Source organism: Phytophthora infestans, genomic scaffold, assembly GCF_000142945.1.
Source record: "Phytophthora infestans T30-4 supercont1.2 genomic scaffold, whole genome shotgun sequence".
NCBI lineage: Eukaryota > Oomycota > Peronosporomycetes > Peronosporales > Peronosporaceae > Phytophthora > Phytophthora infestans.
Window position 1 is genome coordinate 5303305 of NW_003303757.1, and position 69796 is coordinate 5373100.

The window sequence follows — 69796 nt, forward strand, 5'->3', positions numbered from 1 at the left end:
CGTGGTTTGCATCGCCTAAGGCTTCTATCTTTCGTGCTTCGTGTTGCTCTTCTATCCCATCGTCTACATAGGGTGGGTCGATGTTCCTTCGGGCTTCGTGCTCTTGCTTAGTCACGTGCATCCGCGCTACCTTAAACACAATAGCTGTTCCCATTTTTTTATGTACGCTACATATATTGTTGGAAAGTTTGCAGAATATCTGAAGGTCGCACACTACGCGCGCAAATACAAAGGAAGATGACACTTTTTCCCGGAGGCAGTTTTGTGTGCAGGGGTGTAAGCCACAATAGTCATATTTTAAAGCTTTCACATTATTATTAATAGTAATACAATTGCTATTTATTATTAAACGCTGATATAATTATTTGTGTACTACTACTACAAATGACTGCAAGCAAAAATATGAAATGGCTTGATAATAGTAATATGAAAAATAATATTGTAAGTTAAATTAGTACAGCAGTACTACGAAGCCTAAATCATCATTATATATCCAATAAGTACTAAAGTTCGATTAAGGCCGAAATATAAGTCACCAAAGCCTAAACTTTTTTCAGCAGCTCCTACGACGATATAGTACGTGTGTGCTCATCGGCGCCTTCTACTAATGCTAGCTAATGCACACACAGGCAGCGCCCTTTGCGTGGCCTTGCGAACCGCAGCTGAAAATGAGAGCAAAATGAAAGTTCGTTAAGTACGATGTGTAGTCCACATACAGTAAGTACAGCACATAATGTCTGTTTTAGCCAATGAAGGCCGCCTTCGCTGCGCTCGGCAGCTTTTTAGCGAATCGACGCCGCCTTCGCTGCGCTCGGCAGCCAGTAGAACGCCCTCCTTAGCGTGAGTTTTATTAGCCCTACCCTCGGACGGACTTACGGACAGACAACACACTCCACTAGAGAGGTAAGATGCTATTGACATCAATGCTTTACAAAACCAAAATTATACTGGGAGATAGGTAGCTATTGGAAAGCCATTAATTTGTCGTCAACTGGGTCAACGTTCATGCAACATGAATTTGTGGTCACATCATAATACCTACTCAGGTCAGGATTTGTTTGGAATTTTCGTGCAAAAATCAACAAAGCACTCCCTATATACAGAACGCCAGGCTTACAAAGTGTAAGATAATGAAACAAAAATGCAATTATGAATTCATCGTGCACTTTGAAGTAGGGAACGATTGCGACGACATTCAATTATAGATCCTGTTCGTGTTGGCATCAACAGTTTTCACAGTCGCAAAGCATTAAATTCTGTTTTTATTTGTGTTTTTGTGCGGTTCATGTATCGAAAGATCAGCCCCGTGATCATAGGTGAAATGTACATATTTTGTGGCTTCGGCTTAGCTGCGAATTCGCCAGCACCTTATAAATGTTTGGTGGTTGGTGGTATGACTGTGCTTGGTCATTCTCCATTCACTTGAAAGCTTGTACTCACCTTTATCATTCAAATGGGAACATCGTCTATAAACCTCCGTGTGTGAATAATTGCAACCAACAGCATCGGACTTCCAAAGCATCTTGAAATATCTAATCCGCACGACCCCCCCCGTTTCCTAGTTCTATCTCCCTGACTCATCGTTGCACCAACGAGTCTAGTTTTCATGAACTTTTATCTATATCAGTATGAATTTTAACACCGTATCAATCTGGCCGTAGTGTTAGCGTCAGAGAAAGACGTTTGCCTCAAAGAGTCCGTAATACAAAGCTCCTAATCTCAAAGAATTTTAGCACAGCCCTAAAACCAGGACTCAAAAGTTATAACTCGAAATAACTTCTCTGCTGCAAAATCCGAAGTGTTTTATTTACTTGTATTGCGTCCAAGCCGCCTTGGGGTTAATGTATCTGCTTAACTATAAAGCATACCTAAACCTAATCAAATGCATAACGTGTGGCTTTCCGCCAGCGTATTGAGAGATATTGTTAGCCCTCCAACTTATGTGCTGAGAGTTTGCTAACTCTCTGGTACACCGTACCCTGTGTGTTCCACACCGTGTAACCCCGATACGCTCTCCCACGCTAAGATGAGAAATTACCCGTTCTCGAAACTTGATCAGTGAGGTGTAGTCTTGTCAAGACGTTAGAGGTCACTGCCTCTCACGCCGCGTTCCACAGCTCACCGAGCTCATTAACACTTTCGCATCTTTAATACACAGCTCCACACTCTCGGCCCACGGCCCAACTACTTCCGCGTCCCGCGTACTCCGCCCCCAAGTGGCCCCCGACCATCGCTCACAGTCAGCACCAGCTCTCAGAGCTTCATCTGTCCTCCTCGTCTATGAGTACGATCGCGAGTACCATCGCCGTCATGACACGCGCTCCATGAGCCGCCACATTGACAAGAGTAACACCCCCAGCTCGCCGGAGCCGCGTACGCCGCCCAGGGCAGCCGACCCTCTGATTGAAGATATCGAAGATGGGCAGGTTGATCAGGATGATCCCATGGATAGTGAGTCGCACTCTAACCCAGCCTTCCCGAGGTTAAACATCAGCAACCCCCGCTTGCAGCCACATCGTGTGCTTGAAGCACTAAATCCGTTCCCAGAACATGATGACACCATGCGCACCTTGCACGATGCTCCGCCCCTACCATCTCGGTGTCAAGAAACGGATCGCTTCGATTCGGGCATTATCACCAATTACTTGGATATGGCTCAAAACCAGCGGATATCCGCGCGATCGCGCTCTCCCCACTCATTTCGACCCGTGGCTCGACCACTCACGAATCTGCGCGTCGCGACTATGACTTTGAGACCCGTGATCCTGTTGAGACGGCGTGCCGTGCTACTCAGCAGATTGTGGACACATATGTCTGTGACCCGGTGGCCTCTGCCGCAGATGAGGGAGTGCGACGTCAACGGATCCGTGAGCGTTTCCTGACTCCACAAGTCATCACTCTTTAGAGTATCGAAAGCGCCTTCGGCTCCAGCTGAAGCAACAGTCGACTCCATCCATGCGCACAGTCATCATGCGCCGAAGAGAGTCTACGGTCGCTTATGAAGCACAGTTTGTGACTGGGTCGAGCACGCTCGACGGCTTCCCAGTTATGAGCGAGTTTGGCTCAAACTGGAATTTCGATTGGAGAGACGTCTATGCCTGGACTTTTCAAAGTCGGAAGCGTGACGATGTATCCCTCGATTTCGTCCTCAACATTATGATACCCCTATTCTTTCCGCTCCCGCTGCAAGCACGGCTCTTTCTTACGAGCGTGCTGCTCCGGCACCCAGACCTCAACAACTGAGCTTTCTTTCCCCTGTCTACGGGGAAGCACGGCGCGCCTGGCGATGCCAAGGTGGTGCGCCGACATCAGATTTGACCGATAATAAGCGTCCACGACGGCTGGGAATCCTGCCGTATGAGAACCTCAAACTCACACGAGTTTTGTAAATGAGAATACCTTCGACACTTCACCCGATACTGGGTTTGACCCGGGCATGGACGCCGCGCCACAAGGCGTTCCCCATGGTAGTGGAGCATCTCATGCTCGTCGAGCAGCACAAGCCGAGGACGAGTCTCTGCTAAATTACCGCGCTGCAAGTTGTAACGACTTATTTGCGCTGGAGCGACGTGTACGTTCGTTGAACCAGTATCTATCTGATATAAACGACTCTCTGCACTGGTTTGCGGGCAATATCGAAGAGATCCATAACCGCGTGAGCTGGTTGGACCAATCACAATCGGTATAGAACCGGGTCTCTGCCCTCGCCGTGAGGTCGCTCAGCGGCACGGTCAGGTCGATCTGTTGCTGCGTATTAAGCAAATGGCTCCTCGTGCTGTGGCCCTACCACTCCCTGTCGTTGCCCCCGTCATGGCTCCACCACTTGCTCCCGCCCCGCCTGCTGTCGTGGCCCAACCACCGGTTGGTCCGGCGTCAACGGCTCTGCGATCACCTTAGCTGGATCTCGATACGGCTGAGCAAGCTCACCTAGAAGACTGGACGCATTCGCATCCACTTGGGAAGGTTTAGCGTGTACGCCAAGCCCTTCTCGCCTACGACCTTATAGGTCCCATGAACCTAGGCCTCAGTTGGCCTTGAAGACTGCAGACACTGTATGTGTAGGTATTTTTTTGCGTTTAATAAAACAACCCCCCCCAGCCTTATAATTTCAGCATTTCCTCTGCTTCTCGCATCAGCATGTTCTTTTTTCAGGTCTTGGCTCTCGGCCATAGCGTCACGCACCTGACGCATAACGCTAAGTCTCAGCGAGACAAATGCATCGACTTGTTTGTGAACCGCAATAGGGCTATTATCAGCAAGCCGCTCGGCTATTCCTCCCCCACTAAGGTCTGATCCACTACGTCGTGCCGTCTGCGGGACGCGAGGTTCTGTCAAGCCGTTCACAAAGAACGGGGTGAAGCCTGTCGATGCATGCACCGCACTGGTCAATGTAACCTCGACGAATGGAGCATCATGCTCCAGCGCGCATACGCTTCGGAGGATGCCCTCCACATCATGATTGACGCGTTCCGCCTGACCATCAATCGCGAATGATCCTCTGTGGACATGTCCAAACAGGAGCCACGCACCTTGAACAAGGACGTCCAAACCTTCGCAGTTACATGCGATCTCGATCCAGAACAATTGGCTCCGGCAAGCCACGTTGGCGAAATACACGGCTTAAAAATAGCAACGTCGTACATTCACCATCGATGGGGTCGGCACCGCGACTAAGTGAGCAATCTTGCTCAATCGGTAGACAAAGACCACGATGCCTGTGCTGCCCGCCTTGTCCTTCGGAAGATCAAACACAAAGTCCATATAGATGGACTGCCAACATCCCGCGGGGACAGGCACACTCGCCAACGGCGCCGCCGCATTTAGCTGTGAACTTCGTCACATGACACGCCTCGCACGTGCCTACGTAGGTGCTCACACATTTGTACAGTTTAGGGACCAGTACATCGAGCTCATCGAGCCCTAGGTCTTCTCAAGTCCCAAGTGTCCATCAACGGGCGTATTATGTTTCATGAAGATGATTCGATACTTAAGTTCCTCATCATGAGGAACGCCTGCACGAGAAGTGTCCTCAGTGTTAGTGCTGTGGATCAGCAGATCATCATCGAGAGTGTATCGAGTATCAATGCATCTTTGCGCGTAGGCGCCCAGACAATTCCTTGTCGGAGTCTTTAAACTTCTCGCTCTTAAGAGCACGTAGCAAGGCTACGCACATGTCATCCCGCGCATACGCTACGCGTACCTGTTCAGGTATGGATGACATCACTATGGTGGCGTGGGCTAACTCGTAGCTCGGCCAACGCGAGAGCGCGTCAGCCGCTATATTAAGCCACCCCGGCCTGTACTTCACCTCGAAGTTATACTCCGGGAAGAATTACAGCCATCTCGCCATTCTCTGAGAGAGGTGTGGCGACTGCGTCGCCGTCCGTAATGACGCATGATTAGCACTCCCGATTGAAAAATTGGAGTCATCACAGACGACGCTAAATGGACGATCTGGATCCGGTAGCGCATGTACTAGCGCCCGAAGAAGACTCTCCTTCACAGCCTGGAAGGCTTCGTCCTGTCCGACATCCCAGCACCACGGTGCATCTTTTTTAAGAAGGCTCGACAATGGCCAAGCCGTCTCCGTTTACTTTGCGCTGTACTTATACAAGTAATTGGATAAACCAAGCCACTTACGTAAGCTCTTCTGGTTGTTGGGAGCCGGCCAGCCCACGATGACCTTGACTTTGGCAGGATCTGCCCATAAGCCACGTTTTTCAATGAATTAACCTAGGAAAGGCATCTTCTCCGCACCGAAGCCGCACTTGTCCAAGTTGGCGTACAGCTTATTAGTACTCATGCACTCGAGCACCGCTCACAAATAACCAATGTGGTTATACACGTCTGATTTGTCGTGCTGAGCACAATTATGGGCGAATATATCGTCAAAATACGTCTGAGCGTATGCTCGATGGGGCCTACACTTCTGCGTCACAAGACGATTAAACGTCCCTGGTGCGTTCGACACCCCTGGGGCATTCCCAGAGCATCCCGCCCAGAGTAACCACCGCTGTCAGCGGAATATCGCTCGCTCTCATGAGCAATTGGTAGTAACAATCGACCAAGCAGGGGTTTGTATCGGCAAACGATACACATAAGTACGGTATTACAGCGCAGTGGCATGTGACATATTATGTATCAAGTGATACCTATCAATTCTTCTGATCAGTATAACTGCTCTGCCGTGCATACCGAGATGACCCGGGAGTACATACTGTAAGCCACGGCCTCAGTGCAACAGTTCTAAAACGCTCCTTTGCTATATAAAATAGTTAGCAAACTTTGCACTCTTACGTGATAAAAAGAATTCTGTCCATTAAGTGCATATATGCGAAGGTTAAAAAAATCCGAGGAGGTTTTTTACAAGCGTTAACCCTATTGCTGCCGTTGCCACTAAAACCCTGCAATATGATTGGTTTTACACTTTCTACTCAACAAAAATGTGAGGATTCTATTTTGAGCGAATCATGTCGTTTGCGGAGAACCAAGCGTATTGCTTGGTTATACTACAATAATTGCAATAATTATTGGTAAACCCACGCAATATGATATAATATGCTACGGGGTGCGGAGTAAAACCCAGTTTATATGCATGTTTTACATTTTACTGTTTGGAATATTTACCATACAAAACTCAAGTAAATTTCCGGCAGCAATAGGGTTAATACTAAGGTGGGGTCGTCTCTATATTTTTAAATCTCACTTTTTCCCCCGATTTTGTGTCTTTACGCTGTGCACTGAGGCCGTGGCTTACGGTACTGCAATGATATATCAGTACATGTGGCGTTGAATAAGCCCACTAAGCTAGCATGCCAAAAATCGTTTTGGGACCTTAGCTCACCAATGCGGCTACACATGTCCACTTGGTGACGAAAAGGTTTCCACGTTGGTGTAAGATACACCAATAATTACGTTTGGCAGACTGTTGGTCTGCATGCATTTAGGGTATTCACTGGTTGTAAGTCAATTTATCTTCAACCAATTAGAATAGTAGGATTCTGTCAGCGCCTGTGCACTCGACCAGGGACCACCGTGGCGATGACGGGCATCGCCGCGTACAATAAAAAAACGTGCTGAACCAGTAGACGCGGGGCGCCCTACTGGTATTGCAGTCGCGCGTGTCTACAACGGACACGCGACTCTGAGGACTGCAGCCCTCAGCGAGAGGACTCTCGCTGCAAGAAGCAATATGACAAGCCAAATCTTGTCATCCTGAAAGTGACGTCGAAGAGAACAGGCTCTCTTTGTGCTTTGGCTGACTCCGGTGCGTCGAATGACTTTGTTCGACTAAAAGTCTCTCGAAGCTGAGCTTTGAGGAAATTAAAACACCTCGAAGTGTTTTGGAAGTGCAGTTGGTAGCGGGTGCCACCATAAGAACGGAGAAGCGAAAAGTACGTGTGCGCTTTTCGTACAAACACCGGGATTTTGTGGAAGATCTTATCGTCCTGGATCTGAACGATAAGTTTGACTTGATATTAGGCATGCCGCGGCTTGCAGGGCATGTTCCAGTGATAAACTGGGAGAAATGTACACTTGTACACTTCGAACGCAACACGACAGAGAGAGATGGCCCTGTCAGTGTCGCACATGCACCGCGAGATGCATCTCATTCCACCGTTGAGACAGCATCTAACGCTGCAGCCGCCGCTGTCCATTCACAAGTCGCAACGACTGAGGTAGTCGCTGAGTCTGTCTCAAATCGGATATCAGATCTAAGACACGTTCCTACTTCAATGATCGTATCAACCCTGGCGTTGATCGGTATCCCCTGCTTGCACATTCAGTGCCTCACCATACAGCAGACTCCCGTCTAGGGTGAAGCGACGGGCGTAGTTGCCCAAAGCTCCCGAGTCGATCAAGACCCTCCACGGCTTCGTGAATCCCTTCACGTTCGCTTGGAAGACCATCAACCCCGACTTGCACACACTCTTCTCGTTAGAGACCCCAGCTTTCTTCGAGGCTGAGCCCCGTTGCCCTTTAAGCCCTCGAGGCACAACAGAACGTCTGTTTGCGGAAAATAAGCCCACAAACGCTTGGTGCTCCTGCACACAAAGCATCGTCGGATGCCGGCGCGCCATTCCGCTGCAAGAAGCTCCGCATATTTATCTTCAGCATAGCTGAGGTCCATCAGCTCTGGACCACACGAAGAGCCCGCGCGACTAGCGCACCAGCCGGTCGGGCCGACCAAAAGTTGTGTTCGACATTCATTCACCGCCTGTTCGAAAGCGGTAATGTGTACTCGGAACATTTCCGTTCGGGCTCCTTCCACGTAAACGGTCACTGTGATCAACTCAGGTAGAGGGTCCGCCGTCATTCCGGCGATCAGAGCTCTTAGCTCTTGGACATAGTCCAGCAACTCCCACTTGTCCTGTCGGGTGGCAAGTAATTTCGATAAACACGGTATGCGTGGTTAGGCGGCACAAACACGCGTGACAACTGTTGTTACAACAGAGGCCAAGTGGAGAATGCAACGTCCACAGACTTACCACACCACTCACGAGCGCGACCGTCAAGGTTGAAAAAGGAACATGCCACGCATTGTTGCTCAGACTGGAGCAAGGTCGATCCCATGGTCATCTCCACCTCACAGGCCCAGAGAAGGAGATTCTCTCCATTCTTCCCTTCGAAGCTCTGCACGCTCAGTTGGAGAGGCTTTGATCTCGCCGACCCGTCAGGCGTGACCGATGTTGTCGCCGTTGCGGCGCTCATCTTTTCTTGAACGTGCTCCAAGGGCCCGCTCTCATACCGAGAGAACGACTCCAGCCGGACGGTCACCGCCTCCGGACCTTGTAATACAAGGTGATCTTAACGTCCTCCGAGCTAAGCAGGGACATAAGCTTATTAAGTGCGCCTGCTGCGCCGGGAGTAAATTCGTAAACACCGGGTAGTCCATCCTCGCAAAGGATACAGTCAACCGTTTTAGGAGCGGGTTTGACTACAAGTACTACCAAGCGCAGCGGAGCTACCGTAGCTTTAGCGTCAGATGAAGATGCTCGACTTAAAGAATCCGTACTACAAATGTCCTTATCCGAAAGGACTTTAGCACAGCCCTAAAATCAGGGCTCAAAAGTTATTAACTTGGAATAATTTATCTGCTTCAAAATGCAAAGTGTAATTTTTACTTTTATTGCGGCCAAGCCGCCTTGGGGTAAATATATCTATTTAACTATCTAGCATTGTTAAACCTAATCAAATGCATAACGTGTGGCTTTCCGCCAGCGTATTGAGAGACTGTTAACCCAACTTATGTACTGAGTGTTTGTTAGCTCTCCGGTACACCGTACCCTGTGTGTCCCACACCGGGTAACCCTGTTGCACGGATCGTTTCCATGAAAAAAACTAATGACAATTACCACAGCTTTTCGTCGTACGCTGGCCATCGCTCAGCTTTTACAATAATTTCCAGTACACCACCGTGTGATATCAGTGAATTTGGCGCGTGAACTTAGCAGCCACTTCAATGGCTTTCAGCGCAAGGTAGCCTCTGCAGTAGCGCAAGTCTCGGCCAAATTAAAGTGGGAATGATCCCATGTGAATAGGGCCATACAAACAATTCGCGTTGTCAAAGCTTACAAGCCTTTCGCGCGATATGGTGTTTGCCAGAACCTTCATAAGATTGGCGTGAAGTTTGATGGCACAAGTGGCCAACACGGCCTCGATTTGCTATGGTCACTTTGAGTGACACGATGGCGCCCTTTTTTGCGCACATGAAGAACGATCGACGTGAATCGAGGGCTCGGGATCCGCGCCACGTATATCCCAACCCGACCTGCTCAGAAATTTGTCCCATTCTTGCTATTGGTAATGTAAATGCACATTGGGTCTGGTAAACATGACTGATCGCTTTTTTTGTAGGTGTATATTGGGCCTCATACGGAATCAATGTCACGGATACCCATCTGTTTCGTGGAAATGATCAGTATGAACGTTTCCGATAGGTGTTAGCGCGAGCATATCTCTTTCTACTGAGCCGAGCGTCGTGGCACTGATGCCAGTTATATCGGTACGCACTCGATGCATAAGAGAGCGCCAACGTTTGCTCGTCGGGATCGGCTATCTAACCCTCTAGCTGTTATTGTTTATCTTCGGACACGCAGGTACATGGGTGGCGTAGAGGACATGTATTAAAGGCTCGATTCTGCGAATGACATATTTGTCAGTTGTATGGGGAGCGGACTTCCCATTTACAGCCCACATTGGTTTATTTACCTCCCCCTTCTTCTGCAGATGATGAATTCGGATAAAGAATCAAGCGACCCTGCTTGCCGCAACTGCGATCTGTGGGATTTGCTGCCGAATTTGCTTTGGCCTCTATGTTTTACCGCTTAATTATTTTGTGAAACACTTATAAAAAGTATTCCATACACATCCAAGATAAAATTTCTCAAAGGGCGCTCTATGCGTCCTAAAGAAAAATCACTGACCTTGTTTGGTTCATCTCTTGTAGCAAATCGTTAAAGATGCATTCATGAGGAATACATCTTAATTAACGTATGCTGGGTGATTACGAATCGCACCGTTTGTCGTATGTTTTTATAGACGGAGCAGAATCAGTTAAGCTTTTGCAAATGGCGCACCAGGCGCATTCTGACCGGATCCGGTGCCTTCTTTTGCCAAGCCACTTTAAGGCATACCAGGCATCTTTATGCCACAAAAGGATTTAATTATTTGCACAGCATTCACTCGGCGTCCATGATCCTCTTTTCCAGTCACTATTGTTTGCTGATGCAGAATTATTACTCACTTACGCTCCGTTGTCAAAACAACCGGTAATATTTAGCCGACTGGCATTCCACCACACGTTACTATCCTAAATAAAATTCATGCTGCTCGAAAAATCTACTGGAAGAAGTTACTGCTCGAAAAGCGGACATGTTAAACCTTACTTAGACACAAGACGCGATATGTGATTGCTTGGTGTCCGGGGTCTCGCCAGTATCGGAATATCGTGCTATCCAATCTGGTGCCCAGCGTGTAATAGCATAGCTGACTCGACCATGAAGCGTTTGAAAAACTCCAGGGTACTCAAGCGTTTACATCCTAGCAAAAGTGAACCGCTAGTAGCGAGGGAGGCGAGTGTCTCAATATTATTGGTGAAACAATAGAGCCATTGAGTAAAACAACTAGTGTGTAAGCTCGTTCGCATTCTGTCTATAATTGGGGCGGCGGCACGCCCATGTTCCCGAAAATATGAAGATGCCAAGGGACACCGCAGGGCACAGCCTGGGTGTACCGGTGCTGTGGCGATGTAAACAAAAACCTTCCTCCCTTTTGCCAACTTCGTCCATCCGACTTGATAAATCGCAATTAGCGCAAGAGGTGGTCCGAAGCTCGCCCGAACAGGTACCAAAGTAGACAAAGAAGAGCAGCATCTTGGTAGATACTCTCAGAACACGCAATGACATACAAATACACTTCCATTTTTTTTAAGTCAGCCTTTGTACATGGTGGAGCCTTCGCTACGAAGCCACCACCATCTATTTTCAGACAAACATTATCGAGACTTTTTCCATTATAAGCAGCCGCGATTGTAGCGAAGCTCGGTGCTGAGGAAAATGGCTCTAGGAGACAAATTTTGGCTTGGCGATAGTATTGCAGTGCAGTGTTTCGCGCCAGCAATTTACCCTTCTTTCCTTCACTAATCGCAAAATACATTCCAAACTTATCCATGACACACACAAAGCTCTTGCCACTCTCATCCGCCTCAATACATTTCTTTACGTATTCCTCCTCAACATGCTCACAATTTAAAACTTGGAAGATGCTGCGACAGCATTTGCCTTAGCTCTCAATATGTTGCCAGATTGCAATTCCTCCAAACCCATCGCGAAGGTCAGATAAAGAGGAGTATGAAAGTGATACTTCTACCATTTGACAACGGAATCAACATACACATATTTTAGAGTTTTATCGGACTTGATACGTCCGATCGGGTGGCTTAGATGACTTACCTATGCCAACTACATCCGATCAATTATAATCATGATTTGGATTAGCTGGTGATTTTGCTGGTAAGTAATTGGCAGTATATACCCATAATAAATTCAACTATGGTCCAATTAACTATCATATTCATCCGTATCGCAACCGTTTCAACACCCATACCCTTTCCGAAATGTTTCCGATAGCTCGGATCCGCCAATCAGATCATGACGGTGTACTCAGATTAAGTATACTTACACTAAGTACGCTCGCTTTTATACAATCCAGTCAGCTTTGGAAAGGGAGTTCGAAGGCGCAAGGAAATGCTCTAAAGAGGCCTGTAGGCCGAGAAAAGTAATTCTTTTTTGTTTAAGGGCATTATAGGCTTCACAGCACTGTGCGCTGCAGCCAGCAAATTTATGAATGAGACCCGAAGCCAGGGTGAGGGGCCACTATTAGAGCCTATTTTAAAACAATAACACTTAAGCCAAAAATAGTGACATCATTGTCGTAGACCAGTCATTTGGATTAACCTCATTCAGTTTTTCTGCTTAGCCAATAAAACAACGTCACTTATTAAACCTTGCCTAGGTTTTTTACTTAGCCAATCATACTAGCGCCACAAATTACCGACAGGGGCCTTGTGGTCTCAGTCTTCTTTTTCCAAAGCCACCCCAGCAGATCTCCTTTAGCAAAGGACCAGTCCAGAGCACAGTATGCCATTGCACACACGAATCTCGCCGGCACTGCTGGTGCAGCGCTCAGATGATAACGAGTGGGGGGCCCAACTCCCTGCTGTCGGCTTATGATGTTTGCGAAGAGTTGCAATTCATTAACATCTACTCACTTGTCTTACACATGTCCTACGAATTGAAGTATGTCTTGGGTTGATGTAGGCGCAGGATCAGCAATTTTGTTTGCGGTGAGGTGTGTACGGTACGATGTGATACGGCTGTCGAGGGCCCCTAAGCGATGAAGTTTGCGCATCTCACGCAGTACGCTACCTTCGCTCGAATCCCTTGTCCACTCGGGAAGCCGAAGACCGCCGATTCTGCGCGTTGGCCGACCTCGAGAGCGCGATCCTTGTAGTCCTCCGATCCCTAATGAAGCTGGAATCCGCCCTTAAAGAAAAGCTTCATGTACGCGACGATCAAGCGGTAATTTGACTTCTTTTGTCGGTCGTTAGAGCCCCACACGCGAGGCTGCCGTGTGTACCACTCGAACCAAATCGATGACAGGTTGGTAGTTGCTTTCTTTCTGCGTTTCGTTGCAGGTGTTTAAGGTGACGAAACCTGCTCCTGTTCTGTAGTTTGGGCTGGCTCTTCGTGCGCAAGTCGCTTAAGGATGGCAGTCTCTAGCCCCTGTAGGCGTACAGACAACAGCCTATTGCTTTCGATAAGCTCATTAATAACAGCAGCGTGATGACACTTCGTTCGATTTCAGTCGCTCTTTTCAGTGTCCTTCCTTTGTTGAGCAGGTTTGGAGGCGACATGGCTCAGCGCGACCAATCACGTCAGCCGGTCGGTGGGGGAGATGTCAGCTGCTTCCAAGCATTCTTCCACTCGAACAACGAACAAGCTCCTGGGCTCCAGAGTCTTCACCTTCGGGAAATGCCTAATTAGGTAGGCGGTAAGGACCCCAATTACCTTGGTTCTTCAGCCCTACACAGGAAGCGAACAACAATTCGTGCAACCGGGCCATGCGCTCCTGTGCCCCATGGTCGAGAATGGCAACATCAAGAATCGTCGGTGCCTCGTCCGTAGCCCACCCGCTAAAAACCCGTGCCACTTTACGGTCCTCGCGTGGCGTGCTAAATATGTAGGCGAAGCCTTTGTTGGTCCCATGACCCACGATCAAACATCCACTGTGCAGCCAGCCGCTCGTCCTCGTTTGCATGCTGTGCCCCGCCCCGCCTGAAGGAGTGCGAGGTCAAATTGGATGAGGCTCCTGCAGGCTCTGACACCCGCTCCAGGAACCGGTTCACGTACGCTTGGACCCCGTCGTCACCGCGAGCTTGGTTGGTCGCTGAAGGGCTGGCTACAGAGGGGCTCGGGACGCTTCGCAAAGTGGCGGCGGCCGGGTCAGTCATCCCTGCTGCAGGAAGCTGCGAAGAGGTGGCAGCATTGACCGAAGGTACTCGTAGTACATCGAGAAGGGGTGGTCCTGCATCAAGTGAGGGCGCAGACAGTGTCACAATAGAAGGAAGCTGGCTTAGCAAGGACACACAAGGCGACTCCTGCATCACCAAGGCTACTGCGAGCGTGTGCAGCGGGCAGGTCACAAAATCCGCCCGATCAGGTACGAGCGTGAGGCCTTGCTCCTCAGCTGTCTTCATTCGCAGCGTCCGAATGTAGAAAACGTCACATTGGTTTATTTACCTCCCCCTTCTTCTGCAGATGATGAATTCGGATAAAGAATCAAGCGACCCTGCTTGCCGCAACTGCGATCTGTGGGATTTGCTGCCGAATTTGCTTTGGCCTCTATGTTTTACCGCTTAATTATTTTGTGAAACACTTATCTGAAGTACTCCATACACATCCAAGATAAAATTTCTCAAAGGGCGCTCTATGCGTCCTTAAGCAAAATCACTGACCTTGTTTGGTTCATCTCTTGTAGCAAATCGTTAAAGATGCATTCATGAGGAATACATCTTAATTAACGTATGCTGGGTGATTACGAATCGCACCGTTTGTCGTATGTTTTTATAGACGGAGCAGAATCAGTTAAGCTTTTGCAAATGGCGCACCAGGCGCATTCTGACGACCGGATCCGGTGCCTTCTTTTGCCAAGCCACTTTAAGGCATACCAGGCATCTTTATGCCACAAAAGGATTTAATTATTTGCACAGCATTCACTCGGCGTCCATGATCCTCTTTTCCAGTCACTATTGCTTGCTGATGCAGAATTATTACTCACTTACGCTCCGTTGTCAAAACAACCGGTAATATTTAGCCGACTGGCATTCCACCACACGTTACTATCCTAAATAAAATTCATGCTGCTCGAAAAATCTACTGGAAGAAGTTACTGCTCAAAAAGCGGACATGTTAAAACTTACTGAGACACAAGACGCGATATGTGATTGCTTTGTGTCCGGGGTCTCGCCAGTATCGGAATATCGTGCTATCCAATCTGGTGCCCAGCGTGTAATAGCATAGCTGACTCGACCATGAAGCGTTTGAAAAACTCCAGGGTACTCAAGCGCTTACATCCTAGCGAAAGTGAACAGCTAGTAGCGAGGGAGGCGAGTGTCTCAATATTATTGGTGAAACAATAGAGCCATTGAGTAAAACAACTAGTGTGTAAGCTCGTTCGCATCCTGTCTATAATTGGGGCGGCGGCACGCCCATGTTCCCGAAAATATGAAGATGCCAAGGGACACCGCAGGGCACAGCCTGGGTGTACCGGTGCTGTGGCGATGTAAACAAAAACCTTCCTCCCTTTCGCCAACTTCGTCCATCCGACTTTATCAATCGCAATCAGCGCAAGAGGTGGTCCGAAGCTCGCCCGAACAGGTACCAAAGTAGACAAAGAAGAGCAGCATCTTGGTAGTCACTCTCAGAACACGCAATGACATACAAATACACTTCCATTTTTTTAAGTCAGCCTTTGTACATGGTGGAGCCTTCGCTACGAAGCCACCACCATCTATTTTCAGACAAACATTATCGAGACTTTTTTCCATTATAAGCAGCCGCGATTGTAGCGAAGCTCGGTGCTGAGGAAAATGGCTCTAGGAGACAAATTTTGGCTTGGCGATAGTATTGCAGTGCAGTGTTTCGCGCCAGCAATTTACCCTTCTTTCCTTCACTAATCGCAAAATACATTCCAAACTTATCCATGACACACACAAAGCTCTTGCCACTCTCATCCGCCTCAATGCATTTCTTTACGTATTCCTCCTCAACATGCTCACAATTTAAAACTTGGAAAATGCTGCGACAGCATTTGCCTTAGCTCTCAATATGTTGCCAGATTGCAATTCCTCCAAACCCATCGCGAAGGTCAGATAAAGAGGAGTATGAAAGTGATACTTCTACCATTTGACAACGGAATCAACATACACATATTTTAGAGTTTTATCGGACTTGATACGTCCGATCGGGTGGCTTAGATGACTTACCTATGCCAACTACATCCGATCAATTATAATCATGATTTGGATTAGCTGGTGATTTTGCTGGTAAGTAATTGGCAGTATATACCCATAATAAATTCAACTATGGTCCGATTAACTATCATATTCATCCGTATCGCAACCGTTTCAACACCCTAACCCTTTCCGAAATGTTTCCGATAGCTCGGATCCGCCAATCAGATCATGACGGTGTACTCAGATTAAGTATACTTACACTAAGTACGCTCGCTTTTATACAATCCAGTCAGCTTTGGAAAGGGAGTTCGAAGGCGCAAGGAAATGCTCTAAAGAGGCCTGTAGGCCGAGAAAAGTAAAAAAAAATTGTTTAAGGGCATTATAGGCTTCACAGCACTGTGCGCTGCAGCCAGCAAATTTATGAATGAGACCCGAAGCCAGGGTGAGGGGCCACTATTAGAGCTTATTTTAAAACAATAACACTTAAGCCAAAAATAGTGACATCATTGTCGTAGACCAGTCATTTGGATTAACCTCATTCAGTTTTTCTGCTTAGCCAATAAAACAACGTCACTTATTAAACCTTGCCTAGGTTTTTTACTTAGCCAATCATACTAGCGCCACAAATTACCGACAGGGGCCTTGTGGTCTCAGTCTTCTTTTTCCAGAGCCACCCCAGCAGATCTCCTTTAGCAAAGGACCAGTCCAGAGCACAGTATGCCATTGCGCACACGAATCTCGCCGGCACTGCTGGTGCAGCGCTCAGATGATAACGAGTGGGGGGCCCAACTCCCTGCTGTCGGCTTATGATGTTTGCGAAGAGTTGCAATTCATTAACATCTACTCACTTGTCTTACACATGTCCTACGAATTGAAGTATGTCTTGGGTTGATGTAGGCGCAGGATCAGCAATTTTGTTTGCGGTGAGGTGTGTACGGTACGATGTGATACGGCTGTCGAGGGCCCCTAAGCGATGAAGTTTGCGCATCTCACGCAGTACGCTACCTTCGCTCGAATCCCTTGTCCACTCGGAAAGCCGAAGACCGCCGATTCTGCGCGTTGGCCGACCTCGAGAGCGCGATCCTTGTAGTCCTCCGATCCATAATGAAGCTGGAATCCGCCCTTAAAGAAAAGCTTCATGTACGCGACGATCAAGCGGTAATTTGACTTCTTTTGTCGGTCGTTAGAGCCCCACACGCGAGGCTGCCGTGTGTACCACTCGAACCAAATCGATGACAGGTTGGTAGTTGCTTTCTTTCTGCGTTTCGTTGCAGGTGTTTAAGGTGACGAAACTTGCTCCTGTTCTGTAGTTTGGGCTGGCTCTTCGTGCGCAAGTCGCTTAAGGATGGCAGCCTCTAGCACCTGCAGGCGTACAGACAACAGCCTATTGCTTTCGATAAGCTCATTAATGACAGCAGCGTGATGACACTTCGTTCGATTGCAGTCGCTCTTTTCAGTGTCCTTCCTTTGTTGAGCAGGTTTGGAGGCGACATGGCTCAACGCGACCAACCACGTCAGCCGGTCGGTGGGGGAGATGTCAGCTGCTTCCAAGCATTCTTCCACTCGAACAACGAACAAGCTCCTGGGCTCCAGAGTCTTCACCTTCGGGAAATGCCTAATTAGGTAGGCGGTAAGGACCCCAATTACCTTGGTTCTTCAGCCCTACACAGGAAGCGAACAACAATTCGTGCAACCGGGCCATGCGCTCCTGTGCCCCATGGTCGAGAATGGCAACATCAAGAATCGTCGGTGCCTCGTCCGTAGCCCACCCGCTAAAAACCCGTGCTACTTTACGGTCCTCGCGTGGCGTGCTAAATATGTAGGCGAAACCTTTGTTGGTCCCATGACCCACGATCAAACATCCACTGTGTAGCCAGCCGCTCGTCCTCGTTTGCATGCTGTGCCCCGCCCCGCCTGAAGGAGTGCGAGGTCAAATTGGATGAGGCTCCTGCAGGCTCTGACACCCGCTCCAGGAACCGGTTCACGTACGCTTGGACCCCGTCGTCACCGCGAGCTTGGTTGGTCGCTGAAGGGCTGGCTACAGAGGGGCTCGGGACGCTTCGCAAAGTGGCGGCGGCCGGGTCAGTCATCCCTGCTGCAGGAAGCTGCGAAGAGGTGGCAGCATTGACCGAAGGTACTCGTAGTACATCGAGAAGGGGTGGTCCTGCATCAAGTGAGGGCGCAGACAGTGTCACAATAGAAGGAATCTGGCTTAGCAAGGACACACAAGGCGACTCCTGCATCACCAAGGCTACTGCGAGCGTGTGCAGCGGGCAGGTCACAAAATCCGCCCGATCAGGTACGAGCGTGAGGCCTTGCTCCTCAGCTGTCTTCATTCGTAGCGTCCGAATGTAGAAAACGTTGTCCGCTGACATTGTAATGTGCTGCTTTGTGACGTAGCCGAGATCCGATGAACGGCCGAAGCAATGCCACATAAGGCACGCAAGCGCTGCATCTTCGTAATCCGAGGCGACGGATGCTGTTTTGTACACATAGCAAATTAGTGAGCGCAAATCCGCCTTTGTACGATGTGGCGCCTAGCTAGTAAGCCCTTTATTATCACGTTTGAGGCAGGGTTTTTCGAGAGTCTTCCCTTGTTTAAGCAATATAAACTCGGTTGGTACTCTAAGATGAGGATACTCATATCAAAAAACCAAAGGTTCAATTTTTTAAAGTAAGAAATGGCGGTGATTGGTGCCAACTTACCTTTCTTACCTTTGCATGTGGCGAGATAGTAGCCAAAATGATCCATCACGGCCGCTAAGCTCTTTCCAGAGCTGTCACTGAAAATACATGCTCGGACAACGTCCATGGATACATCCTCGACTTTCAGCATACGCTCGAACGCGCCTATAGCGGTAGTACGCGCTTTTTGCGTGTTTGTAGGGATAAGTGCGGAGAGGCTCATGCTGATTGCTGCTTGTCTTTTCTTCTTTTTGTTAACTGGACATGACTGGTTTGAGTGTACCTTAACACTACTGCTCAATGTTAACCTAAAGTAGGAGGCATACTGCATTGTCGGAGCCACAAAAACATTGACATATTCCTTACACGACTTAACTTCAGTATTGGTTTAATATAAACTTAGATGTAGCTTCCGACAAATATTTGTCGGAAAGTGTCGGAATGAAGAACCTGCTCCTGTGCGACCTAATTGGCTAAATTAAGGTAAATCGTAGTATATGATTGGATATCAATCACATAACCACAATCTTGCCTTTGTGTCGGTCGGAAAGACGTGTATATTCATCCTTAAACTTTTGTCGTGCAATGTAGAGGATACTCTTCATTAGAAATTAAGACCATACATATATTGATTATATTTGGCGAGCTTGAAACGTGGACGTATACTACTCATCGCAACTTAAGAATGAATTTCAGAGAATAACTTCGTAGTAGCTTTTTAGTACTACGTAGTAGTTCTTCAGGATTTACTACTACAAATGTAGTAGTTCAACAGCAGTAGTACGTATTAGTAGCAGTATTATAAAATGGACCTTTGTAGCTGCATCATTCACGCTGCCATTTATTAAAAAATCGTAGTAATTCCTAGCTAGGTAGGCAGGCTATTTTAAAGTGATGGTCGGCATTGAGAAAAACATTCACTTTGGTATTACGCACAGAATATAACCCGACTTCAACATCTTGGGCTTGGGCACACTCAACAACAACTAGACTAAAACATCCATAGTTTGCATGGATTTAGCTCCGCATGCGACGTTTGCACGAACCAGTTCCAGTTCCCGATGCTTCAGTACTTGTGGCGGTAGAAGGAGTAGCTACTGGAGCTGGGGTGGCGTCAACCTTCGTAAAATCCGTCGTCAGAGCGGTGGGTGTCGCTTCGGGCGCAGCAGGGGCATCTTCAGGGGTTGTTTGGTCCGCTGTTGAAGCCTCGCCCCCAACTTCACCAGACCCACCGTTGGAAATAGGAACACATTGCTCTGAACAAACCAACAATCAATACCGTGATACGTTAACACCAGTCAAAGCAGGTGTGAGGTAGGAGTCTTACTGTAAATTTGCCATTGTGGCGTGTGGAGCGCTAGCCAGTAGAAGACAAACAAACACTTGTCACCCTTGCAGAACGAGTAATCCGTGGGGATTTTGGCTGGGTACGACGGGAACTCAGCAACGCAGTCATCGTAGTGGAATACCATCTTGTTGTCAATCCAGCCTTCACACGGGCCCTATTATCCATTCCAAACCTAGTTAAGCACAGCACAGAATACAATCATTCGAAAAGTAGGCCAACTTACGTGATGTGACGCCAGGAAGCCCTCCTTATACTCGTCGTTCTGCCACCACATCTCCTTGTAGCTGCTCACATCAACGGGGTCCGCCGTGTCTAGTGCGTAGCCGTATCCGGGAGAAATGGGGTCAATCATATCGCGAAGAGACTTGTATCCCGTTGCCTTCCAGTGCTGCGAGAATTGCTTCGCATTGTTCACTGGCTCGTGGTTGTAGACGCCGCCGGCGAATCCCTTGTTCACGCTGGCACTGGTGAGGCCGTTGTACGTCGTGTACACGGTGTTGGGCTTGTACGACGCTTTGGGTCTTGAGATGTAGCCGTGGGCATCGATGTTGGTCGCTAATGTGGTCAGCACAATGGCAGTTGAAAGGGAAAAGGTCTTCATCCTTCTCTAGGGTGGGCGGTTGATTTCTTGTCCTGCGTGTGCGATTAAACAATGAGGCTTAGAAGAAGCGTGCCAGGAGAGTTTCATAGATGTGTCACCATCCTGAGGATGGCAAAAATTAAACGCGAGTGTCGGTCGAATGGTAAAAACAGAAGCACTGTAAAAGTGGTCTTTCAGTTGGTGTAGTAGAACGCTAACAAAAGTAAAATTGCTTTTTAGCAATAATCATTGTATTAACAGTAAAAAATGCATTATCCCCCTGGGGGTAGCCCAAGACAGCTCTGGTTTAATCTAACATGTGTGCTGAGTGCTCAAAATATCGCATTGATTCACACACACTGAAAAACTTCTACTTCGAAGTATGCAAATGCTTACATGTAGCTTCAATTGTAAAACATTATTCAGTTCGTCTTTTATTACTATGTGATTTACAAAACACTCACGGAAAACGTACTGATATAAGATAGATGTGAAGTTGAAGACAATGCTACCCCACTTTTACATTGCACTACCGATACAGCTCTTGTTTCATATGATGCTGTAAAACTACTACCGTTTTTGAGATCTCATACTTTAGAGATATCTCCTACAGTACATTTCCCGAGCAATTTGATTTCGTGCGTCCGTACACCTCAGCTAAGTACGGTAAAATATTAGCCAATAACAAGCGTGAATGTTGCGCGAAGTTTGGCCAATCAGCTGTTGAGTCTTGGAAAATCGACGCGAGTGGCAGTAAATTTATAAGTCCTCTTTAAAAAAAAGATAAAACAGTAGGAAGAAGACAGAAGCTGACTTTTACCTTTTCAAGGAAATACTGAGCCACTTTAAAACTCACCATGACACAACAATGAGCTACCGCCGCGACGTTTGTAGATGCTGCTCCTTGTAAGTATTATTGTTTATTAAATGCCAGAGCGTCTTTGTGTCAAGCACGACTTTATAATATCATTATGACTCCTCTATTCAGTTTAAAAGCTCTCAGCTACCATATTCTCGTAAAACTATACAGGATGTAACATCATTTATAGGCACATTTTTTAATAATAGATAATTTTAATTTCTGGAATAACTCAGGCTTTGAAAAGGAATTTCTTCGTCCAGAAATATATTCCGAAGAGTCGCTGGAATAAAGTATTGGAGTATCGATCGGTAATCTATCCGTCATTTATTCAGATTTTATCCAATACTGGTTATTCCAATCCTTGCGTTATTCCAGTCTCTTGTAACTGAGAGTAACCTCACTGAAATTATGGTTGTATTTTATCTCTAAATAACCAAGAAACGGCCCCCCCCAGACAATGTTATCGTATTTTACATCGATCGATCCTAATACTCTGCATCAGTTGTTATTGCATTGGCGGGGTGTAATACGCTACCAATCTTTAGCCCCTCATAAAAAAGTCTTCTAGAAGGTCATGTTGGTTGTATGCTGAAGTGATGTTCGAAAGGTGTTAGCTTTAAACGGTGAGACGTTGGTCTGGTAGAGACAAAAAAGTATCATTAACCTCCTTACCTAAGTGTAGCCTTTCTCACTAACGTTCGCTATTAGAGAGCTTTAGTTCTGAAATAACTAGCGCCCCGGGCATTAATTGGAAATCTACGTTACTTTTTATACCAACATGGACCGAAGTGTGAACGTACGGTACGACGTACACTAGCTTTTACGAGTGCAAGTCGAGCAAATCTTAGTTACGGCGACGCGTGCTGCACTTGCCTGCGTTACTGGCAGTTTCTGTAGCTACTGGAGATGCTGGAGTGGCTTCAGGGGCAGAAGAGGTTGTTTCTAATGCATCGGTGGGAGGCATGGGGGTGGCACTCTCTGAAGTCGGTGTTCCCGAGATAGCGGAAGGAGGCTCTGTAGATTCAATCTGTTCAGCGTCCGAAGCTTCACCTTCTGTAGACGCTTCAGACTGGATAGCATCTGAAGCACTCTTTTCTGTGGTTGTCGTCTGTCCATTATCCGTTGAAGCGGAATCCTGTTCAGAGCTCGAATCCCCATCGTCGTCCACACTAGATGATTGAGTCGTGGTTGACGCACCCGATCCGTTGTTCGTAATCGGCACGCACTGCTTGTAGATCTGCCAGTTCGGCTCGTGGAGGGCCAGCCAGTAAAACACAAAAAGGCAGTCGCCCTTGCACGATGAGTAGTCTGTCGGAACTTTGGCCGGGTAGGACTTGAACTGAGCAGCGCAGTTGTCGTGATGGAAAACGCGAGTTTCATCGATCCAAGCCTCACAAGGACCCTCGTGCGAGGCGATGAAACCTTCCTTGTACTCGTCGTTCTGCCACCACATCTCGGTGTATCCCGTCACGTCGACAGGTGTGGCCGTTTTGAGAGAGTGTCCGTAGTCTGGGGCGATGGGGTCAGCCATGTCACGAAGTGACTTGTAGCCAGTGGCATTCCATCGCTCGTTGAATACCTGAGTATTCTGCGTCGGACTACCATCGTATTTACCGCCAGCAAAGGCCTTGTTGACACTAGCAGTGGTCAGCACGTTATAGGTCGTGTACATAGTGTTGGGTTCGTAGGTAGCCTTCGGTTTGGAAATGTAGCCGTGACCTTGAACACACATTGTCAGCGACGCTATAGCTAGAGCACCGGAAGATGTCTTCATCTTTGAAAAGAGTTGGATTGGTTTTGGGTTTCGGCTGAAGACAGAGATTAAAAACTGAGTGGCAAGAGGATTCAGCGGAGGTTGCAGTGGCACTGATCGAACAATGTTAAAGCTGATCTCATCTCACGTCATGAAAGTGTACTGATTCCGATATCACAGCTGCCGGATCAGCAAGTGGGTTACGGTACCGGTAATCGTAGGCCTCGTGATGGTGGATTGCGACCAATGTTTCAGAAACACAAACAGTAATTTTTAAGATAATTATTACGTGAACCAACTCGAAATGATAAATACAGAGTTTTGAAGCTCCCATTCCGCTTGAGGTGGCTGAAAAACAACCCATTTTTGAGAGGGCAAAGCAGGATTCATTCGCCAAATCTGTGAGAAGCTTTTCCGTTCCCACAGATTGAAACTCTTGTACCGGTAATGGTGTTCGACAATTTCAATGTCGACAGCCTTTTTAAAGACCAAACGAGTACAAGTAGGAATTTGTTGGCATGGGCCAAGCGTGTAAGGATGTGTACATACGTGTATTTGCAATTTTACCATGTATTAACACTTGTAAGAATGCACTGGCAGGAAGAGGGAATTATATATTCAAGCATTGTTGTCTCAAGTGCACAGTATCGCATTGGCAACGAGTATAAGCAATTATTACTTCAATAGCGGGCATCGTTCCATCGGCAACAGATGCACGCCTTTCACACTTTGTTTTACTTGCATCTTTCTCGACTGTCTCGCCCTACATCTGCCCCTGCTCTAAAGGCCAACTGTCGCTTTACGAGCTATTAATACCGTCGCGACACCATCAAATACTATTCTTACGTCTTCGATGCGCCGAAAGACTTGTATGAGCGGTGAATTTTTCGGACGATGAGTCTCTTTTAAAAGTGCGAGGATGCAGCTGGGGATCAACTCAAATTTGACGTTGGAAATGTTGAAAACGAGGTGTACAGCTGCAGCCATGAAGTTATAGGACCTCCTAAACCTTATTGGACGTTTTGCACTGTTAAATGGGCGAAACGTGAATGAATTTACTAAACTTTCTTTTTTAGGGGCACCAGACGAGATCGTAAAAATTTATAGGTGGGGCACGAAGCTATTATTCACAGTACAAATTTATAAAGGGGATGGATGTCACGTCGCGCAAAATCCTGGAAGCCACCAGCACCGGCGGCAACCTTATCAAAGTAGCGTCATGCATGATTTAGGGAGCACCAGGACGGCTCTGAGCTTAGCTATTAATAGTTAGGTCTTTCTCAAATCAACATCTGAAGCGCTTACATTTTAAACACTAGCACGGAATTCATTAAATTCGTTTCGGATGAACTGAGAGAGGCTACATCACCCCTCCTTTTACACCGTTTGTGCCTTTTTCAAGTTCATTTAAGAAAAAGCATTAAATGCTTTTTTTAAATTGTTTTGTAGTATACGTGCACATGTACAGTACTGTACCGATGCTTCGCCAGATTTGTCCCGCAATCTAAAAAAAAAAGACGCAATGTAAAGGTTGGTTCGCAATCCTGACAGATGGATACGAGGAGAACAGCTGTCTATCGCTGTAAGCACAGTGTCACTAGACACTGTCAGCGGTGCGTGGAGAGCAGATGTCTACCTTGCGTCATGACGAGGTCCGATTTTAATTAAAATTTGAGAAGGCTGGATCACAGCTTATAAAAAAAGCATACGTATTGTTTTCTTTCAAAATTAGGAGCACTCAAAATTTGCTCAAACTCCAAGTTGGAATTAGTGACTTTATTCTCACCTTTATCATTACCAATTGTCAAAGGAATTATTATAATAATAAACAAATTATGGGTTACAAAAGCTGTAAGGATAAGTTGAAAGGCAACTGTATTCGTGTTGGTCGCAATAACTGCGATTTATTGAGTTTTTCACCTTATTATTTAATATTAGTCGTGCCCCGACTCGAATTTATTTTTGGCAAACGTGTAACGGTATAGAATCTGCTTTCTTTAGGGGAAATGAAAGATTTATCAAGCTCTGATCAAATAAGAAGTACGAACATTGTCAGAAAATTAAATGGCCTCGGTACTGCTGTGCTGTGTGGGCGTTTGGGTCTTCATAATGAGATTCCAGGTGGATGGTACTGCCACCTTGTCGTTTCCTACGGGGCCAAGAGACCTGGACAACGGTCAATCAATAGAGGTTTGCCCTGCAACTATCGGACCGTGCGCGAATGCGGCCTTTGCAAATCTGAACTGGACTCGTGATGCCTGCAACAACGTCGCTACGTTTACGGAGGCTTTTCCGTCGACAGGTTTTGCCTCTCTACGCCAATTTGTCGAGAATACGTACCCTCTTCGTGAGACTCTTCCAGCTGGATGTAGCAGCGAACAGGGCGCTTCGGAGGTCATCCTTGTCGGCACAAAGGTGCAGGAGATCTATTGGAACGATGACACGGCACCGGAAGGAGGCTTCCAGCATGTACGCATTGCTTTCGTTAGGCCAGTTTTAGCCGTAGCGGCATAACAAGTTTTGTGTCTTTGCAGGGTCCATGTGAGTTGTGGATTGATGAAGCTGTCGTCTTTCAGGCTAACAATTGCGCAGTCGCGTTCCCAACGAGTCCAGCTACTTGTCCGGTTGACTATTTGAGCTGCTACGACAAGTGCGTTCTTCGCTTTTACGCCATGGCTCTCACAGGAGTTTACTGGCAAGCATTCAGTACGTTAAACGCTTTAAATCCCCTTTCACATAGTTTCTGATGCGTCGGTGTCTCACTCCAGGACAAGTCGTGAAGATCCAGCGTTTCCATTCTGCAAGCGACAGGAGCCACTCCAGTGAGATGGCTTCTGCTGAATCTCTTTACTCGCGCCTCATCTGGAGCTGGACTATTGCCCATTCGAATGAACTGGCTGCGTCTGTGTCGATCCAGCTTCGTGGCTCTGCTCAGCTATCAGGAACTATAGAGTTGTCTGTCGATACGAGTGCTCGCAATACAGCGGTCACGCCAGCACCAACCAATCTCCGCATCGTTTAAAGCAGCGTCTTGGCTCTTGAAAACAACAACTCCTTGCAGAGTGGAAGAACAAAACAACACACAAACACCAGTGGCAAAATATACTCGTCGCCATTGAGGCGTAGGTGATTCACCAAGCCTAGCTCCTCCACGTGTCTGCAGTTCCGCCTTAGTGGTTATTAAATAACAGTTTATTCATACGGAGCCATGGCGCTCAAGCCACCGTCAACTGGTTCACCGTGGTGACAGCAATATCTCGAGTTAGACGCCTTTTATCTATGTGAATAATAGTGGACTACAAGAAAAACGCACCGTGGAAAGTTTGCCCCGTGACAGCCGCAGCCAAATCGCTCGAGAGGAATGCAGCGACGGATCCAACATCCCCACTCGAGCTGTTTCGACGCAGAGGAGCGTGGTTCTCAGCATACCTTCTCATTTTCTGCCGAAAATACAAGTTTAGTCATGTCATTTAACACGTCTTGATAGCTCAGACGAAACTTACCGAGATACCGGGAATTCCACGCGCCGACACAGTGTTCATTGGCCCAGGACTCAGACAGTTGACTCGGATTCCGTCAGGACCTAGCTCGTATGCTAGCTGTCTCGCCGTAGCCTCCAACGCAGCCTTCGCTGGCCCCATCACATTGTAATTTGGTACCACCTGCTCCACAGCCCAATGACAACAAGTTCAATGATCCTATAAATCTCCAACACCACACACTCTTCTGCTACCTTAGTCGATCCAGCATACGTCAGCGCCAGCACACTGCGGTCTCTTGTGTCTCCGTCTTGGTTAGCCATCAGTGGCTTCGCTGCTCTGGCTAGCCCCACCAAACTGTAGGCACTGACGTCCAGCGCCTGAGCCCACGCAGCTCTGGGAGTATTTAGCAATCCGTTGGTGAAGGCTTCGCGAGGAGCAAACGCCACCGAATGCACCAGAATGTCCAACTCCCCGTCGAAAATCTCCCCACAACGTTCCATCAAGTGGTCGATGCTCTCGTCGTTCTCAACGTCGCACGGTTCGAAGTGCAAGGCGTGTCCTGTAGCTTTGGGGATCTGGAAGGCGCAGCTTTTGATATGGCTCTCGCTCAACGGCATTTTGGAGGACACCACGACACTTGCGCCACTGGAGAGGAGAGATTGGGTGATCCCAGCAGCGAGCGAATGCTTATTCATGAGTCCCACCACCAAAGCCCGCTTGCCGCGGAGTAGCGTCGTCATTGAAGACAGTTGCGAGAAACCGGGGCTCAAGAACGTCACAACTTACCTCGGCCGGTGAGGATGGCAGCTAGGATTCAAGCTACCCTCGGTTTCTTTCCACCAGATTTGTGCTAGCTCCTGTATGCGTCCACGCGCAGACACTCGAGCGGGTCCTGTGGATACAGACACTGCGTCCAAACTCAGCGAGAAGACGAGCCACCGACTGGAGCTAGGATTGCGTAGCGGTATTAAAATCGGAGAAATATTCGTACTTAATCAATTTTAGAAATTTGTCTAAAACACTTTGTTAGAAATCAGTTAGTTTTTATGACAAAAAGCGAAAAGACAGCGGGTTTTGGTTAACGTCACTACCGGTACACACATCTATCGAGGTTTGTCGTACTCACACTCAAAATGTCCTACGTCAAGACTCGCTAAGAAATCTACATGAGGCAGTTGTCCTTGGCCACAGGAGCTGTTGTCGACGGAGTCGCCTCAGTCGCGTCGGGCGTCGCCGTGGTGATCTCGGGGGCTGGCGTGGATGATGGAATAGAAGTGTCCTCAGGTGTAGCAGTTGTAACTTCGGGGGCTGGGGTGGAAGTTTGAGCAACTGGTCCCTTCGTAGCAACTCGCGCGGTAGTCGTAGCTTCAGGGGCCGGAGTGGAAGTCTGCACAACCGGTCCCTTCGTGGTCACCGGCGCTGGAGTGGTAGCTGCAGGAGTTACGACAGGGGCATCGGTGGGAGCGTCACCAGAGCCCGAAGTCTGGGCCGTGGCACCGGACCCGTTGTTCGTAATCGGCACGCACTGCTTGTAGATCTGCCAGTTCGGCTCGTGGAGTGCCAGCCAGTAGAACACTAGAAGACAGTCGCCTTTGCACGACGAGTAGTCAGCCGGAATCTTAGCCGGGTAAGACTTGAACTGAGCAGCACAGTCATTGTGGTGGAAGATCTGCGTCTCGCCAATCCAAGCTTCGCAAGGGCCCTCATGCGAGGCAATAAAGCCTTCCTTGTACTCGTCGTTCTGCCACCACATTTCAGTGTATCCCGTCACGTCGACGGGCGTTGCCGTTTCGACAGAGTACCCATAGCCCGGTGCGATAGGATCAACCATGTCACGAAGCGATTTGTAACCGGTAGCATTCCAATGATCGGTGAACACCTGGGTGTTTTGCGAGGGGCTTCCATCGTATTTCCCACCGGCAAAGCCCGCGTTTACGCTAGCCGTTGTGATAGCGTTGTAGTCCGTGTAGGGGGTGTTGGGCTGGTACGTCGCCTTGGGCATGGAAATGTATCCATGGGCGTGCACGGAAGCCGTCAGTGTGGCGAAAGCGAGGATACTGGATGGGGTCTTCATCTGTGGCGCGGAGGGTGTTGACTTATGTCCGAGGCGTACAATAAGGAAATGAGCTGAAGGGACAGTGTTTCTAGAGATCATGACAACAAAATCGTACGAACAGCACAGGCGAGCGTTGGTCAGTAGCTACAGCACCTTATCATGACCAATAGATCCGCTTCTGGAGGTGCTTCCGCGTCCCCAGCTGCATGTCAACGTGTCCCGTCATGTCGTATTCGTAAGTTACGGATGTTACGAATCGTAACACCCAAATAGCTGATAGGAAGGACCACAGCTGTGATTGAGCCACCAAGCGTGCCATTCTAGCTACTCGGTCGAGGGGTTGTCGCGTGGTTTCCAATAGTCGATCCACAAATGTGGATTTCCAGCTGGAAATTAAACTACACTGTTCTCACTTCAAAGGGCGCTAGGACTGTCAGGTAGTTTTGATGTATTAATATTATTTTGATTTCTTTAATTTAGAAATTGAAAAAAAAATCACAAAATGACAGCATGCGTTGAATTCATTACATCGTGCTGGAGCGATTCTTGATCTATCATCTTCACTATTGCAATAATGCCGCAGACATGTTTGCGATTTCTACTGCACATTCACTAATGGTGTTTGCAAACATGTTAGTGTGTTTGTGGTATTACAATACTAAATCAAAAGGGCGTATCTAGCTCGCCTAGTCGTTTCTACTTCGTTTAAAAATTCTTGTTTGACCTAATGTGCGATGTATCGGAGTACCCGGAGAGTTAACCAGCTCTCAGTACATAAGCTGAGAGTTAACAAGGTCTCTCAGTACGTTGGCTGAAAGCCACACGTTTTGCGTTTGATTAGGTTTAGCTATGCTAGATAGTTAAACAGATACATTTACCCCTAGGCGGCTTGGCCGCAATAATAGTAAATAAAACACTTCTGGTTTTGAAGCATAAAAGTTAAGGTATTAACTTTGAGCCCTGGTCTTGGGCTGTAAGTGTCCTTTGGATAAGGAACTTAGTATTAGTGACTCTTTGAGTCGAACGTCTTCCTCTGACGCTATAGCTACGGCAGCCCCGCTGCAACTTTCAACCAAAGAATACCCTAAATGAAATAGTCTACCAAATGTATCTCACAACAAGGTGGAAAACCTCTTTCGTAAACAAGTGGCTACTTGTACCGCATTTCGCATGTAGAGAGCTACCCCACTGGTGATAGGTTTAGGGAATAATTCAAAGTATACCCAAAAACAAACGTACAACCCAAAAAAGAGCAATTGTACCAAATGTTAGTCACACCACTGCTTCCTCTTGGATGTCACTACCGGTAAGCTCGAAGTCCTGCTCTTCTTCTACGGTTGGACCTTCAAGCAGAGATAGCTTCTCTAAATCCACAATAAGATCGGCCGATGCGATGCAGTTGGGGCTTGATAGCAGCCCACTAGCGCGAAACCCGTTTGTTATCGTGTCTGTTGAGAGCTGGCTCCACGCTTGTAATACCCAGCCACAAATTTTGTGCGGTCAGGCTTCTTCAATTTGAGCATCTGACCTGGTGCTCGCGGGGCTTTAATTTGCGCTTGCATGTCTTCGTGTCAATATTTCCGAAAGTTGCTCTTGAGTGGGAAGTTCCATGCGACGTCTGCAGGCTGTGAGACAGGCGTAGCGTGAGGCGAAACTTTTAGTAGTACAACGTTAATAGACATTGCATACGATGTGACCATTGGCTTGCGACAGGATTGTCCCCACGCCCACATTTCGCACCTTCCTATGCTCACCCTTACCTTCAGCTAGAGCAGCCTCTAAGCTGGCACGACTGCGTGCCCAGCGGTAGATAGTCGCTCGTTTGGAGTTGTAGGCAGAGGAAGCAAGGTCAGGATAAAAGTGTGATATTGTGGTTCTCATCTCTAAGCCCGCTAGATGGTCTAGAACAGTCAGCTTCTTTTGATTAGACTCTGCAGTGATCTTGTACTGCTGGGCATATCGGCCTGCACCACCGCGGCTTGGTCTTCCCTTCGGGCGCTGGCGCGCCATTGAAATTGGTGGCTTATCTTTTGTGAAAAAATACACCGGTGTACCGGTAAAAAAGATGTGTAGCTTTCTACATGCGATCTCACGCGGAAAAACAGAATGCCTAGTGATTGGTTAATAATAGGGTGTAGCTCAAAAGCAGCTGCAGCTCTCTACATGCGAAATGCGGTAGTCACTTGCGTGTAATCCCGTTACATTGAGGATATTGTAAAGAGCGATTTAAGTTGGTAAGTTCTCGGATCTGAAGATGTTGAAGGTAGTTGGAAGAACAAACGTGGATTACGAAGATTAATCGGTAATGCACTAAAATCTGCCCACTAGCGCTATGATAAATGGACACGACGGTGAGGGATGATCTGCAAAAGAAGGCAGTGGTTAAGCAAAATTCAAGGCCGGCGCTGGCGTTCTGGGTTCGCGACAAGTCCCGATAACGATGCAGTGGTAGCCGGCCCGCCGGATTCCGCCACTCTGACGCTGTGGAAAGTACCCGCCAGCCGTATAACCTGACTGATTTGCAGAATGACGGAATAGATCGCCATGGAATTGGGTGCGCCAGAGCTCGGTGGTGACCGACCCCTCCGCCCCCGTAAAGCTTCTAGCAACGTGGCTGGCTCGGGGCGATTGAGAGTGAGATCTGCCAGATTCGCCCGGCGCGACTCAGATCCCGGGTACCATATGACCTTGTCGAGTCGAATCGGCATGTGGAGGACGCAGTAATCCAGGAGAATATCCAGATAGCATTATCGCTCCTGCATCACGTAGGGTAAAGCTATCATGACGTTTTTCAACATAGATCCAGCATAACTGCTGCGGTTGCCCCGCTGCTTATTAAAGGCAGCCATCCATGGTGAATCTTGCTGTTTGACTTGGGATTCAGTGTGTACTCTCCCAGATCGCGGCGATTTGGACGATTTCAAATTCACGATAGGCATTCACAAGGGCACCAAGACGCCCCCCCCCACTCCCACCCCACCCCCACCCACCCCCCTGTCCACACACACACAAACTGATCATCTGATCCGAACCCACCAGATATTTCCAAGGTTCGGCCACTCGGAGAGCCTCGATGCTGGCCCGACCCACGAGATCGTCTCGATATTTCGCAACATGGATCTCAGCTGCGTCACGAGGTAAGAGCCTGCGAGGGGTGTTTCCGGAAAACATCTGTGATCTTCATCGAAACGATGACCACCTCGTTTCATTTGTCTACCGTCCAAGGAGCTATATCGGAGGCGACAAAGATCCGACCCCGACATCAACAGAATCTGTAAGGGGCAGATCCGGCGGTTGATCTTGCAGCTGATAATCTGGCCGGATAAGATCTCGCGAGAGAAGATTGCACTGCGTAGGATCTTGTCGGAAATGCAGGATTGGACTGGCTCAGGTCGGCCAGCGTTGGATCTCCCACCGAATTCTTGTTTCTATTGGCCCCCGATCCCGCGGAACGACGAACTGGGGCGGAGTGGCCGCGACGCCGATCGAGATTGGGCGAGGGCACGCTGCGTATCCTCCCCCACTCCCTCATATGCTACCCGGGCATCCTCCAGATTGTCAGGGCTGGCGTCGTCACCGTCGCCCACCCGAGCGACCGAACATCCACATCTTGCTGTGGCGCTTGACATTGGTCTTGAGACTGGAGGCGGTCTAGCTCGGCGAGTCTTTATCGTCCTCGTCCTCATAGCTGCTAAACCGCCAATCTCTTGCCAGCGTGATGCCTTGGATCCAATAACCGCAGATCCGTTGTTGGTATTAGAATGTGAGGCGTCACTGACGTCTCCGCCGTCGTCAATCTCCCCAGAATGGGGGTCGAAACCCTCGTCATCGCTTTTCTCAACGGGGACCGTAGAGAATCTGCGAGCTTGCTTAGAGGAGCGATAAGACCCCGGATCCGAAGCAAGTGAGAGGTTTCGATGGCGCTTGGAAGAGGTAGGGTCCGGATTCGGTCCTCAGGATCGGCGAATCCGGATAGAGGTTGGAAAATCATTGAAAGAGTTGGGGGGGGGGTCCGAGGACGCATAAGAGAAGGCGATCTGGGCGGATCGGAGACAGCTGACACTGAATCGCCGGTGGACGCCCATATCGGAAATCAAGCCGGATGGAGAGGCAAGCCGTCGATCCAGTCACGCAAGAACCCGATGGTCTCGCAGCAGATTGGTCCACCTCCAGATCTGGGGCCGCCTGTATATGGATGGGCTCAATGGCCGCATACTCCACTTGGGCCAATCGCTGCAGCGCGACATCCCGCTGCTGCTGGGTTTGCTGATGATCTTGGACCAGCTGATTGTGACGGTCTTGAATCTCTGTGAGTCGCTGCTGTAACTCGTGGGAATCTTCCATGGCGCTCTTCAATTTATCATCTGCGTTAACAATGCGGATGAGCTCAAGATTCAAGAGCTGAAGACCTGACCCCAAATGCCTACTCAGCTGGCGGATCGTAGATTCGAGATCGGTCTGACGACAAGCAGCCCCCCCCCCCAGCGGCGACGGCGTCCTCGCGGTGGACCTCGAAAATCTTGTTCTGATATCTCAGGGCTTTGAGATCGGCGATGGTCTTACCCCGCTCCGGCGAGTCAGATCTCTAACGTTGGGCAATTGGGTAGAGGACACCTGCGATTAGCGCAGGTCCGTAGCCTGTCGGGCGATGTCAGATCTGGCCTTAGCCAAATCAGTGAGGGCTTGATCTTGAGAAGCAGCTTGACAATCTCGCGTGGGAGAATTGCCGTGAGCAGACCTACCGGGCACAGATCCGCCATTGACGGATTAAATAAGCTCCGTAGTCACGATCTCCTCTTGTCTGATCTGGAGTTCGTCTCGTATACTCTGAAGTCTGTCATCCGATGCTGTTAAATTCGACGCTGCATCCTCCAGCTCGAGTTCCCGATCACGAACCTGTGCCTAAGGCTCCTCGATCTCGGTCCCAGCCGCTTGAGCCTCTCGGAAGAGGTGTTTGCTGGACTATTGTAGCTAATCTCCCTGATCTAGCGTCCGCTGTAAGCAATGCAACAGATCACGCAACTCCAGCGTCTGATCCGCGACCTGGCGACGCAGATCCCGGTCTGTGGGACCTCTTAGATGTTCCCAGCCTTCGGTCTCCATCGCTTGGCTGTTGATCTGCTGCCGGAGATCGCGGGGTTTGGCTTTGTTGGTGGAGATCCTTGTTAGCAACGACCGCGGATTGAGAGCAGCTACAGTGCTTGGCGAGTGAGATCTCGCTTGGGCGTCACGGCGTGTGTCTTAGTCGTCAGGGTAATAACCTGATTAAAGAGTGCCCGAACGAAAGAGTGGGAATCCTCCACCGATGCCGGTGGAGACGAGGGTGGCTTGAAAGATGAAGCGGCTACAGACGATTTCTCGTGACCCGGTTGGCACGTTTCGGTGGTACAATGTCGGGCGTGTTTGAGGACCCCAATATGAAAGTGAGCGTGTTATTAAGTGCGCGCAGTGAGACTGTTGGGAGGCGACAACTGGGCGCAGGAGGCGGCTGTGGTGAGGTGCTTTTCAAGAAATAAGAAGTCGGGAAGTGAATGGTGGACACTGTTCAGGGTTGTGACACGATGGATCAAAACCCGAGAATACGGATCCAGAGATCACGAATCGGGGACGGAAATAGTAGCGATTTGGACGGGGGCGACGATGCTAGCTAGGATCCAAGTGAAGAAAGCAAGATTCAATATCTGAATATCGTAAGTTTCAAGATCCAAGAATGGTGAGGGGGAAATCGTGATCTGGACCTGAGATATAAAATCGTCGGGATCCAGGTGTATCCATGATCCAGAAATATACCTGATCGGAGGAATTCCTGGTCTGATTAAATCTGTGATCGGCCACGATACAATGATTGCGCCCCTTATCTGGGGCTGACACGGCTGGGGGATGGACAAGAGGAGAAAGGACAAGTAGCCAGGCCTGGCAAAGGATTTGGTGAGTAAACGACAAAGAGGATAGAGATCCAGGCTGGTGTAGACTTAACTTTAAATCAGAACTCTGTTTGCTTCGTGTTACGCAATCGCCTTCCTCAAAAATTGGAGCAACATTTGCCAATAGAGCTCGGTGACGACTGGAAATAGCAGATCTGAGTTTAGTAGTGATAACTGATCATGCATTGGTCAGATGGCTTTTCCCAAAGGTTTGCCTACAATTACATCTTGCGCGTCCTGCTCTTTGCGCTAAAGCAGGAATGCTGCTCGTGAGCTCGGAAGCGCCCTTCTGGCTTCATCGTCAGCTCAAACTTTAGGAGACGTTTTTTGGGAAACCCCTCCTGCAACTTATCGGGAAACACGCACAGTCAGCCGATCGGGTGCTCAAAATTGCAGGTACCTTGCCAGCCGAAGAAGACCTGGACACCTTCATTCAATTAAACTCTTTGTCGGTGTCCACCTTCAAACGCTCCTCAAAATAGGCCTCGTTGACGTCATCCACAGCTCACGAGGTATCACTGAAGTCTCGAGCATCCATTTAAACGCCTGGCTAGCCGGATAGCTGTCCAAAATCGCTTGGTCTCCCGTACGCAGACGCGTCGGATCGACGTCTTCAAGAAAGAAGAAAAAACACCTCGAGCGCGGGATCTGCGGTCCTCGTCTGGATTAGCCATCTTCCATCTCGACGTGGAAAGCAACATTGAGACTCTGTAAACCCGCATCCAACTTTACCCAAGTAGGAAAAATAGTTAAAAGGGCTAACTTTCAAATATGTTTAATCTTTACTTCCCATTAGGCATACCCGTATGCCCCAGCGCATACGGGTATGCCCAATTTTAAAAACGACGTTCTCGCGAACCGCTATGAATAGGCAACAGTGAAACGAATACGGTAAAGAAGAAAGATGTAGGGTCCGACATTTTTTTCCGCGACACATTTGGTGAATTCTTCATGTCCAAACTGCAGGTGGGAGCTCGAGTTTGTGGCAAAAGCAAGAAGCACACTGGGAAGAGAGGTGTCGATCTCCAGGTGCTAAAAGAAAGTCAGTACCCCTCATACGAGGTTGAATGGTCTACGAGATGCATCGAGATAGTTGCTGCACGGTCATTAGTGCTGAGGTCGGCCCCAACCAGGTCCTCCTGGTGGTGACGCCGGTGCACCTACTTCAAACTGCACGTTTACCAAGCTTCTTTGCTTATCTGCTACAGCGAATTTAGATTCTTTTGGCGTTGAACTAGCGTCTTCTAGTGAAGACGAATCTAGTGATGCAGACAACAGCGAACTTGAGGGTGAGGAAGCTTCCCAGACACCACAACCAGGCTCCCAAAGCAATCCTGAGACGGGACATATTGTTGCCCATGGTCGTGAATGGGAATCTTGTGACTCAATTTTAGTAGATCCAGCCTCTCATACTCACCCGCGTACAACGATTTTGCTATGGCCAAGTTGTCTGCAGCTTGGGGAGCGAACTGTATCTCGATATTTCTATCTGATGTATCCGATGGGAGCGCTAAACAATATGCTGCAATACACCAACGCCAACTTGGCGGTCAACAAATATCGTTCAATCAACAAAGGCGATTGGTTTCGATGGATCGGGATTAGACTTGCAATGGCTATTGAGCCCCGACAAGGAACCACACGAGTGTATTGGGAGAGTGTGGCGAAAGATGGATTTGTACATATCCCAGCAAAGTGCAAAATGCGTTTCACCTGGAAACATTTTGGTTGTAGATGAATGCATGAGTGCGTGGAAGGGCAAGGAGGCTAAGTACGCGCTCGACCGTCTCCCACACATGACTAAGATCGCTAGAAAGCCCGAAAGAAAGGGTACGGAGTTGAAGGCGATAGCAGACGGCGAGAGCGGAGTTCTGCTACGACTTGAAGTAGTTGAAGGCACGGTGCGCCAGCGACAAAAGCAGTACTGCAGTCAGTTCGGGGAAGGAGCTTCCATCGTGTTACGCCTCGCTGAGCCGTACAAAGGAACAAGGCGAACCATTATTGCTGACTCAACGTTTGCCTCTGTGAAAACCCTGGTTCAGGTTGAAAAGCCACTTGGTCTCTTCTTCATGGGCATTGTCAAAACAGCAACCGTTCAGTATCCTAAAACCCATATGCAACAGTGGAGTGCTTCCCCCCCCGTGTCGATTTCAACGTACTACCGAGTAAAACAGATACTAGTAACGATATGTACGCCATTTGCTGGGCAAATAAAAAAACCAAGATGCTGATCTCGAATTCAGGCACTTCACTTCCAGGTACTGACAGCATTCGCATCCGTCATCGTCTTAAGACTCGCAATGGGAAGACCGAGACAATACGCTACGAAAACAAAATCCCGCGCCCACAAATGGTGGAGCGCTTTTTCTCGAAGTTCTCTTCCATTGATGTACATGATCACTTACGACAAGTGTCCCTGGCTATCGAGCGTGAATGGATCACCCATAGCTCGATACACAGGGTATTTGCAACCCTATTGGGGATGGTCGTCACTGATTCATACCTTGCATACCGATATGAGATCACTGAAAACTGCCTTCACGAAGAAATTATTCTCGATTTTTCAGACTTTGTATCGCAGCTCTCACATCAGCTTATTTTCAACGAGCACACCATGCTCCGCTCGACACGCCGAACTGTTCTAGATCCCGACGAAGACCACGAGTTGGTAAGAGCTCGTAATTGGTTGTCATCGCAGCGGTACTTTGCTTCTAACTAAATTTCGATGTTGCAGGCCTCCCACGTTCTGAAGCCGTTCATCGAGCTAGCGCAATACGCTCGCGCACGTTCAGCAGGCAATCGTGCGCAGCGAATGTGCTGCATTTGCAAATTCAAAGCATCGTATTATTGTGTAGCGTGCTCGGATCAGGCACTGTGGATTTTCTACGGTGTGTGCGGCCCTCGTTCCCAACGCACTTGCTACAGTATCCATTTGGTCTCCACCTCAATCTGAACCTTTTACGCATCACATATGTTTATCAAAACAAACTCCCATATCGCAACGGTTCCGACACCTTAGGTTTTCCGACACTTTCCGACAATTTGGGAACAGGAAAAAGAAGAGTCCAAAACTTGTAAACAGCATACAGCATATTCATCTAAGTGCGAGCCAAACATTGGATGTGAGCTTCCAGTCAGCTTTCATTCTGCATTCACAGGGACAATGAAATGGCCTATAGAGGCCTGTAGGCTGAGAAATCGCCATTTTTCGTTATACGCATGTTTAAAGCCTCGGAGCAATGTGCTCCTCAGGCAGCAAATTCATTAATGAGGGGAGTGAGAGGGGTCACTAATTGAGGTGACCTTGGAGGCACCATGAGCCTGGATATAGGATGGATTATTAGCCAATGAAAGGTTGATTGTCTCCAATTGGATCTTATCTACCAATGAGCTAATGCCACTTGTCTTGGAATATACACGCGCTGCCATCAGTGGCTATCAAAGCGCCACATGTAGGCCGACTGCCGACAGAGCTCAAGTCGAATCAGTCTTCTTTTATCATCAGCTACTAAGCAGAGCGCTGAACCGCTCCGACCGCAGCGCCGTAGCTCAACTGGTAGAGCCAGGGTTTACCCTGAGGAGCCCGTTCAAGTCGGACCGGCGCTATCCTTTGGAACATGGTGGGGGTCTTTACAGCTAACCAACAATGCTAGTGACGACTACAACCGCTGGATAGAGCGACGTTGGTGACTGGTAAGGCAGCTGGGGAGGACGACGCTGGTGACTGCTGCGGCTGCTTGGGAGGACGCTGTTGGCGACTGCTATGTCTGTAGGATAGTGCGGTGCTGGTTCGTGCTGACGATGCTGCCGAGAAATGCGTTGGTTTGTGCTAGAGAGGGCGGCGATGATTCGTGCTGCCGTTGAAGGGGCTCGTGCTGAGTGTTCAACGTTGTGAGGTGCAGCACCAGGTTTGTTGGTGGTGAAGAAGCAGTTCGCTGTATGAAACGCGTTGTATTGTAACTAACTGTATTAACTGTGAATGTAATTGTATTCAAGAGGGTTTAGACGTGCCCCACCACGGCGAGTATGTCTTTAGTGTCTGCTGGAGCAGGGTCAACTATTCTTCCGGTGGCAAGGAGGCGCTTGTACGCGCTTATGCGATCATCCAACGCCCCAGACTTGTGGAATGGTCGTAGCGCGCAGAACACTGCCAGCTCCCTTCGCATTAACGCCTTGCGACTTTAGAAACCTGAGAGCAGCTTCTTCGGCCCTGCGACCGGCGTCGAGAACTTGGGCTTTGTAGTCCTCAGCTTGGATGTCTAACGTGATGCCATCTGCCAAGAAGATCTTCATGAATGCGACGACCTGGTGCGACTCGGACTTCTTTTGACGGTCAGTACTGCTCCACACAGGAGGCGTCCTAGTGTACCACTCGTACCACGTGGCGGACAGATTCGCTGTTTGCTTTTTCCTTCGCTTAGGCTTTGGCTCTTGATCTGACGATTCTTGCTCTTGTTGTTGCTCTTCAGCTGCTGCCTTGTTTACAGAGCTGGACTTCCACTGGAAAGCCCGGCCTCGGCGATGGTCATGCGCTCTGCTAGGGCACGATTGGATGCAACTAACTCTTGATTGACAGCCAAAAGATGATTCAATGCCGGACACGTGTGCGTTGCTTCTTGGGTTTCTTCTTTGTCTTGAGCAGGTACATCTGCTTTCTCGCTCAGCGCTATAGACCACTTCAGCAAGTCCGCAAGGGGGATGTCAGCAGCAACCAGGCACTCTTCAACGCGCATGACTATGGCTGATCCAGGGACAAGAGCCTTGAGCTGAGGATAGTGTCGGACAAGGTAAGCTGTGAGTACGCTGAGAACCTTTGTACTCACGTTTAGCCTGCGCTCTTTGAGACCTGTACAGGTGGCGAACAACAGCTCCTGTAACCGTTCAAGATGCTTGAGCGCCGTACAGTCTAGCAAAGCCGTGTCGACCACCTTAGGAGCACCGTCAGCACTCCAGCCGCTCAAGACGCGCGCCACCTTTCTGTCCTTCCGCGCGGTGTTGATGATATAGGCAAAGGCCTTGTTGGTCTTCGTCATATCCTTACCACGGTCGAAGATTCACTGAGCATCAAGTCGGTCATCTCCATTAGCGTGTTGAGCACCTCCTCGGCGAAGGAATGAGAACTCAGCTCCGCTTTGACCCCTGCAGGCTCGGTTACGCACTTCAGCATCCTGTTGACGTGGCTCTGCATGCTGGCCTCGCCTCGCTTCACGCCTTTGTCCAGTGTCGGGATTGGAGCGGGTGAGTTTCTGCTAACTGTGTCTTGGGGATCTGTAGGTCGCGGGGTAACGGCAACGTGGAGTGTGTTGGGGGTCAAGGAAAGCAAGTCGTGCAGTGGAGCTCCAGCATCAAGCGTAGCACTTGTCTGTGGAGTTAGCGCTGGCAAGTGACCAAGTAGCGACGGACTAGAGGCTTCTCGTAATGCCAGCGCTACGGCTATCGAGTTCAATGGGCACGTCAAGAAGTTGTCCTTGTCGGGGACAAGTGTGAGGTCTTGTTCCTCGGAAGTCTTTACGCGGAGCAAACGCAGATAAAACACGCCGTCCGATGACACCAACACATGTTGCTTCTGGACGTAGCAGAGGTCTGATGATCGACCAAAGCAGTGCCACATCAAGCACGCCATGGCAGCGTCTTGGTAGTTTGCGCTGACTCGTGCATTGCTGTAAGCGTAACGTACTAAAGCCTTTAAATCCTCCTTAGTACAAGGAGGAGCTTTGTTAGTTAATCCTCCATTTTCACGTTTAAAGCAGTGTTTATCTAACGTCTTTCCTTTCTTTAACAATATCAATTCAGTAGCTACACGCAAGTGAGGATACACATCGAATAGCCATAGCTTTACGTGTCTATAGAATGAGGACGCAGTGTTCCTTGCAAGCTTACCTTTCTTACCTTCGTTAGTGGCCAAATAGAAACCAAATCGGTCCATTGTTACCGCTAAGCGTTTGCCGGGGGTGTCGAGAAGAATGCTAGCTTGGACAAATTCCAAACTAACATGCTCCTCCTCCAGCATCCGCTTGAATGCTGCAATTGCAGTTGAGCGCGCCTTTTGCGTGCTCGTAGGAACGAAGGCCGAGAGGCTCATGCTGAGCTATCTCTTCTGCTTTTTGAAAAGTAAGGAGTGGCTGTCATCTATTGAGCTCCTACATTAGGGATATTCCAGCTTTAGCCTAGATGTCCGAATTGGTAGAATATTTGGCAAATATTTTTTTGGTTGATTAATGCATTCGTAAATTCATATTTCTGCCTTGACTTCCGACAAATATATGTCGGAAAGTGTCGGAGTCCAACCCCTACCCCTGACACATATGATTGGCTAAAAGCACCGAAATAAGAAAGGTGATTGGCTAATGTGCTTATTAAACCCACTCTGGTCGTAACTATAAAATTTATCTATCGGAAAGATCACTATATTAATCTATATGAAACTAGCTTTCACAAGTACCCGTATGCTTTCGGCCTGGATACCGGTACGATTTTTGCCTGGGGAGTAAAGATTAAGAGGTGATTAACTAATAGCACTTCCTACTTGATTGGTTATGAATAAACTCGTTCTTGTCTCTTGTAGTAGTACTACGTGCCGCAGTAGTAGTAGTATTTTACTTAAATTCGCTAATACTACTTGTCGTAGCAAAAAGCACTACATAGTACTTGAAAACTCAAAACAGTGTACAGTATTGTAGTTGTTAGCTGTATCAGCTGAGAAACCAGCAATGCGCGCTTCGCTAGACGATCATGACACACTCAATACTGTTCTGCTGTTTTCAAGTAACTACATAGTATTGTGGAAAGCCTATTGCTGCATTTCGCTTCCATCTAGTGACTTTTGTTCGGTCTGGATTTGTGTTTGAGACTCATCACCTGACAATTTCGTAAAGATGGCACCAAGTCCAGCGATTCCGTCTTCACTTGCACGACCGTAGAAGCCATTGAGCTGGAAACCTTTGGGCGCTTGCACGTCGGCACTGTCACCTGTAATCGTACCGTGAGCAATCGATCGGCGCTTGCTTGTCCCCAGCTTGAGGTAGAAGATGCACGTGTGCCCGTCCTTCTTGCCCCAATGAATCTCCATGGACGTGATGTACTCGCCCGCCTGCAAAAACAGCTTCTTCGCCGTGCCGCCAGTGCCACCGTGGGAAAGAGTACTTTCAGTTGGATCCGAAACGTCGAGCTTCACGGAATCAACACGGCGATCACCACGAATTATAATTGAGCTCACCGTTTGTCCCGGCTCAACCAGCCCAAGATCGGTGAAGTAGGTGCCGTGCGGACCACCGTAGGCATTGCTAAGGCTAAAATCAGGGTTGGCCGACCACGAGAACGTTGAGGAAATAGGTGGGTGGTCTGACAGTGCCTTCCCACTCTTGTCGAGGAAAGCCTTGTTCTCGTTGTTCCACGTGTCCAGCTTCAGTGTGACGTATTTACCACTACGGTACAGGATCTTGTCCACGACCTCACACTTGTTCGCCATGTTCGCCGTCTCGCACTTGATGGCCTCGGCACCCTTTTTTGGAAGCTTACCCTTGCGGACATATTCAATCCAGCCATCGGTCATGTTTTGCTCAGCTACAAACTCAGCGATCGTGTCGAGCTTACGCGTGTAGCGCGTGTTGGTATCACCCATGACAATGACAGCGTTTCCTGCTGAGTTTTCGGAAATGTAGTCGCCCAACTGTTTCAGGTTGGAGGCTCGGGCCTTTTGGTCATTCATCGATACACCAGCGTCTGCGTGAAGGTTATACACGTCAATAAAGACGCCGCTGGCCAATTTAACAGCTTGCATCGTGAATCCCTTGGGCGTCATGCAATCAGCGCTCTCGTCGTTGCTGCATTCGCTCCATTTCGTACGCTCGAGGCCCAAAGTGCTGAAGGGAAGATTCGAGAGCGTGTTGAGGCCGCTACCGAAAGGAACACCACCACTCGTGGCCGTACGGTACTTTTGGGTGTTCTCCTTGTACAGATAGGCATGATAGTTGAAATCTTCTTGAACATTGACAATATCCCAGTCGCTGATGCGCTTGCCCATTTCCACGCTGTTGTCCGCCGGGTCGCCACTGGAGAGGAGAGCTGGTAGTCCTGCCACATTGTAGCACAAGACAGAGAACGTATTTGCGCCGGCCAACGCCATAGGTCACTTGGATTGATCTTCTCTGGAGACGACAACTTGGAAAGTGAAAGAAAAAATGTATGCAGAAAACATGCCGTGATACCCACAAAAACTGCTGCGCTCACTCAAGACTCCTTCGATTGACGTTTACAGCGCAGCAGATCACACTTTGTAGCTCAAGCCAGGAAACAGATGCGCTTTGCGCTTCCGCATGAGGAGGGGGGCCTTTACTTTGACATAGATAAAACACTTTGTTCAGTTTCTAGCGTCCAGGTGATTTTGGGAGGGCTTGTTTGCGCCCGAGGAAGCGAGTACCTATCCGTAGAGCGACCGCAATCGAATTCAAGTGTTCTGAATCCATAATGGGTTGGTATAACAACAAGTACACAGTAGAACTTTCACAAGCTGCCTATGTTTTTGCAGTTATTTAGCTGACTTTTAACAACAGATTTGTGTGAAAACAATCATGTCCCGAATATTGAGCTAAATGTTTGTCTAATTTAAAGTGCCAATATGAAATCGATGTGGCCACCAGGCTATACCAATACTCTACCAGCGCTTCCGCCTTCGCAAATACCGTACAGCACGTATTTTCGAACACCCACCCACCCAAGTACTCGACCTTGCCTTTGCTAGCCTCCGTACGTCTTCTCCCACCCAAGTACTCGACCTTGCCTTCGCTCGCCTCCGTACGTCTTCTTCTTCTCCGTTGTAATTTACACCCCTTCGTCTACAATACTCACTTTTTTTAGCAGTATCTACAGTATTCTGAAAAAATGATCTTAGCAATTAAAAAAATCGGCTATTATTAAAGTATTTGTTGCTGTACTTCTCCGAATGTCAAATGGAAATTTACGTTGAAAAAAACGAACGTTACGGATAAGCTTAGTCGTTTTTTTTTTCCAAAGAAATCGCGCAAATTGATACAAAGGTGCATAGTATTGTGCTTTTGATTTCTTTTTACCCTCACCTAAGGGCCGGCCTTTTATGAGATATAAGCTCATGCTTCTACTGTTAGAGTCGAGTTTTCGTTTTTGCCAACGAAAACTCGACTTTTAATTTAAGAATTATAATACTTCGATATTCTTCTGGAATAGAGTATTGGAACATCCGTCGGTAATCTATTCGATATTTCACTACTTTCTTCTACTGGAATAGAGTATTGGAATATCCGCGGTACTTTAAAGGAATATATTTCATGACAAAGGAAATTCTTATTCCAAAGCCTGGGCTGTATTCCTGAAACTGAAGTTCTCGAATAGCATTGGATCAGATAAGTTGTAGTACTACTTTGTTGCCTCTTTAGTCCCCACAAGATCAAACCGAAACCTTCGCCCAGATCGCCCCAACGCGTCAATTTCGTCTCCATGTCGCCCGTGGAAGGCGCTGAGTTGGTAGCCATCGGGTGCATACACCGTCATGTTCTCGCTAGTGGGTACCCCTCCAGCCAGTGTTTTACCCAAATTTGTCATGAATTTGAGATAGAATATACGCGTGTGGCCATTGTACTTGCTCCAGTGAACTTGCATCGAGATAACATACTCGCCAGAAGACAGCGTCAGGGTTTTTGCAGTACCACCAGTGCCACCATGCGAGATCATCGTCGCGCTTGGTGCTGAGATCGCGATGCTTACTGCATCTACACGGGATCCCGATCGTATTGTGATGGATTTCACCGTTTGACCCCCACCAGCCGATGCGACGTCTGTGAATTGGTCTCCATGCGGTCCCCCAACAGCGTTGCTCAGACGAATTTCGTCGTTTAATGTCCAGGAAAAGATGGAGGAAATCGGCGGGTGGTCCGACAACATGACCCCATTGTCGTCCAGAAAGGCAGCGTTCTCATTATTCCACTTCTCGAGTGTCAACTTGATGTAGTTGTTGCCACGGTACAGGATCTTGTCCACTACTTCACAAGCGTTGGTCATGATGCTTGCATCACACACGATAGCTTCAGCCCCCTTGGTAGGGTACTCGCCGTTGCGAACGTACTCCACCCAACCGTCAGTGAGATTGAGTCCTTCCGCGAACTCTCGAATGGTATCAGCCGCACGAGTGTAGCGAGTATTAGTGTCCCCCATGACAATGACCGCATTATCAGCTGAGTTAGCAGTGATGTAAGCGCTGAGTTGTGCGAGATTTGCTGCACGAGCCACCTCGTCGGCATCCGTGACACCCGCATCAGCGTGCAAGTTGTAGAGGTCGAGCGTGACTCCATCGGCCAATTGAATCTCGAGAAACGTGAAGCCCTTGGGGGTGAGGCAATCAGCACCATCAAATGTACTGCAGACACTCCACTTGGAGCGCGTCAAGTCCGTGATGTTATTGAACGAGAAGTTCGACAGCGTGTTGAGTCCGTCGCCGAACGGAATGCCTCCGCTCGTCGAAGTCCGATGCAGATGCGAGTTCTCCGAGTAAACGTATGCGTGGTAGTTGAAATCTTCCTGAACGTTAACGACGTCCCAGTTACTGATACGTCTGCCGATCTCGACGCTATTCTCCAATGGGCTGCCACTCGACAGGAACTCTGGAATCCCCGCCACGTTTATACTCATGACGCTGAACGTGTTCTCCGCCAGCGAACTTAGCATTGCCTCTTTGAAATAGTTACTATTGTTTTCGCGGACTCTGGAGTGCACTTGCGTCGTCGGTGAAGAATCGAAAAATGCTGCTTATAGAAAACGAATCCAACAGCTACCACCGGTCCGGTGACCGGACCAGGCCAGGCGAATCTCACCGTGTCATCTACAGCATTGCACACGGCTGCTTGAATCACGTTGAAGCAGACTAGTAGCAATGGAGATCACGATAGTTGCCTTTTGACTCATCTTTGTCAGCTGCGTATCAACGTGAAACCAAGTTCAACACGTAACTTACACAAACGCATATTTTGTGTAACCACATCATCGAAACAGAGCGCTTTCTGTGCTGTACAGTCGGTTGCTATGGGCGTCCAGAATCTATGGGTATTACTCGCGCCCGTGGGGCGGCAGATCGAGATCGAGTCTCTAGCAGGCCAGGTTCTGGCAGTCGATGCCAGTATCTGGCTCACTCAATTCGTTAAGGCCATGCGTGACGACGAAGGCAACATGATCCGCAATGCGCATCTCATGGGTACACTTCATCGTGTGGCCAAGCTACTCTACTATGGGGTACGTCCAGTGTTCGTGTTCGATGGCCAAACCCCGGAGATCAAGAAGAGAACGACCGCCAGGCGCAGGAAACGCCAGGAGCAGCAGAGCGCCAATCTACGCCACACCGCTCAACGCATTCTACTTAATCGACTTAAACAGGTTAAACAGGAGATGAAGAAGAACGGAGGAGCGCCAGCACCTGCAGTTGCGCCGGGGTTTACTCTTCCAGATGCTTTGAGTAAGAAGAAAGACGACGACGAGGCGCAGATAGAGGTAGAAGCTGAAGTTGAAGAGGTAGAACGGGAGCCTAGTGAAGCGAATGAAGAGAAAAGTGAGGAAAATGGAGTGCAGATGGTCTGGGAGGCCGCAGCAGAACAGGAAGAAGAGGAGGAGGACCTGACCTTAGATGATGTTGATCTGGACACGTCCAGGTTGTCGAAGATCGATCTCCACGCGGTGTTTTCGCTGCCTCCTCACTTGCAGAAAGACATGATCCAGAAGATCCTACGTGATCGACGCCAGGAAGTGAGAGATCAGTTCATCCCGCTCGCTGGCAACCCGGAGAAATACTCGCACACGCAGATCTCAGCTTTTCTACACACTAGTGCGTTGAATCGACGGATTGAGGCCGCCAAAAGACAGAAACGAGAGAAAGAAATGGAACATCAGGGCGGAGTGGGTCAAGGGAATCGGATTGACTCGAATAGCAATCGGTTCTATATTTACGAGAAAGATGCGAAGCGGAAAGAGGACAAGGACGAAGAGAGCGACGGCGTGGTTGTGGAAGTTGAACGATCTTTTGGCTCTGATGGCGTCCAACTACAGGAGGAACGAAGTGATGCCTTACAGCCAGTGGAGAAGCGATCTCTGTCTGAGTTTAACGCGGCAAAAGCAGGTTTTATTCCTGACGCCAATGCAAAAGAGGTTACAGCGGCGTGGGTCGCACGGCATCAGGTTCGTGTGAAACAGGAGCCCATGCTAGCGATTGAGAAGCTCAGACGAACGCGACTCAAGAGACAAGAACCTACTTCGTCCATGGAGCCACCTATCACTGCTGAGACCAAGTCGCTGCCAGTGCACGACGTTAGTGTCTCGTTAAAACTTGAGGATATGGATCCGGAAGGGATAAAACGCTTGCAGAACCTGTTCCCGGTGTCTGCGGGTGAACCTGTCTCTGCTACGATAGAAGAGGAGGGTGAAGATGTCCAATGGGAAGACGTGACAGCTTCAGTGGAGCAGCCAATAAGTCCTAATTTACAGTCCGAGAATGTCGATCAAGAGATGAAAAGTCAGAGGTCCAAGGCTGAAGCAACGACCGAGTCCTCCACAGCTATAAGCACGCCAAGCTTAAGTAATGCTGCTACCGAAAAGCCTGAAAGCGATGAGGACATGGAGTGGGAGGACGTACCAAGACAGTCAGCTGGTTCTGCCCTCGCTGGTGCCGATAGAACTTCTCAACTAAAACAAAATCCAGTGGAAGACTCGCTAAATGTCTTCTCCGACGCCCAGGAGAGTAAAGCGGATTCTCTGGAAGACGAGAGGGAAGGCACCGATGAATTGTTTCTAACGCTGAAGAACGAGATGGAAGACGCGAAAGCGCACGGAGATCTCGATTTACTGAAAGATGAAGCGTTGCAGTCTGCAATGGCGACGGCCTCCAACTTGACGCAATGGGCTGCAGGTGCTGTGCGCCGAGCACTGCAAGCACACTCTCTGCAACACGGTGGAAGAATTGCAAGTCCAAGTGGCACAATAGAAAGGCTCGGCACTCAGTCAACGCCTACAAAGGGAACGGCGGAGGCTCCACTTGAGCTGCTGGATGAAGACGACGAGTCGAAGTCTGACACCAAGAACGCTGACGTTGTTGTTATTGACGACGAGGTAGACGAAGTTTCAGCACAGACCGAAGCGGAGGAAAGTATTGAGAGTCTGCAAGCCGCCTTAGCCGCTTCAATTGATAGCGAGCAAGAGCAAGAGGAAGCTGGAGGTGCTCGTGTGCGCTATCTTCAGTATTCACAGCCAGCTGAGTCCGCTCTACCCAGTGATACGGACGTCCCAACCCCAGAGATGGATGCGGCTGGACTGCAAAGGGAACAACGCGAGCTCAAGAAACTCCGCAGTCGACAACTGCGTGACGCCGAAGGCATCACGGACGATATGGTGGCTGAAGTCATGTCACTTTTGCGTTTATTTGGAGTCCCGTTTCTGGTGAGTCCCATGGAAGCTGAAGCTCAGTGTGCCGCTCTCGAACAACTTGGTCTTGTGGACGGCGTTATCACTGATGATAGCGACATCTTCCCTTTTGGTGGCCAGAGAGTCTACAAGAACATTTTCCACCACCAGAAATTCGTCGAAGCATTTTCTGCTCGTGACATTGAACAAGAGTTGGGGTTCTCACGAGAACAAATCATCGCCTTGGCGTTACTTCTTGGTAGCGATTACACGGATGGCGTACGGGGTATTGGCATTGTAAATGCTACTGAGATCGCGGCTGCGTACCCGAAAATTGAGGGTCTGCGTGAGTTTAAGGACTGGGTCGGTGAGTTTAACGTTGCAGAAGAAGCCCAGCGTGTAGCCTCAAGCTCTAAGAAGAAAAAGAAAAGAGTGAGTAAGGGAAAAGAAGACGAGTCGGGAGGAGACAGCGATAGTGAAGACGAAACAGTTCGCGAACGATTCCAGCGGTCTCATGCCACTGCGCGACGGAAATGGGAGCTAGGAGACGAGTTCCCAAGCAAGCAGGTGGTGCAAGCGTATATGAGTCCGCAAGTGGATCGCTCCGACGCTAGATTCTCCTGGAGTGCTCCGGATGTGGCTTCACTGCGCAACTATTGCGCTAAGGCGTTTGGATGGGATCAGCAGAAGAGCGATGGCGTGTTAAAGCCTCTTGAGGAGAAGGCACGAGATGCAGCTGCTTCTGGTGGTAGACACATTCAGACGCGACTCGATCGGGTCTTCACGACTTACGATGACCAAGTGCACTACGCGAAGATCAAGAGTAAACGCTTGCGTTCTGCTGTCAACCAACGCACTGGCAGTAAGACTGACAAGAGCAAGAAGCAGAAAAAGTGAAGTTAAGTATGAAAGATGAAAAGAGTGAGTAAAGTAGCTGTAGTTGTTGTACTCAGCGAATTGTAGCGGTTGAACCTCCAGCAACTGATGAGCTTGCTCCTGTGTGGCCGTCATTGTTTCCTGCTGTGAAAGTAACTACAGCGCCAGTTCCTTGGGACACCGCCGCTGCAGCTGCTTTCTTCTGCGCTCGTTGTGCATCAATGCGACCTTGCACGATCGCTGTAAAGTCCGCCATGTAGGCGGCGACAACGTCCAGATCAATCATAGCACGCTGTCCGTGATGAATCGCATCAGCCTCCAATATCCCACTGGCAGTCTTGCCACCTGGAGCGTGGGTCGCTGGCGCAGATGACAGGTTGGTAGAGACACCTCCAGCACCCGAGCCATCGTGACTGTCGTTGCCAGACTGGTTCGTGCTTCCTTGAGTTCTGTAGCTTCCTTCGACGTGCTTAAGGATCTGTCCGTGGATGCCGCTAGTACATCTCTGCAGTAAATTACCGATAGCCATGATGATCTGCCCCAACACTAATGTCTTCTGCGTTGTGGCTCGCAGTGTTGCATCAGTCTCGTGTTGTAAGCGCACACCCAGTAGTTCCTCCCGCTCGAGAGCGCGTTGCAATGCGGCGATACGGTTGTTGAAAGTTAAAATTTCATTGGCGCGTTCTTTCTGGAAGGCTGCGAGCTCGAGTCGCTTGGACTCACTCTCCTCTTCGTGCGTGATTTGGTTCCGACTGAGGTCGCGGTTGGTCTCGCGTAAAGTGTGGTAGCGGTTCACTAGATCGCTCACTTCAGGGTAATCTTCTGGAACAGCTTCCTGAACGAGCTCTAGGTAGCGAGCATACTTTAGGTGGTGCCGAACTTGGGCACCTAAAGCATCACTCTCTCGCTGTAGTGCTGTGAGCTGGGTCTGCAATCTAGCTACTTCTTGCTCTTTGCTCATACGCTGCTTAACTTCGTCGCTAGCTCGCTTGACTGCACGGTTGCGCTTGGACTCATTCTCCTGCAGAAACTTGTTGAACTTGATAAGCGACTCCTGCAGCTCCAAATCTTTTTTTCGAAGTGCCTCTTCTCGACGGTGGAAAGCGTCTTCTCGACGAGAAAATTCTTCTTTCTGTGCGTCAAGAGCTTCCTGCACTTCGAACATCTGTCGACGCTTCTCCAGCAACCGCGTCGCTGGGGAGACGTGATCCAGTGTCAGTGTTTGCGGCATCTTAGACCGATTCAAGATCATAGAAGCGGCGCTAGTCAACGCAGTGCTGCGAGGCTCCATGGTCGAAACGCAAGCAACAGCTCTAAGCCAACTATTCTGAGCAAGACGTTGAAGTCCTTCGTAAACCTATCGTACAGCATGATCTTGCGTATATCGATCTTGAAAGGGCGCCGTAGATATCGGTGTTGAAGTTGACTTGGTCTCAGTATTGAACCTGTACCACCATGGCGGAAGAAGAAAGTGGCGCATCGCACCTAGCAGTGAAGGACGACGGGAGCGAGTGGACAAGCTCGAGGCGCGTTGGAAGGAGAGCTCCAACTGCTATTAATCGAGATGAAAACAAACCGTCAATTACCAGTTATGAGCTCCGAGTGAACACGCAGCCCACGGCTGAGGTTGTGGAGAATACTTCTGAAGCCAATGGTGAGAAACTACGAGAGACTGGGCGTGGTAGGAGCGGTAGTGAGCACTCGGATCAGCTGGAAGAACCTGTGATCCCAGTGACCGTTCTACCGTCGATGGAGGCGGAGACCAAGCCTCAGAGTCGCAGTAACTCTGGGTTTGTACCGGCAGAGCACGTGGCCGGCAGGGACGAAGGTGAAGATACGGAAGATGACATTGCATTGCTAGAATACTTGTCAGGTACCGAGAGCGACTACTACGAACTAGATCGAGCGAGTCGCAAAGTTCAAGACGCAGAAGTGATGTCATCGTCACCAAGATCGAACGATGAGAGTCTGGGCACGCCGGGCAGTCCGGAAAAGCTTCTAGTTGTAGATGATCACGACGGGTTCGGACAGTCTCCTATTCGGTATATGACAGTAACTCGTCGAAAGATGGCGCACGCCCAAGAAGCCCCACGACAGGCATCAACGCGTGTAGTGGAGTCTACACCAAGCTCGAGAGATACAGGAGAGTCAGGAAATATCGAGGCGAAACCAGCGGTCATTGTGCCACACAGGACGAGAGCGGCTCAGGAGAGCGACAGTGAGTGGGTTCCGTGCGAGACTGAAGACGGACTCATTTACTACTACAATCAGCGCACACAGGAATCTCAATGGACCATCCCGACGAGTTCTGGTGCTCGGACGTACACCACCGAAGAGTTATTTGCTGCTGTGTCGGAGGAAGAGCTGTCCGAGACAGACGCTAGACAGCTGAGTATAATGTTACACTCCGGGGTGGATCTCCAAGCTTTAAATTCTGACGGCCTCACTCCACTCCACGTCGCTTGTAAAGTGGGGAATGAACAAGCTGCAGCTCTGTTGGTTTATTACGGAGCCAAGCTAGACGCTCGAGCTATTCGTGATGATGCTACCCCTCTGATTTTGGCTTGTCGAGCCGAGAGTGAAGGCATCGTCAAGCTGCTAGTTGAGTCAAAGGCGTCGCTCTCTGCCCGCGACAGCAACGGAAATACAGCGCTTCATGTTGCTGCTCAAAGCGACAACGAAGGGCTGGTTATGTTAATTCTGCGTGGCTGTGACCACACATTACTCAGCCAGAAGAACAATGAAGACGAGACCGCGCTGCATATTGCAGCCAAGCTTGGTTACTTTGGTATCGCTCGGAGCTTACTGGCTTACGGTGCAAGTGTGAAGGACGAAGACTCACAAGGTCGGACGCCGTTGATATTGAGCATATTAGAGAACCACGTCGAGTGCGTCCAACTGCTGCAAAGTATCGAAAGCAACGCGAGCCCAGCGCAGCCAAGCGCGGTATCTCATTACAGCTCTGCATATTCTATCGACCGAAGACCAAGCGGAGCCGAACGCGATGCGTTGACTGTCCTGCACTCGTATCTCTTCCAGATTCTTCCGAATCACTCAGCACCGGAAGCTCAAACGATTTTCCAACTCGTTGAAGAAGTGCGAGGGCAAATTGGTGCTCTCAATGCAAGTCTACAGGTGATTTGTGCTTGTTGGGACAGCACGAAAGTTACAATATTCCAATGCTATAATGTTATCTGGCTAGGCATCCAATGGTCGTGAAGCGCATTACCGAGTTCAGCTAGAAGAAATGTCGTCGAATCTGGCAGCGAGTGGCGAAGAGCTGAAACAGGTTCGAACAGATTATGTTTCATGAGTAACATGGTGTTTTACTTAGCATTCGACCATCGCGATGTTTGTGCTTCTAGGAGAGAGCAAGTCACGAAGAGAATCAGAACCAGCTTGCAGTGCGTGAACTAGAACTTGAGGCGAGCCGCGTATCCCATCGAGCCCTCTCATCGCGCTGCGAGCTCTTGGAGTCGATTGCTCGTAATGCTCAGGAAAAGCTTGGAAGAGAGCGGCTAGAGCACACACGATACGAAGAAAGCATGCAAGAAAGACTACGCCACAGCTTGCAAGAGAATGCCAACGTCATCGAGTCGTGTAGACAGCTCCAAGCAAGCTGGAGTGAGCGTCAACAGCAGTACGATCACAGACTAGGTCGTCGTGATAGTCAGGGGTTTTACGAGATTTCCGAAGGTCTAGCCCACTTGTCCAGTGCACAAGAATCCTTGGAAGACAACTATCATCTCTTAGAAACCGAGGCATCCACAAGCGTAGCATCCGGTAACCAACCAAGAGAACGAACTTCAAGTGACTATCATTATCATCAGCAACAACTTCGCCGCTCGTTCGAACAATATCCGTACGAGAATGCTCCTAAATTGCTGGATGCGCCTCCTCCCTTACTAGAAGACAATGACGAAGCGCGAGAGCCCACCGACACCTTAACGCCGCCTATTTCTCCGGCACGAGTCGGTGCAGTCTGGAATCGGTTCTTCGAGAACGTAGGACATGCCAGTGAACCTCGCGGTGCTAGTGACTCGAAGTCGCACGGAGCGCCAACGCTTGAAGCTGGACAGCCGCCAATGTCATACCCGTCCAGTTCACTCGTCTTCGATGCTGTCCGAAAGAATGATCTGCGGAAACTGCAAGAAGTTTTGCTACGAGGAGTGTCTCCAAACCAGCGAGACGTTGCTGAGAAGGGCACGCCTCTGCACTTGGCGTAAGGATTTCCGGTACTTTGTGTCGTCTTTTGCGCATCTTCTCATCCTGTTGCTGTACGCAGATGTGAGCTGGGTGATCTTGACTCGGTCATGCTGTTGAGCGAGTTCACTGCGGACTTGGAAGCTCGAGATGAGGCGGGAAATACGCCACTTCTGGCTGCGTGTTTCCAAGGCAATTTCGAGTGCGTCAAGTTTCTACTTCAGAGTGCTGTTAGTCTCCAGGCAGCGAACGAGAATGGCGACTCTGCTCTTCATCTAGCAGCGTGGGATGGCAGTATTTCGTGTGTTATCATACTACTCAACTATGGAGCCGACCCAATGGCGACCAACCGATTCGGCCTCACTGCTCTTTCAAACATGAAGACTCGATCGCCAATGCGACACAAGTTTGATGACATGCCGGAAGATCATCCCATGCGCAGAACTCTGGTGATTCTGGAGGAGGCTGAACGACATAGACTGCAGGTAAATGAATGGCATTTTGAAGGCACTCTGAAACTTTATTTATGATAATTTTATTCTTTCATAGCAGGCGATAGAAGACCAATCTACGAGCACTGAAGATGCTAATGAGCACCACACACCGTCACCCAAACAGAAAGTCAGCGAAAAACTGTCTAAGCGACATTCATGGACGGTACGTTTTCTCACAACTACGTCAACTGTTGAATTATTAAACTCACTGCTATTAAATCATGCAGCAATGGTTTCTTGGTTTCCGTGGTGCTAGCCTGAATGGAGCAGCCTCTAAGTCTGCAAAGGAGAGCAAAGCGGGCGACACCAACACGTCCAATGCATTAAGCGAGCACAAAGCTGACAGCGACGATGGCGACGATTTGGCTACGTACGAAGAGTCCAGTTTGACGCTGAGTGAGACGCAGCACAAGCCATTGACTCCACCGCCTGAAATCCAGGAAGTTCTTCGACGAGCGAAGGCTGGACAGATCAGCAGTGTTTACGAGACGCACAGTTCAGATGCACCGACGTATTCGATCGTGCGACAGGATTTTTCTAAGCAGTTCAGCCTGGCACCAAGCCTCCGGAACCCGTCAAAACCTCACCCTCCGGCAGCTCCTACCAAACTTCGAGCCCGATACGTCGATACGTTCAACTCACCATAAACAGCATTTTTACAAATTGTTGAAGTTCCAGTTTTATATACGGTGCATAATCAGATCTTAGGTTGCATTTTGTGTTTTACACCCCATAACGCAACTTTAGCTGCAGATTCGGCGGAAGAATTCTGCGCCGAACGGCTCTTGCGGCCTATTCGACCAAGAGCTCGCGTGTGTACAAGCCCCTATCAGAGCCATGATATCTCCGTCCAGCCCGATGTTGCGTAAGAGCCGCTCTTTGACACCCGACGCTGCCGTCAATATCAGCTCCAGGCTGCGCCGCAACTCGCTGGTGAGCGACCACGAAGACATGGTGTTACTACGCGAGAAGCTCACCCGCATCGCCGTGGGACGTCACCACGGCATGTCAGACGCCATAGAGGAAGAAGAGAAGGAGCGACGTCGCAGAAGCAGTAGTGGGGGCGCCAATGAGCACTTTAAGGTGTTCCCTCTGCTGCCTCCTGAGCGCCCGAACACGCCTCCTTCGTCCCCGCAGCCACGCGACGTGCTTCGTAAGCAACTTAAGCTCAAGCAAAAGACGAGGAGCCAGAGAACAGGCAGTGGGGACGTTGAAGGACTCGTGATGAGTGTGGATGACGTGGAAATCACGGCCATGGAGGACGTCGAGGAGGACAATCACGCCGTCCATTCTCCACCTCGTTTACGAGGGCATAAGCGGATTCCTCAAGCCAGATTGTCCATACCTGGACATTTACGCGTCATGTCGCCCTTCAGTGTCCTCAACAAGTACCCGGAAGGGCTGAGGAAGCGTAAATCCGTCCATGTGGACAATACAGCCGACGGAGGAGACGAACCGAGGGTGAGCTTGAAGAAAACGTCCAGTCAGATTAACATCCTGGCCTCTTCTGTTGGCAAATTGCCGCGCAGTAGTAGTGCCGGTGGAGATCTCTTCCAGAAGTTCGCAGCTAGACAGAGACTCGAGCGAGACCAAGACATGGAGGACGCGTCGGGACTCACGACCCAGCCGCAGTCCCCGCAGAACGCACTCTTTGGGAACAAGCATGGCCAACTCTCGGCGTGTTCTTGAAAGAGCAATGGAACTCCATTCAGAAAAAAGGTTTTGTGAGTATCAAAGCTGCTGCTGTCTGCCTTTCCGGCAGGGAGGGGGAGCCGGACGATTGTGCCGCTGGCGAAGCAGTGGATCACGTGGCCCGCAGCGAGCGGCAAAGATGCAGCCGAAGTTGACCGTTTTGCATCTTTGACTTCGAGGAGAAAAGCAGTTAAGTGTGTGAGTAGTGGTGGCAAGTGCATACACGTCTCCTCCATCATCATCATCATGTAGCACCTCTGCGTTGAGTCATCAGCGTCACAGCAGAGATATCAATTGAGGCGGTTTCGATTCCGTGTACAGTAGTTCAAGCACCGATGATCATTTATAGGTCTGCCACGCTCTTGCTGCAGGATTGAGCTGGAACTTGACGTCCTTGGGCAAACAAACGTAAGAATAGAACTACCATGCAACATTACCGGCACCCGCTTTGTCTAATTCTCTGGACGGTTGGCATCAACTTGCCACTCCCGTTTCATTATCAGCACCTGAGCATCCGAAGCGCTAGTTAACAACCTAAAGTGGGCTGGTTTGATATCCTCCGCTTCAACTAAAGTTGCCAAACTGGCCGAATGCCTGCTGCTGTCGCTGTTGTTGCTGCTGCTGCTGCATGCCACCCATGCCACCGTAGCCTCCCTGGTTCATCATACCCATTCCAGGCTGCTGCATTTCCCTTCCTGGCTGCATCCCCATAGCTCCCATCATCGCTTGGGGCTGCATGCCGCCCATCCCCATTCCTCCTTGCATCTGGCCATACGGCTGCTGCATTCCACCCTGGTTCATGGCCATGCCACCGCCGTAGTTCATGCCACCGCCCATGGGGTTCATCCCACCAGCTCCTCCCATCGCAGGCTTACTGGGCATACCAGCAAGAGTATCCAGACCACTGAAGCTGTTGCGACTTGCGTTGGGCTGCTGCTGCTGTTGCTGCTGCTGACCGGGACGACCTGCGTTGCTGGTGTTGCTACGCGTAGAGCTGCTCAGGTTGTTGAGATCAACGAGAGAAGAGCCAGCCCCCCACGCATCGTTGCTCTTCTTTTGCTCAGGCTGCGGACCAGCGTTCATTCGTCCAGGGTTAGAAGCCGTTCGGTTCTGCTGCATGTTCATGCCTCCCTGCATAGGCTGATGCATACCGCCCTGCATACCGCCGAACTGTCCGAACTGCTGCTGTTGTTGGCTGAACGCAGGGGCGGGGGGAGCTGCGGCGTTGCCTTGTTGCCCGAATGCGTTAAAGCCTTCCTGGGCTGGTGCAGCTGATAAAGCAGCAAACTGCTGAGCGTTTCCTTGAACAGGGGCGCTGGTGTTTCCAAAGGCGTTGAACGAAGCTTGTTGCTGTTGCGGCTGTGTGCCGAAGGCGCCGAAAGACTGCTGAGGGGCGGGGGCGGCGCCTCCAAAGGCAGCAAATGATGCAGTTTGGGGTGCAACAACAGGAGCAGCGGGAGCCGGAGCGAACGGGTCGAATGTGTTTCCTACGGGTGCTGTATAGATAGATAGAAAACGTGTCAGTGAGCTGATCTAGCGTTTAACATGTACAGAAGCGAAAATCGGACCTGCAGCCGGAGCGGCACTGAAGAAGTCACTGTCCAGAAGGGAGGGCTCTGCTGAAGGTGCTTTTGTTGCAGGCTTTGGCTCGGGCTCCTGTAAGACCAAACAGGCTTAGGATCACGCCAATGAACGATACATGCGCAAGTACAACACACCTCTTTCTTCTTCGCAGCCGCCTTCCGCTTCGACGACGCCGTTCGTCGCTTCGAGCGCACTTCCTCCTCGGACTCGGACTCATCGCTCCCGTTATCTATCCATTCGTCGACGGCATTAGTCTCACTCGTTACTTAAAACAACCTGTTGCAGTGAAAACTTACCACGGTCGTCATCAGCGTAGCGACTAGAGTAGCTCTTGTCCTTGGTGTCCTGATAACCCTTCGAGTCGCTATCTCCGTAGCCTCTGCTGCCGCTGCTATAGCCTCCTCCACCGCCACTGTAACTCGTACTGCCACCTCCACTGTAGCTGTTGCTACCGCCTCCACTATAACCTCCTCCTCCCCCGCTGTAGCTATTGCTACCACCACCTCCACTGTAGCCGTCACCACCTCCTCCACTGTAGCCACCACCGCCGCCTCCTCCGCTGTAGCTGTTGCTGCCACTGTAACCCCCTCCCATTCCACCGCCGACGCCACTGCCAATACCCACATACTTGTTGCGCAGACGTCCAGCCTTCTCGCGCTCCGTACGGATCATATCATTGTCATTCAGCATATCCACGAGCTGCTTGGCCTTGTCGCGAACTGAAGATTCATCGCAACAGCTTCAATTGTCAGTAAAAATGCTCTTCAACTGTGATATGTGCTCTTAACGCACCTCCGTTGCCACGGTCGACAGATCCGTCGTGGTAGGAGAAGCCCGAGAGGTGACGCAGCTTAAACATGTGGTCGCGCGCGTTCTCGATCACACGCTCCGTACCGTTCTTGATCAGGTGTTCTAGCAGACTTAGTGCCTTGTATACGGCGCGCCACTGGCGGCCCTCGGCGTCTAGAGCCTCCCAGATCTTGCGCATAATGACTCCATAGGCCTCACTACAGTTGCAGAGCAATGAGCTTTCAGTTGAAGAGCATTTTGCCGCGTATCAGATCGGATAGCGACGTACTAGTCGTAGGTGAGCTGCGAGATCTCGTTGAGCAGCGTGCTGGACGCGCCCCAGTTCTTATTAGAAAGCGCCTCCTCCATTTTGCGCTCTACATCTGTGCCCATTTTGGCCTTGACGGCACTCTTCCTGCAGTTTGAGAGCACAAGATCACTTCACGTTAGTATCAATTCGTAACCGTTAGCGAGGAGCGTGATGCTACAAACGTACGCATCGTCCATGACATTCTTGAGCTTGTCCAGCGCGAAGCGATCCATGGCTGCGCCTGTGCTTTCTGCTCTCTCTCTCTCTCTCGGGTGTGTGCCGCCTTGGCCTGGTCGAGGAGTGCGAGCGGCTCCCACGTATGTCGGGCGTGATTTCGCAACAAGCGAAGGGACGCCGAATAGCTTGGCGTTTGTATGCTAAATCTTTGTGATTGGCAAATAAGGTACAACACATATTAGACGACATTCGCACGACCCATGGATTTTGCACCAAAAATTCACTTCTTTTTTTTTAACTCTTGAGCATTAGGCCCAGTCTTATATCGTCCCAAAAGAGGGATGGACCAATCAGCGATCTAGTTTGCGGGATATTGGGACCTGTAAGGTTGACACCCCTTCTCGTCCCTGGGACGTTGTGTGGCACGGTCTTGGGATACACAAATCCCGCTCATTTCCACAGCTGACAGCAGCAGCACACACCGCCGACACGAGCCACCTGTCTATAACACCGGGTTGGAAGTCCTGCGGCTTCTCGAAAATGCAGGCATCCCATCCCGCTATTGTAAGACCGAGCCTTAGACAGTAATATAAGGTATTAGAAAAGCAAAAAGTTTATCTTATTAATAGTGACGGTGTGGTCAGGTAAATAAAAATCGAGCTTCAATAAAATGGTGAAATGACAAAATAACCGCCGGGTCCAATACAATATGACATTCGATCAATTATTGACAATAAAAATGATAAATGTTCATTGGGGTAGAATCTGGCATCAATAGAGACCTTTCGCAGAAAAGCTTTATCCTTATCCGTAAATATATAGACAGGCCACGGCACAATTGTGTGGACATAGCGCTTTTTACCTTTCGCAGCATTTTCCACCCTCATCCTCAGAGTTTATCATCCTCCAAGAGCAGCCAACCAGTTCCTATGGAAAACGCTCTTCTTCTGAGCCTCAGCACCACCAGCGTCGACGCTCTTCAGCTTCTATACTTCGCAAGAGGGGTCCCGCCAGAGAGACCTCTTATTCCAGCCATAAGGTTCAAGCTCGATATTCACTCCGACGTCAACTGCAAGAGCGACTTTCGGTTCGACAGAGCTACAATCTGCGCTCTCACACTTCATTTTGCCCTACCTGAATACGTGGTAACACGCGATCGAGACAAGGTTCACTATACAGAAGCATCCGCATTCTGCTTTACCGCCTTAGCTACCCACGCCGAAACCTGGACCTATCCAGCAAGTTTGGGCGTGCAGAGGGCCCAATCATCAGGATATTCTCTCATATGAGTACGTGAGTATGCGTTGCTTTGTTTGGCATGTTGAATCTAGTACTAATGCTGTTTTTGGAAAGTTGTGTACTTGTATGATAGATAAACTCTCTGATCTACTTCCATAAGAGTTTGTATCGTCGCAGTATCGCTACCTATGCTAGTGCTGTTGAGGCTCGCAGTGCGCCGATGCTCAACTTTTTTGGGTTTATTGACGGAACCAAAATTGCGATTTCACGTCCTTCATCACGGCGTGGACACCGCGAGAGCCTGCAAAAACAAGTGTACTCGGGCCACAAAAGGGTTCATTGTCTTACTTACCAAAGTGTTGTCGTTCCCGATGGCCTCGCTATCCATTTCTGGAGACCCATAGAAGGCAAACGCCACGACGTTACGCTGCTGTACGAAAGTAAGCTAATGAAGTTTTTTGAGACGCAAGACGACATCTTCAGAGGGTACGCGCTGTACGGCGACCCAGCGTACCCTATATAACAGTACATCGTGTCGGGTTACAAAGGTGCCAGTGTATCGGCATTGGAAAATATCTTTAATGCAAGAATGAGCTCCGTGCGGGAATCGGTGGAATGAAAGTTCGCGCATTTGAAAAGTTACTGGGCATTTATTGATTACAAGAAGTCACTAAAACTACGGGTGGGACCTATAGGTAAGTATGTCTCGGTAAGTATGCTGCTCACCAATTGCCATTGTTGCCATGAAGGTAGGAACCAGATCAGTAAGTATTTTGGACTGGTACCCCCTACATTGGCAGAATACTTAAGAGCATAAAGCAAATTACCACCCTTCCGTTTTATTTGCGTGTTCTAGCTTCAATTAGCGCTGACAATACCAGCGATCTGCTGTCCAATCATCTCTGCCAATGCAAGCATAAAGTCTCGGTCCTTTTGTCGTTCTTCGGCGCGCTGAGCAGCTTTTGTCTCCTGCTCCTATTTTCTTGCTTCGATCTCCTGCTTCTTTAATTGGAGTACAAACTCTCTCATTTCCTCTTCCTTGCGCTTTCGTGGTGGCGTCGTAATCTCGTCACGAAGACGCTGCATGGCGAGGCGACGGACGTTTCAGGAGGCTTCCTCATCTTCGTCACGCTTTCGCTTGGCTGCGTCTTTTTGAGACTTCTGCACTGCTGCACGATCATCGATAAGCTCGATGAGCTCGTCGCGGATCGTATCAGCTTCAGTTTCTTTCTCTGCGACCCCCGATGCGGCCAGCGCCACCCTGTTCGCATCTCTCTTGCGCTGTATAAGCTTGTCAAAGCGTGCCTGTGCATGCTTTCCTGAGAGCTAGTCTCTTGGAAAGCCTGCGTCGCCGACAAGTGTAGCAGCCACGGAGTCCCAAGCAGCAATGACCCCTCCACGCTCACTTAAAAAGGTCCGATCGAATGCTACTTGGCGCAGCAGCGCAAGGTCCTTTTCGCCCGTGAAGTTTCGACGCTTCTCATTGGGTGGCATAGCTTAACAGGAAAGGTGGGCGATTTAAATTGTGAGGAAATCATTCTACAGGCAGTTTCTGCAGAACGCTATCCTCAGATGAGCAGAGTGTGCAGCGTTTTTGTTTAACACGGTGGGTGTGGGTAAATACTGCTGGTGGCGAAAGGGCTCTAATCTTTTCAGAATGATGACATCATTGTCGGGTTAGTGCGTATTGGTTGATGATTTTTGCAGCATGTTTCACTCGTTTCAAACGCAACAACAGAAACTTCAGAGCTCAGCAAAAACATGAAAGCATAGAGTGCTGAAAATGACGTTGCGGCCCAAACAGGCGTCGGTTCCACTTAAGCATGTGGGAACCGCACTAGTACAGCCAAGACGACCCGACACCAGCTGCCAAAACAATGGTGCAGTACTTTCATTTGTTGGGACAATTTTATTTCAAGCTGAAAATATTCATGAAGGCGATTAGATATTTGCTGAAATATAGATGCAAACCGTATTTATATATTGCAAAGCTGCTATTGTGAAGGCGTTAGAAACACATATCAATATGTGGCATGCTTGCGATACTATCAAGCTGGTACGGTTAGTTTCGTCCTTAAAAATTGGAGCTGCTGCTGCTGTAGCTAGTTGATTCCTGATCCCCACGACAATACATTCTTCATCGCTAGAGGTGGCACTGCTTTAGCGACACTGTTCAACTCGTGTTTGTTCTTGTCGACGTACACCAACGCCACGACCTCCGCTACTTTGAGCTGTATTTCGAGTGCTGGTTCTCTGCTTGATAGTGCTTCAGGTTAACTCTCGTTGCGTAAAGCTCGGCAACCCTGCGTGTTGTGTGTGTTGGTCCAGTGAAATGTGCTGTATGTGATACTGGTTGAATTGGCTATTGCTATTGCATTTGGAGTTGCCGTGTCCGCGGTTTCCCCACTGACTGCCGTTGTTGTTAGTGCTACGACAATTGTTCGAGTTGCCACGACGCCCTTAATTGTGGTGATTTTCGAGGTTGTTAGATGTCCGCAGGACTGCTGCGACCTTGTCGTTGTTCTCTTTGCTCAAGGCATTCGAAGAGCGGCACCAGAGCTGCGTCCGTCGAGCTACCTGTCCTCTAGCATCGTACTTGCTTTGCCAGTCGCACGGAAGGCCGCGCTTGTACAATCGGCACAATTTGTAGTAGGTTTCGGAGCACTACAAAGGAAGCTGGCGCTTTCAGGCAAACCAAAGCTCTGTTGTTGGCTCTTAGTTAGATGTCTAAGTGATCCCAGCGGCCGCTCGGTTGGCTGCGTTGGTTTCGTAGCCTATATCCTATTGTTCTTATCCTCTGCCAGCTCGACGATGTCTACCAATCATCATCGTCCGGTGAATGGCCAAGGCTTGATCTGTTAAGCCACCACTATACCGCCCACCCAAGCCTTTTCCCAGTCCGTCAGGCGCTTGGAATATTGTCGAAAATAGAATTGTCGGAAAATGAATTCTGACCCATCTTCAGAATCAAATCAGAGCTGCAAATGTGGTCATCATGTCTGCGGCCTGTCAGTTGGCTCAAATGAAAGGCATGTACTACGTTGTCAGTCTGCCGATGTGACGTTCGAGTCGTGCATCTTCACGCGATGTTGCAAACTGATTCAGAAGTACCGGTGTGTCCTTTGCTAGAGATTTGGCAGACTCCCATGAGTCTTCAATTGGCTCCAAACCTTTCCCGTTAACGAGGATGTCGTAGTCCTTCTTTTGAGAATTCCATTTGTAGTCTAGAAGCTCATTAACTGCTAGAATTTGACCCTGAGCAGCTACATGCTCACGTATTTCTTCAGTGCTGTGCAATGAGCTGTCGGCATAGAACTTCAAGCGCGAGGGGTGAACGTCCGTCTCCTCCCGTGTCACTAGATGGCGTACCACGAAAGAGTGTACGTCCGCTCGCGTTATCTGATACGGTCCTATCCATGTAGCTAGTAGTTTATCTTGGTGCTTATGGTTCACCCTTGATCTCAACACGTAATCACCCACCTCGAAATTTGGTCGCTGTGCGTGTTGGTTACGTCTCTGGTTGCGCTCTGTCTGTTGATCACGTGTCGCAATCATTGGTTTGTGCATTGCACGGATACTAGACTGCATTGCTGTAAGCCACGGCTCAATGTCCCCCGGCTGCTCAGGTAATGCCAGTATTTTCTTTTGTTTTGTATCCACACAAAAATCTAGGGGAGATGGAGGCGGTAGTCCACAAAATAACTCCACCGGAGCTTTGTTTCCCAGCGACGGGAAAGGTGTATGATTTAAATTTCCTTGCAGTATTGGAGCAAAAAATGTCCAATCATGAGTGCCCACCTCGTATTTGAGGCAAAGTGCTCGTAGCACCTGCACAATGTCACGATTTGCACGCTCAATGCTGCCGTTTATCCACGGCGAGTATGCAACCGTGAGCTCTTCCCGTGACTTCAAACGCCGACAAACTTCCGCCACCACTGCGTTCTTCAAATGCGACCCCTGGTCGCTTATCCACAATGGCGGTATGCCAAAGCGACTGTGCTATGCGAGAATAGCTTCTACGGCAACTGTACTAGTAGGACGTGAGCATGGTGTCAGATCACAATAATGTGTCGCTTCATCTTTTAGTACCAATAGATAACTGTCACCAGCAAAGCTGTCACCAAGCGATAGGTAATCCCAATGAATTGCACCATTCCGTTCGTTAGCTCGATATGTTTCCCCCCATGGTCTTTGGATCGTCTAAACACCCTTGACGTAATGACACAATAGACAAGCCGATAGAAATTACCCGCGCTCGAAGGCGGACGAGGTAAGCAAACCTCCTAATTGACTCAATTGTGGCATCACGCCCCCGGTGTCCCTGCGGTCCACAATGGGCGACAACCAATATGCGTTGGATTAAGTCCTCCTCTTCGTCTGGTACCCGTAATTTGTCGTTAATGTACCACCCTTCCTTATCGCTACCGGTGGCTCCTTTCGGCCGTCGTACTTTTTTGCCTCGTGTGTGCCTCAACTATGGCAGCATGGGTCGGCCATTCGAACTTTGGGTCATTTAAAGGTCTGAGAGAGCGTTGAGGTAACGTAGGAGTAGGTACAGACTCACGTTCTGCAACTTTTCCCCTCCGTATAATTCGTTTTCTTGGAGGAGCCGCGCAAGAAGTCAAGGTTGTAGGCCTCTTTCGAAGTGTTACCACCCGTAGGTGGGCCTCTTGCACATGATTTCCAGCCCAGTGAGAGACCATATCAGTCCAAACATTCGATTCGCCGTCGATGTGTTCAATTTCATACCGATACTTAGCAATTTTCATTGCCCACCTCAGTAGTTTACCACTATTATGTTTTTTTTTACCTCCACGCCAGATGCAAACACATATATTAGGTTTCTATGGTCACAGAACAGCTTAAACCCGCCAGGTCGCAACAGCAAATAGCTCAGCCTATCGCACGCACCAACTATGGGGTAAGCTTCCGTTTCGATTATACTCCAATGGCACTGCGAGCCTGTAAATGTTCAGCTTAAACAGGTGAGAAGCTGGTGTTGCTGGCGTTATACTGGCTCACCGGCTTTCCAGTCGCTAACTCGGGCTACTATGAGACTCCACCCAACATCACTAGCGTCAGTCATAGTCGCGTTTCCTGGGGAAAAGCGAGTGTCACGCTTTGCTCCAGCAGTAGTTTCATTTCATCGTAAGCCGTTCGTTGTTCAGCGGTCAAACAAATTGCAATTCCAGCAGCAATTCGTTTCGAACGTTTCGTGGCGCTGGCTAGCGCTGCATCTAGTGCATCTTGGGGTAATCTTGCTCTCCTAGCGTAGTCTATCAAACTTTCACGTATCCAGTTCGTTGCACACAGAAATTGTTGCAACTCACCAGCGGTTCTCGGGTATGGGAGGTTCTGCAATGAGCGCACACGCGCTGGATCATGACGCACACCAGAGTCTGATATAATCATCTTCCCACACCACCGTACTTCACTCTGGAATAGCCTAGACTTCTTAACACTCAGCTTAAACCGAAGAAAGCTAGTAGCTCGAATAGCCTCTCCAACTTAACTAAGTAGGTACGGATGTCGCCCGCGAACAACAACAAATCATCTATCCAAACCAGGAGATGACGGTGGCAAAATTCCTCGAGACACTTCTCAATTGTAGATTGGAAGAACAACGCAGCATCTGTACACTCTTGCGAAACGCGCCTCGGGGTGTACACTTTCTAATGCGTCATGTATGATAGCATCTCTTGACATTCTTCTGCGAGTGCTATTTGCCAATAGGCTTTGATGAAGTCAAATATTCCAAAAACCTTGGCTCTTTTGACTGCTTCCAAGTCCGTCTGTAGGTCAGGCGTGATTTCGACTATTGCTTCTACTAGTGACCTCATAGGTTTGTAGTCTGCTGTCTGCCGGAACTCACCACCACTTTTACGTACTGGTAGTGTTGGGCATGCCCACCTGCTCTCACGATTTTGATATACCCATCCTGACTCTACTAGTTTGCTGTTGAAGGTCTCCATGAAGCGACGGACTTCTGATGGATATTTCCTTGCTTTACATATGTATGGTTTTGCACCAGGTTTGAGGCGAATCCGCATTGGAGGCACCTTAGCAGGGGGTCGGCACCCAAGCGAGTCCTCCACGAGTCGAAGCGCAAAGTAATGCTGGTAAGTTCCTTCTCGAGCTTCCGAGGGAAACCTTCCGCCACTGCCCTCCTAACCAAATCCAATATGCCATCTCTAACGTCCTCTTCACGCTGTACTGCATCCCTAATCACAGGTTCATCTGCATCATCGAATTCGTCTTCGTTCTCGTCGGCCCCAAGTGGCACCGCCAATAGGTCCAGCTGCCTCTCAATATTGATTCCTAGCCTGAGCAACAAGTCGTTGCCCAATAAGAATTCTCCGGAGTCGCCGGGAATGATAAGACACTCAACCGGCTCAGTAACATGGACACTCCCAGCAATGGTTCGCAACCTCACATTCAGGTTTACAGTCCAATTTACACAAACGGATGTGCCATCGGCCATCGTGCACGTTAAATGTTCATCCAGCTTGACACGCACTATGTCCGGTTTCCTATTTACCAATCGATCAAGACAGCTCTCATCTAAACAGCATCGATCTGCTCCACTGTCAATGCAAAGGGGGATCACCACCTCATCCTCCAGTATAACAACTCGATTTTGCTGGGAGAAGCATTCTCCAATTCGTTTCAGTTTAGCGGTGCCTCCCTTGGCTGTCTGAATCTCCTGTGCTGTCTTTTTTTCGATCCGCGAGCAGGTTTTTTCACGCTCAGCTGGGGTAGCCGTGGGGCATTTGGACAAATAGTGTGCGCCACCAGAATGAAAACACCCGTTTTATGGCGCTCCTTTGGTGACAGCACGGCCAGACCGACCACCCTCTGCTGGGACCGCTCTGTGACCTTCTCTTGCTTCGCTTTCTTAGCCGTCCGGTTATTCTTCTGCTCACTACGTCGTTTATGCTGCTGGTGACCCGCCGGGGCATTGTGTTCTTTCCGTTGGTGCTTATTGTGCGATGAATTCGCTTTCTCCAACGCTCGTTCTTCAATTGCTTGCTCCTTCGCTTTGACACGAACGAGCTCGTACAATTTACGGATATCGCCCTTCGCTTTCGGAACACGAAACCCAAGCTCATTCTGAACCTTGCTCTTCAACCCTTTAGGAAGCGAGCTGACAACGAGCTTGTATTTCTCTTTGATACCTCGATCTTTCTCAGAGAAACCAGAACCCTTTTTTTATCAACGAGTTACATAGATGAAAGTTACTCTCGCGTCGATGTCTGGGTTGTTCATGTTCATGTGCTACTTCTAGCGAAACGGTTCCTTCACGTCAGGTAACGCTTGGTTTTGGAAGCTATCGGCTACTTTGTGAATATTCTCTAACATAAAAGCATCGGTTGTACTGCTCTGATCCACGCCCCAACACACTTCGCACAAGGTCTCCAACACGTTGGCGTCAAAAGAACTCTTGACGCTCTTCATCACGGCAGAAACATCTTCTTTTCCGTCTTTGCAGCGGTCTCGGGTGTACTCCTCGTACTCCTTTCTCAGTTTTAGTCACTCCACGAGCGCTTTTCGCACCATGGTGGACACCCTGGGTGGGTTCACAATCGCGAAGATGGGATGTGGCACTCACGCGGCCTGGTCGCTCGCCATCGATTTCAGACGTGAATCTTCTCCTTTCCCCAGGTTGCTTCCGATCCGCTCGTCCGTTGATATGAAAGTCTTCTGGTCCCCACCACTGTTTTCCGGCGTCGTCGTCATGCTTCTTCTCGTTCAGTCAACCCCCAACTAAAGATATCTTTGTAGTAGGTTTCGGAACACTACAAAGGAAGCTGGTGCTTCCAGGCAAACCAAAGCTCCGTTGTTGGCTCTTAGTTAGATGTCTAAGTGATCTCAGCGGCCGCTCGGTTGGCTGCGTTGGTTTCGTAGCCTATATCCTATTGTTCTTATCCTGTGCCAGCTCGACCATGTCTACCAATCAACATCGTCCGGTGAATGGGCAAGACTTGATCTGTTAAGCCACCACTACACAATTGCATCTTCACACACAGGAGAAGTTCCATAGCGTCGCGATCCATCCGCACCAGGGCGCGGAAGCGCTTCTTGTAATCTGCTAGCGTCTTCGTGTGGGAGGTATTCATGTCCCATAGGCCTTCATGTGACCCCAACCGATGATTTACGAAGTGAGCGGGTAAATTCTTCCTCCATGCGTACGGCGTCGTCGTCCGTGATAGCATCATCTTCATAGGTGTATTTCCGGTCTCCGTCGTGAAAAACAGTCGTATTTAGACACTTGGCTTCGACGTTCCAGCGCTTCAACTTAGCCAGTTGCTCAAAAGCGTAGATCCATTCCCAAACGTCTTGAGGGGCACCGTCGATGACCTTTGGCATTTTCTTAGTCACCACTTTCTCTTCAATATCATTATCCTTGTCGACCACACGTACAATGACGTCAGATAGTGCTCTTTGTCGTCCTTCTTCGCGAAGTGATGGTTGTTGGGTTGACCGACGGTTGAACCAGGTCAGTGCTCGTTTGAAACGTTTCAAAGTACCAAGCCGCTTGAGTTACTTAAAGGAAATTGAGAGCTGATAGGCCGAGAAGTTTGTTATCCAGTCGTTAGTTAGCTACTCATGCTGTACTGGGAGGCGCACCCATTAGCAGGCCGCATCTAAGCTAGACTGAAGCCGACAATAAAAACCTCAGCTCTTGCGCCACCGAGGGAAGGCACTGACGATAGAGTGCAGAATTTGTTTTTCAGAACCCCCTCCGCGACCGCTTCCAGCTCGAAGATATGCGCAACCGGCGCCAGCTATGAGATCTGCACCAAAGTATCAGCTCTTGTGGTGTAGTAGAACACACATGTAGCATCAAATGTGGATTTCTTCCACAAACCACAACAAATCGCCGAGTTAGATCGGCGCTTGTATGGCCTGCGCAGAGGGTGGCCCCCTCGCGGTTCGCCTCAGCCGGGACAGACGAGTGGCTCGCTTCCGTTGAGTTCCGACCAATCAAGCCAGGCACTTCCGAGGCTCTGCCGAGTTCGGCTCGGCTGAGCTCGTGCACAAAACCCTGGGCCCTCCACCAAAGGATGGACGACGGCGCGCGAGCACTTTTACGGATCACCGAGCGCAGAGGCTGCTCAGTTAGAAGTGTTACGGCACCCGGGTTATCCAACGTACCGACCCGCTGAGTTTGCGGGGCTTTCTTTCGCGCGTAGCGTGACTTTTGTCCTACCCGGACCGACCTAATCTCTTGGCACTACCAGTCAAAATCCTACAAGCTATGCCTCTCGGATATAAACGGCAGGCATTTATGCAGGGACTTATCGGAAGAGTGTACACGTGTCTTGGACTAGGAAACTTCTGCTCTGTTATCTTCTGGGAGTCTCCTTGGCCCCCCTTATTTGATAATATGCTTCCTTTAAAAATATCTAGTGAAATGTAGTCGTTTCGGATCTCTACCGACCCTTCCGCTGGGTTAAGGCGACCGTTGAGCTCAGCGGCTACCCAGATAACAGTATCCGGACAGATCGCCGAGTACTTACCGCGATCCTTTGTTCGTTAGATTTGGTTTGCCAGGCCGAGCCGATTCTTGGTCTAAAGTAGGTTGATGTATGGCCGAATCTGGAAATTCCTACACCACATGCCTCTCGAGCGTGAACGATATCTTCACGAGCATCTACGGTCTGACCAGCTTGTTGCTATTCCTGCTGAAACCGACGAGCAGCGCGAGCAAATTTGATTACGAAATCTTTTTTTACATTGAGGATGGGGTCCTTACCGCGGCCATTTGCTAAGCTGATGCTGAGAAACCGGCCTTCAACCTGCCACCAGAAAATGTTGGCGCGTATAAGCGGCCGATTTAAAATGATAGAGCTGAAACGATAGTTTGCCGAGCTCGTTTGGGGGCTGCTCGCTCGGAGACTCCAGCTCATTCGACACTTAACGAATTCCGGGATTACTCTTGAAATGGACCCCTCCATTACATAAGTAGGTATATCTCTTTACATAAGTAAGTGCATCGGCACATGACTAGCGTGTGCGGAAATGCTGTCATGCCATTGGCTGATATATAGGGATCCAGACTCATTATTAGCCAATTGAACTATGACGTGTCTTTGAGTGGTCAGGGCTGTGGTTTGGTCCTAAAAAAAAGTCAGAGTTGATTTTTCCTTAAACCTAAGACTCAGTCGTCCTATTGCGAGCTTCCTCAACACTATAGTGTAAGCAGGTAACGGAGTACATATCTGGCTCGTTACACATGTTAGCACTTTGTATTCCTTCAAATGACCAAGTTCGACATGAGCCAAGACCTCGACCACGCTGCTTCCCCCATCA

At 49.3% G+C, this 69796-nt stretch overlaps 13 protein-coding genes across 13 annotated transcripts; 7 read left to right on the forward strand and 6 right to left on the reverse strand.

Annotated features, from left to right (window-relative positions):
- Positions 1-19720: 19720 nt before the first annotated feature.
- Positions 19721-20652, reverse strand: PITG_01969 (uncharacterized protein; the record flags this gene model as incomplete). Its single annotated transcript, XM_002908510.1, has 3 exons — positions 19721-19959; positions 20031-20205; positions 20275-20652. The coding sequence occupies 3 exons, from the start codon at positions 20650-20652 to the stop codon at positions 19721-19723; spliced, it is 792 nt and encodes a 263-aa protein (XP_002908556.1).
- A 5781-nt stretch (positions 20653-26433) lies between these two features.
- On the reverse strand, positions 26434-27674 carry PITG_01970 (enoyl-[acyl-carrier-protein] reductase [NADH], putative; the record flags this gene model as incomplete). The annotated part of the gene is made up of 4 exons (XM_002908511.1): positions 26434-26476; positions 26560-26686; positions 26750-26908; positions 26980-27674. The coding sequence occupies 4 exons, from the start codon at positions 27466-27468 to the stop codon at positions 26439-26441; spliced, it is 813 nt and encodes a 270-aa protein (XP_002908557.1).
- Positions 27675-36450: 8776 nt separating this feature from the next.
- On the forward strand, positions 36451-36939 carry PITG_01971 (uncharacterized protein; the record flags this gene model as incomplete). Its single annotated transcript, XM_002908512.1, has 1 exon — positions 36451-36939. The coding sequence occupies one exon, from the start codon at positions 36451-36453 to the stop codon at positions 36937-36939; it is 489 nt and encodes a 162-aa protein (XP_002908558.1).
- Positions 36940-41498: 4559 nt separating this feature from the next.
- On the reverse strand, positions 41499-42833 carry PITG_01973 (uncharacterized protein; the record flags this gene model as incomplete). Its single annotated transcript, XM_002908513.1, has 1 exon — positions 41499-42833. One exon carries the CDS (start codon positions 42831-42833, stop codon positions 41499-41501), a length of 1335 nt encoding a protein of 444 aa, XP_002908559.1.
- Positions 42834-44098: 1265 nt separating this feature from the next.
- Positions 44099-45403, reverse strand: PITG_01974 (uncharacterized protein; the record flags this gene model as incomplete). The annotated part of the gene is made up of 1 exon (XM_002908514.1): positions 44099-45403. One exon carries the CDS (start codon positions 45401-45403, stop codon positions 44099-44101), a length of 1305 nt encoding a protein of 434 aa, XP_002908560.1.
- Positions 45404-45757: 354 nt separating this feature from the next.
- Positions 45758-46910, forward strand: PITG_01975 (DNA repair protein, putative; the record flags this gene model as incomplete). Its single annotated transcript, XM_002908515.1, has 3 exons — positions 45758-46184; positions 46272-46723; positions 46800-46910. 3 exons carry the CDS (start codon positions 45758-45760, stop codon positions 46908-46910), a joined length of 990 nt encoding a protein of 329 aa, XP_002908561.1.
- A 425-nt stretch (positions 46911-47335) lies between these two features.
- PITG_01976 (DNA repair protein, putative) lies at positions 47336-49015 on the forward strand (the record flags this gene model as incomplete). Its single annotated transcript, XM_002908516.1, has 4 exons — positions 47336-47350; positions 47486-47998; positions 48050-48517; positions 48560-49015. 4 exons carry the CDS (start codon positions 47336-47338, stop codon positions 49013-49015), a joined length of 1452 nt encoding a protein of 483 aa, XP_002908562.1.
- A 52-nt stretch (positions 49016-49067) lies between these two features.
- On the reverse strand, positions 49068-50285 carry PITG_01977 (uncharacterized protein; the record flags this gene model as incomplete). The annotated part of the gene is made up of 2 exons (XM_002908517.1): positions 49068-49310; positions 49383-50285. 2 exons carry the CDS (start codon positions 50283-50285, stop codon positions 49068-49070), a joined length of 1146 nt encoding a protein of 381 aa, XP_002908563.1.
- Positions 50286-50449: 164 nt separating this feature from the next.
- Positions 50450-53220, forward strand: PITG_01978 (uncharacterized protein; the record flags this gene model as incomplete). The annotated part of the gene is made up of 5 exons (XM_002908518.1): positions 50450-50571; positions 50680-51111; positions 51214-52129; positions 52197-52263; positions 52367-53220. The coding sequence occupies 5 exons, from the start codon at positions 50450-50452 to the stop codon at positions 53218-53220; spliced, it is 2391 nt and encodes a 796-aa protein (XP_002908564.1).
- Positions 53221-53307: 87 nt separating this feature from the next.
- Positions 53308-53727, forward strand: PITG_01979 (uncharacterized protein; the record flags this gene model as incomplete). The annotated part of the gene is made up of 1 exon (XM_002908519.1): positions 53308-53727. One exon carries the CDS (start codon positions 53308-53310, stop codon positions 53725-53727), a length of 420 nt encoding a protein of 139 aa, XP_002908565.1.
- Positions 53728-53920: 193 nt separating this feature from the next.
- PITG_01980 (uncharacterized protein) lies at positions 53921-54338 on the forward strand (the record flags this gene model as incomplete). The annotated part of the gene is made up of 2 exons (XM_002908520.1): positions 53921-53937; positions 54038-54338. 2 exons carry the CDS (start codon positions 53921-53923, stop codon positions 54336-54338), a joined length of 318 nt encoding a protein of 105 aa, XP_002908566.1.
- Positions 54339-54528: 190 nt separating this feature from the next.
- On the forward strand, positions 54529-55539 carry PITG_01981 (uncharacterized protein; the record flags this gene model as incomplete). The annotated part of the gene is made up of 2 exons (XM_002908521.1): positions 54529-54678; positions 54730-55539. The coding sequence occupies 2 exons, from the start codon at positions 54529-54531 to the stop codon at positions 55378-55380; spliced, it is 801 nt and encodes a 266-aa protein (XP_002908567.1).
- Positions 55540-55947: 408 nt separating this feature from the next.
- On the reverse strand, positions 55948-58382 carry PITG_01982 (uncharacterized protein; the record flags this gene model as incomplete). The annotated part of the gene is made up of 7 exons (XM_002908522.1): positions 55948-56879; positions 56952-57039; positions 57102-57196; positions 57264-57686; positions 57760-57974; positions 58046-58171; positions 58253-58382. The coding sequence occupies 7 exons, from the start codon at positions 58297-58299 to the stop codon at positions 55948-55950; spliced, it is 1926 nt and encodes a 641-aa protein (XP_002908568.1).
- Positions 58383-69796: the final 11414 nt, after the last annotated feature.